Below are 72,089 nucleotides of genomic sequence, written 5' to 3' on the forward strand. Positions count from 1 at the left end.
GGTCTAATTTCGAGCCTGAGCAAACTTGATTTAGGCTTGAATTAAAATTGAAATAAAACCTAATTCAACTATAAAAATATAAAGATTAACACATATAAAACATATGAACTTATCCAAAAGATCACTGAAAATTAACACCAGAAGATCACTGGAAATTAGAGTATACTAAAACATTAGAATATATTTAGTCTTCCATATTGAGTTGAATGCAACATTAGAATTTGTTCTTCAACTATGTGAATCTTCCAATTTAATTTAGTCTTAGAATACTCAAGTTGGCTCAAAGTTGACTCTTCATTAAATGGATCGTAGAAATCAACTCTTGACTTACAAATGAACATAAAGAAGACTAATTCAGAGAAATTCAAGGTACATCTATGCATTCAAAATACGAAGCCCACAACTTCTTATATCCTCGTGATTAAAGCCAAGCAAAGCCAAGTAAAACCCCATTAGAACAAAACAGAAGGCTTTCTTATCAGTACATAATCAATCTAAGGAAGAAACCCAAGAACTCTGGCAAAGAGAAAAGCTTCAAACTGTCGTCCAAAATCCACCAAACAACTTACATCCACCACAAAATTTGGCGGGCTATAGGGATTTTGGATCTTTCCCAAATTCAGCATGAGGTGCCATCCTTCTCCCAACTAAAACAGAAAAAGGATAGATCAGCATCATCTTGTACTATAACTCAAGATTCTCAAGCAATGAGAAGAAGAAAAGGCGATCTCTTCGTATCTACCAAAATTACAATACATAGCTATCAAGAAACTGAGTAGATCCACGAGAACTTTGGCCGGTGTCATCTATTGAAGAAGATCCAAGACCACGACAGCCAGAGTCGAGGGTGTCTACGGATCAACGATGAGAGTTGGTGTAGGATCATCGAGGAAAGAGTTGACGAGGGCTCAAGGTGGAGCGGTGTCCGACGTGTCGGGCGGAGGTGGTGCGAAGTTGGGGTAGTTTGGGAATTATGGTTCATATTAGTCATATTAAATATATATATATATATATATTTATAATTTTATGTATAACAGAGTGTACCTAAAATTATCATATCTAGAATTTGTAGTTAATATTTTATATTTTCATAGCTATTCACTATGGAATCCATTAACCATTAAATAAATAAAACTTGCCCCTCTCTCTCTCTCTCTCTCTCTCTCTCGCTCTCGCTCATAGCTTAATATACGTCCTGACTCTACGTCCTTGATTACCACTAGAACTATAACCTTATCTTTGCTAGTCTCTAAATAGGGCAATGTAATAACCTAAATGCTCCACCAACTAACGGCCTCAGGTGTAGACTACTAATATAATGATACTATATAATACATTTTCTCTTAACCCCATGTTGAGTAGGTAAGAGGGGCACTACCTAGTTATGACTAGACTAACAATGATACGTGCATATGGTGCCATGACTTCTATTACTTTATTAGATCACGATCATCAAAATAATATGTATCATAACTAAATATAGAGTCTATCATACATAAGCAATAAATAATAATTAATGTATGTAAGTAATCAATAATGACATACGTAATTATCATCACAACAATAACATTATTCGTAGACTAACATAGGATCTAACTCACTTGAAATATCTCTAGAATCTCTCTCTCTCCTAAAATATAAGAATAATGAACTTATAGAATTAACTACCTTGTTGCATAAATTAAGTTTGATTTTTTAGGTCCAGATAGGTACTTGGTCTTGCATTTATTCTTCCTATTAATATATTATTTTATATTAATTAAAATGGGCCATTAATGGTAAAATTAGAATTATCATTAATTACAAATGTCAAAGGCATTAAGAATAAAAATTGGAAATGATTAATAAATTCAACTACCCAATTTAGTTGTGTATTATCCTAAATTATGCTAATAAAATAATTGAGGGAGAAAAATAATCTAGAAAGGTAGCTACATAAGTAAAAGAAAAATAAAACACCAATAGTGGCTAGCCTATGGTCCATATGTTGGGCTTGGAAACAACATGGACATGGTTGCTATGTGAATTTTGATGCATCAAGTGATGATATTATACAATTACGTGTGTTATGAATAAATGAAAGTTTATTGCAAATTACATTGTATACTTTTCTTGATATGTTAATAATTATGAGCATACATTTCTATTTATCATACAATACATTATTCATAAATTACTATTAGATTATACTTCCTAAGTCGTGTGCTCATCGCCATTTTGGTGAAAATATTTTAGAGTTAAATATGGAAGATGTGGATATCGAGGAGTAGCGAATTTATTTTCTTATTATGATTTTTTATTTTTTTATTCTTAATTGGACTTCAGCCCCTGTGAGGGTTATTATGTTTTAAATTTGTTTATGGACTTGTATTCCTAGAGGCTTATTGAGGCTTGTGATAATTGTAACTCTGAATTATTTGCTAGGATTATTATGACATTTTAGACTTATCATAGATATTTATGAGATTATTATACTAACAAGTCATGTGAGAGTCACATGAATTTTTCCACGTGAAGAACACGTGATATTTAGAGGTGGGTATTTCAGACGAATTATTTTATAAGTCAATTTTGTAATTGCTATAAGTTTAGTGAGTGGTTTTGATCGAGTTTAGATCTATGATTTTTTTTTCTTTTTGAGTTTTTCCACGTAAAAATCTTGGTGTTCATCACTTTTTAATATTTATTCCGCATTTATTTAAGTAAAGGGTTGATATCGTTGCCTAAGGTTTTTCCATATGTGTCTTAAGTTTTTTTCTCTGATGGGTTTTGAGCATCAATGTTCGGGGGTGAAACGTTCATAGCATAGAAATCACAACCCTTTTGCCCTTCATTCCTCCACTTGGGTAGGTGTGCCTCCTCTAACATCTAAACATAGTTTTCAAGGGGTCCTCGAACGTGATGAAGCAATTGTTGCCCTTGAACCTGCAATAGAATTGCCGATCGTTCGTGGTGCAGAAAGACCCTCTCGGTCTGTCTTGCTTGCTCTTGACACACTTTGCAGTGTCTTGTACGTTTGCTCCATCTATATAGCCTTCTCGAAGGCCTCTTCTAAGGTGAAAGGATTGAGTGCTTGGACATCCGTTCGAATCTCTTCCCACAACTCCAAAATAAAAGTGATTTTCAAGGTGATCTCAGGCCATGGCGGTATGCAACGACTTCGTATTATCTCAAACTCTGCTTAGTACTCCAACACAATTGTTCGCTACATCATCTTGCTAAGGATAGCATGAAAATCCTCGTAATTTGTTGTCCCAAACTGATGAGTAATACTAGTGGAAAAATCATCCCACCCATGGATCTCTCGTCCGCTAATCAAGGATCGGTACCAATAAAGAGTTGCATCTTGACTTGCTAGGCATACCTTTGACTCCTCAAGGGTTCCTTAACAACCAAAATATTGCTCCTCTTGAAACAACCAATCCACTAGATCACTACCTTTAAATTTTGAAAATTTCAACTGTGTGATGCAGCCACGAATCATGTCTTCATTCAAATCTAGCCTTGGTTCAGGTTTGAACCTATGAGGACCTAGTTTAACTCTTGGGTAGCCTCTCATAGGCTCAAGATCATCTCTAAATGGATTAAAGTCATCGATGCTCTGCTAATCTTCCTCACCGATGTTCAATCTTGGGGTTGCCACTAGTGTTGATCTAGATTCATCAGGAAGGGGCAATGATGGGTCTTCAGGTCGTTGGTTTTGCACTTGGGTAAGTGGCACCTTCATCAGTGGTGAGATCATTGACAGACGATCTTGCGGATCTCGTCTCCGATTAGATATAGATGTGGTTGACCAATTCAACATTGTCTCCTTAAACTCGACCCACTTGTTTTGCATGTTATCTACCACTGGATAACCATCTCAAGCATGGTATTTATTGCACACCAAAGCCATTGCAAGATCTCCTTCGTTTGGTGCTAGCCAACTAGGGTTATCTGTGGTCACACTGGTTGGTTTGGCACCACAGTTTGGGGTTTCGATGGTTGAATCCTCTCTGTGTAATAGTGTATCTTCAAGTTGTCTCCTTGCTGCCATTGTCCTTCTATTCACCATTAATGGAGGTTTGAGATCCAATTGGCTCTGAGATAATGATACGAATTGCCTTTGAATAGCGATCTGTAGGTGTTTTTCAACTCCCTCGAGCGGTACGAGTCTGAATATGATCTCTAATTCACAATCCAACCTCCGTCTTGGAAGCTAGGTATACCATGAACCTTTAAGATTAAGGGGAGTTCTTGATTTTATAGTTGGATAAGAATGATATTTTTGGGGTTTGATAGATCCAAGGTGAAGGATCGAATCTATCAGGATGATTAGCGAAAGGGTGGCCGAGTGGTGGTGGTGATGGAACTCGACTAGGGCTCGTGAAGATGGATGATGTAAGGTAGGTCGGGGTGCTGCGCAAGGCAAAGAAGATGAGGGAGAAGTGAGTCATTTCTTAGGGTCAAAAGGGGCGACTAGACGAAAAAGGGAGGAGCTCGGCCAACAATGGTGGTCGACTAGATTGAGGGAGGTTGGGGGGAGAAGATAGATGAACAAGAAGAATTGATTCAATTTACAAGAAGTGACTAATCAGGTGTGCACCATATCTAATGACTCATAAGCAAATAACTCCAACCCATGTCGTGTGTTCTGACTCCACCAACTAATGACTAATAAGCAAATAACATAACAAAAGACTAGAAAATAAACACTTCAAGCGAGTCTTCTTCCGTTGCGCATTCGAACGACCTTGTGAAGTCGTTCAAATGGCTAAAATAAGCTCTTGGAATTTGTGAACGCTATGCAAACGTTCGAATGGCTCAACCAAAAATCCTTTTTCAGCAAATAAGCAAGTAGCTACTCCAAAACCAAAGGAAGAAAAATAATAAGTGGCTAGAGAATTATATCATATCATTGAAATGTAAACCCCTAACTCTCCTCTTGGGTGTTGAGCCCAATTCATTGTGGGTTGCCTATGCTTGGTCTAGCTGAGCCACAGTAGCTTATCGAGCTCGGTAGGTGTAGTTGGTTGCCGTCTAGTGGTATAATTTCGTCGCTGCGCTAGAATATGAGTCACGTCCATAAAATTAAAAATGATGGCTCCGAAGCTCTTGAACCATTAAATGCCCAATACTAAATCTACTCCTCTTAAGACCAATGGGTACATAGCACTTGGCAGCTTACACTATCCGCTTGTAGAGTGGTGTCATTGCCTATAGTTGCGTCAAAGCCCACCACCGGCTCCATCTCTAAGCATGTCTTCCTTAGGAGTATCTTGTCTAGGAAGTTATCTATCAAAATCTGAACAGCGATCCATTTGATCAATCCCTCTATCTGCAACATTTTCGATGCCATTGTGCCTGAGTACGCATGTAGTAAGAATTTAGTCACCATCTCCTCTTCATTCTCCTTCGCCTCGCTCATCATTAGCTCTTGAGACTCCTCTGAACTCTCCGCAGTAGCAAAGTGTTCCACGTCATCTTTTGGACCAATGAGAAGTATACTAATGCTCTTCGATTATGAGCAGCGATGACCGAGCACGTACTTCCCATTGCATTGGAAGCATTGCTCCTCTATTTGAGCAGGTGTGAGAGCCTATCCAGGGAGTCTTAGAGCATGCTTCATATCTATGAATTGCCTCAAAATAGCCCTCAATTCAGCACAAATAGCCGATATTGTCTAATTTGTCGTGGTGGTTCGATGCGCTCGACTAATTGGCTTGGCTCATGTCTTAACCGGTCCATGCTTCTCACTAGTGCCACTGTAGCTCGCAATGCTTCTCCTCCATCAACAACTCGTCCTCCATAATCTCCTCCATGGTGCTCAGCTTAAGGGCCTTGGCGTTGCTTGGATGTCAAAGCTAAGACTTGATATGAAGGCACTCTATTGGTGAAGATCATACCATGACGAGTTACAATAGCTATGGATGTGGTCAAACTCTTCCACGTATGCCTTCACCGTCATCTTTTGTCACATCTTACTGAGCATAGCATGGAAGTTTTCATACTCGGTTGGATTGAATCATTTGCACAAGGTATCGGTGAACTTGGCCCAAGTCCAAAATTGATGATATGAGCTCATCGAGCGGAACCATCGCAACAATGTATCCTTGAGGTGTAACGATGCCATCACTACTTTATGGTCTTTAGGCGTCCCTTGAAAGTAGAAAAAATGCTCCATTTTGAAGATCCACTCGAATGGATTACCTTCCTTATATTCAGGAAAATTGTACAGTGCAGTTCGACTCTTGAGGACATTCTCCCAATTTTGCTCGAACCCAAACCCAACCTGTGCAGGGCTTCGTGAACCATGGTTTGTTGGTGTGGCTACCTCCGACCCGATGCTCCCTATCTCGACTCCTCCAACTTGTGCTCAGTCTCAAACTCGAAGCCAGCCCACGGGTTAGCATCATGGTTCATCTTATCATATTGAGTTCTATTGTTCACAAGATTAGTGTGGTTGTATGAATCCTTTGCTCCATTCAACTCTAACTAGGCCATGTTCTATAACTAGTCTATTACTTGTAAAAGAATTGTGAAAATAAAACAAAGCGGAAGACTTTCTTGATCATATCACTAAACACTTTTCAATTGTAGAACAATTTGATATCTTGATTCAAGCCATTCAAGAACTTTAAACAAGAAGCATTGCAGCACACAATAAAAATCATCATGCTTTGAGACTATCTCGAGATGTTAAAGGAGGCACACGATCTCCTATTTTAACTCTCATATGCCTAGGTGGAGGAGTGAAAAGCGAAGAGGCTATGCTTTCGATGTGATGAACAATTCAAAATGAATTGGGAGCATAATGCTCATCAAAGGTGAATAAATGGATGTTGATAGAGAGGAAGAATTCATAGAGGAGGTCCACAAGGATATAGTTGAAACGAGCATAGAAGAAGACATCCAAGTCTATCTATGCATGCATACTCAGGCACCGCCTTGCCGAAGACTTTGAGGGCGGACAGATGCGTTAGAAAGCATTGTGCACATCCTTATCTAAATAGGGGTCATTATGTACCCAAAAAAAAAAATTCAAAGGGTATTGTGGAAAATAGTAATACTTCAATAGTTTAAAAAGGAATTATCCTAATTATATGTTACATTTCTGTGCATAAATTAAATATTATATTCTATGTGCTAAATATATGACTTAGTGCATTGTTGTACTTTGTGCAAATAATAATTTATTGACCATGAATATTAGTGAAAAAAACATAATTAATATTTGGTATGATAGAAACAATCCCAATATAGATCATTTGCAACTTTTCTTAATGATTCAGATTTACTTGAAAGTATAGGGGATAGTCCTATTTTATATTGATACGATTCGAACTTCACCGACGTCGTCTCGAGCATGGATTCACTTTAGGAGTGTTTTTGTTTTATGTTTTAGTGTTTAATTTCTATTAAAATAAGTTTTCTGTAAGTCGCGTTCAAACGCGGGTGGAGTGAGTTCGAACGTGGTTTGTGAATGGGGTTGTGAACGTGGGTGAAGAGAGTGAGTGCACTGTGCGTTCGAACGCACTGTGAATGCCTGCATCGCGTTCGCAAATCCAGAGTAGCGACTCGGTGCGTTCGAACGCGGCCGGCCAAAATTATATTGTTAGGGTTAATTTGAGTTGTTGGTTAGCCTCTAAAAGGATGTGGATGGCAACCAAAGTCACTATTGATTATTGAGATTGAGTTTTGCCTTGCCTCCTTCATCTTCTTCGCTCCCGTTCTCTCAATCCCTGGCGATGCCGCTTCTAACCTCCCTCGACCGGCCAATCACCCTAGTCTCTTAGGGGCAGCCCTCTCCTCCCCCTTCTTCCAATCTATCAAACACTTACCCTAACCCTTCCATCAACCATAACACCTTCCACCACCACTTTTCACCGGTGCCACCCTATTAACGCCGGTCCACCTTCAACCACCATTACCTAGGATCACGTGCCTCCATCCACGGATCCAAAATAGACCACCCTGACCTTCGTCTATTAATCAGATGATATCTTGAGATCCCCACATCCGATTCGCCTGAAATAGATTTGTTGGAAAGCTCTTTTCTGGGGCTACAACATATCACAATTTCAGGATCTTATTTTAAAGTTCTGTGCTAGATCTAGTCCAGATCTGAGAATCGGAAGAAATCGAACCTTAGCCCTAAAGGGGAGATTGTATCAACTTGGTATCAGAGCTCCATAGCTTGAGGCGTGATCGTATCAAACTTGGTATCAGAGCCACCATTCCTCGGACAAGCGCTTCCTATGACAACCACCAGATCCATGGCTGCACGGCGAGATGATGAAGAAGAGATTCTCTCAATAGAGGAGGGGGAAACGGTTGCGGGGACTTCCACCCATGGAACCGCCTGATCTAATCGGAATACGGAAGAACCTAACGTTCAAGCTGTGTTGGGGTCTCTTTCTTAGCAAATGGCCATCAATAATCAAATGACGATGGAGATGATGCGGGAACTACGGGCGGCAAGCGAAGCAATGGCGAACGGGAACGCACCCTCGACCCCACGACGCAAGTCCACCTCCTTGAACCCACCGCCACCGGTTCAGCCTTTGCAACCACAAGAGCTGCTGCTACCACCACCTTATGGGCAGAGGCAAGCAAGGATGGTTACACCAGGTCCAGTTGCAGGTGAACCCATCCGACGAGCGAACCACTATGGAGACCACTTTGGAGATCAAGATCCGTGGGCGGGTCAATACGAACCGGAACCACGGCGAGTTAATCAAAACTGAAGGAGGGATCATCAAACCTTCATGGTGCATCCTCCCTCGGTTAGATAAGGACTTGGACATGATCCAGAACGAGACAACGGCATCCGTGGACAAGTCGTGCGTCTCGAATTCCCCAAGTTCAAAGGTGGCGATCCGATTGATTGGTTGTATAGGGCGGAGCAATTCTTTGCATACCAAGGTACGGCGGAAGAATACAAGGTGACGCTTGCGAGCTTCCACCTTGAGGATGCGGTGCTTCATTGGTTTCGAGCAGCTAATGCCATTGAGGCTATCGAAACTTGGGCTGAATTTTGTGCTGACATCACACGACGATTTGGAGCATCGGGGTATGAAGACTTTGATGCTCTCCTCTCCAAGACAGTGCAAAAAGACTACGGTTGGGGCATACCAAGAAGAATTTGAGAGGATTAGTAGCCGATGTCACCCACCATGGACGGATCAGCAACTTCGCAGCACCTTCATCTCCGGGCTGCGGGGTGACATATAAGCCGATGTGAGGGCTTTAAGGCCTAGAACGTTAAAGGAGGCCTTCGAAGATGTGGTGCTTATGGAAGACAAACATAGGGCCATGAAGTTACACCTAAAACAGAGTTGGACGAGCCAAGGAAGCCGAATCTCAACCAACCATAGCGGCAAGAAACATCACCAAAGCACCAAGAGTTGCTGCTGTAGTGGTTCCTCCTCGAGCACCCTTGAAGCCATCCCAAGATGTGAAGTACGCACCAAGAGGTCTGGGACGAGCACTTACACCTGCCCAAGTGGAGGAACGAAGGGCCAAGGGCCTATGCTTCCGTTGTGATGAGAAGTTTGTACCCGGGCATCGCTACGCTATATCGATGGGATTGGTGATGCTAATCGATGGATTGGAGGAAGTTGAGGATGAGCTTGTAGCTGAAAATGAAGGTGTGGCTGGACATCAAGGAGAAGAAGCTGAGGAGCAACCCGTGGAGGACATAATAGCCGAAATCTCTCTCCACGCCTACTCGGGGATAGCAGCGCCAAAGACCTTGCGAGTAAACGGTGTGATAAAAAAAACCACAGTGAGAATCTTGATTGACACCGGGTCCAGCTACAATTTCATTGACAAGAGGCTCCTTAGGAAGATTGGGCTCGAGTCAGAACCCACGGAAGGGTTTGACGTGATGATTGGAGATGGCACCACCTTGAGAGCGGATTTTATTTGTGGAGGTGTGGAATTGAAGGTGCAAGGCCAAACTTTCACATTGGATCTTTATCTATTGGCCTTGCGAGGAGTCGACATCATTTTGGGGACTCAATGGCTTCAAAGCTTGGGACCCATAACTTTTGATTTCTCAAACCTCACTCTGACATTTCAAAGGAATGGGCGAAAGGTGCTGCTGGATGGAAATCAATCGCGGTAGGGGCCGACATTGCAACCACTTGTGGGCTTTCCTTGTGCAGGGGACCGAGCTCTACTATTGCAAATGGCTGTCGCTGAACCTAACTTGAGTCATTGGGAGGACCTAATCCGGATCCACCAACTGCATCTAACTCGACCTCCTGAGCGCAATCGGATGCATCAGATTTCTATTGCTGAACTGACATTGAGTCAAGTGGTTCGACCACTCAAGACCAAGTGGACTCAATGTAGATGGACCCAAATTCCACCTTGGGCTAGTAGGAGTACAAGTATCCAACCTCAATTGAGGATGAACCCCTTTGAGGCGGTTATGGTCGCACTGCCCCTGTCTTGCGTGCCTATGATAGACTCGCGGCAACGGATAGGACCGAGCTTGACTTGGAACTTGCTGATCGACAATCGAGCGGCTGATGCTCTTTCGCGCCAACCGGACACAAGTGAGCTTACCTCTTCTTCAGCACCAACATTTCATCTATTTTCAGATATATGGGGAACCAATGCAGAAGATCATACCATGGAGGAGCTGGAGTCGGAGTTGAAAGATCGCTTCCCAAATTTAAAACCTTGAGGATAAGGTTGCGGAAGCATGATGGATTGATACGATTTGGACTTCACCGACGTCGTCTCGAGCATGGATTCACTTTAGGAGTGTTTTTGTTTTCATGTTTTAGTGTTTAATTTCCATTAAAATAAGTTTTCTGTAAGTCACGCTCAAACGCGGGTGGAGTTCGAACGCGGTTTGTGAACGGGGTTATGAACGTGGGTGAAGAGAGTACACCGTGCGTTCGAACGCGATGCGTTCGAACGCGATGCGTTCGAACGCACTGTGAACGCCTGCATCGCGTTCGCAAATACCGACAGGTGCATTCGATCGCGAGTTTGATCACGCGTTCGAACGCCTGCATCGCGTTCGCAAATCCAGAGGAGCAAACATGGTGCGTTCGAACGCGGTCAGCGAAAATTGTATTGTTAGGGTTAATTTTGAGTTGTTGGTTAGCCTCTAAAAGGATGTGGATGGCAACCAAAGTCATTATTGATTATTGAGATTGAGTTTTGCCTTGCCTCCTTCGTCTTCTTCACTCCCGTTCTCTCAATCCCCGGCGACGCCGCTCCTAAGCTCCCTCGACCGGCCAATCACCCTAGTCCCTTAGGGGCAGCCCTCTCCTCCCCCTTCTTCCAATTTATCCACCACTTACCCTAACCCTTCCATCAACCATAACCCTTTCACCACCACTTTTCACCAGTGCCACCCCATTAATGCCGGTCCACCATCAACCACCATTACCTAGGATCACGTGCCTCCATCCACGGATCCAAAACAGACCACCCTGATCTTCGTCTATTAATCGGACGATATCTTGAGATCCCCACATCCGATTTGCCTAAAACTAGATTTGTTGGAAAGCTCTTTTCTGGGGCTACAACATTTCAAAATTTCACATTGATCTAACGATGGCATATTTTGAAATCTTATTTCAAAGTTCCGTGCTAGATCTAGTCCAGATCTGAGAATCGGAAGAGATCGAACCTTAGCCCTAAAGGGGAGATCGTATCAACTTGGTATCAGAGCTCCATAGCCCGAGGCGTGATCGTATCATATATCACTATAGCGACTTTCTTAGGTGATTCTAACAGGGTTAGTGAACGTTTCCAAGTTAGATCAAAAAACTTTTTGCGATGACTCTAATATCTCTCAACGATTCGTGGAAGAGATATAGTACGTTTATCATATAGTAACACCTCGTAGTGACCCTTAAAGGAAGAGAGTGAGATTATCACATAACAACACCTTCTAATGACCTAACTAGATCAACTATGAGAAAAAGAAATTCAAATATCATCTCAAGGTGACTTCTAGTTAATATAGATCTATAGGACATTGACCTAATTGAGACATATAACATTATCAATATTAATTAAAATTCAATTTATTGATATTAAGCATGTTATGAGATATAATTTATATTGTTATTACTTGTGCTGTTATTATTAATATTTTATGCATGCTTAGTACAATTATTACTTTATATCATTAGACATGGATTTTAAAAGTTAAGTCTAAGAATTTTTAGATTTATTTGGCTTTTGAGTTGATTCCACTCACTGAACTATAGTTGTTGGCTCATAGAATCTCTCTTCTAATAGTTCAGATACTAATTAGCGTGGCAACCAAGCGAAATACATTAAGACCTTACCTCCACTTAGGAACTACCCATTTAATGTTCAATTAGAGTAGTCATTATGTTCTAAATTATCTATTACTTGAGTCTTATTGGAGACACATTAGTGATGACATTTAATCATTTTTATTATTATTAGAGTATATTTATTAAAATTAAGTATTCGTAAATTATTATCATTGCGGCTTAAGAAAAATATTCTTAAGGCTTAAGAAAAGTAATATGTGCTCTTTTGGTTCAATAAGATTGACCCATTGACCTGTATATTAGGTTTAACTATCTTATGTACTGTTAATCTTACATATTTGATGCAGCAATATCGTAAAATAAAATTTAAACTCTTAACATTCTTAAAATTGTGCCCAAAGCGGCATCTCCAGTCTGCTCATCTTCCTTTTAAACCAATGTGATGTCATACAGTAACACTGTTTTGGAGTTTCCGTGAACTTAAAAGAGTGCACATTTGCCACTAGTCCTCTCTGAGCTGTATTTATTTGATTGAATCATTGTTATTTAAATATGAAGGCAATGTCATAACAAATTGAACAAATGGGAGCTTTCTCGGAAACAAATCAAAATATCAAGGCGTTCTCAAGAAAGAAAGAAAAACAACTGAAAAGGTCAGGAAGAGTTTAAACACCTTTGACCTATATGATATGATTCGGACTTCACTGATGTCGTCTCAAGCATTGATACACTTTAGGAGTGTCTTTGTTTCTTGTTTTAATATTTAATTTCTAAGAAAATAAGTTTTCTGTAAGTCACGTTCGAACGCAGGTGGAGTGCGTTTGAACGCGGTTGTGAACGTGTGCATTGTGCGTTCGAACGCCGTGTTCGAATGCACTATGAACGCCTGCATCGCGTTCGCAAATCCAGAGAAGTGGGAAACAGGCACGTTTGAATGCCTGCATCGCGTTCGCAAATTCAGAGAAGAGCGAAATCAGTGCGTTCGAATGCGGTCGGCGAAATTGTATTGTTTAGAGTTAATTTTGAATTGTTTGGTTAGCCTCTAAAGGGATGTGGATGACAACTAGAGAGTTATTATTGAAAAATTGAGTTTTGCCTTGTCTCCTTCATCTTCTTCACTCTCGTTCTCTCAATCCCCGGCGACGCCGCTTCTAACCTTCTTCGACCGGCCAATCACTCTAGACCCTTAGGGGCAGCTCTCTCCTCCTCCTTCCATCAACCATAACCCTTCTACTATCACTTTTCACCGGACGATATCTCGAGATTCCCACATCCGATTCATCTGAAACTAGATTTGTTGGAAAGCTTTTTCCTGGGGCTACAACATATCCAAATTTCACGTCGATCCAACAGCAGCATCTTTCAGGATCTTATTACTAAGTTCTGTGTCAGATCTAATCCAGATCAAATAATTGGAAGGGATCGAACCTTAGCCTAAGGGGAGATCGTACCAAGCTTGGTATTAAAGCCATCGTTCCTCAGACACATGCTTCCTTTGACGATAACTAGAGTCATAGTTGCACAGCGAGATGATGAAGAAGAGATTCTCCCAATAAAGGAGGGGGAAACGGTTGTAGGGACTTCCACCCGCGGAACCGTCTGATCTAATCAAAATACAGAAGAACCTAATATTCAAGCCGTGTTGGGGTCTCTTTCCGAACAAATGGCCATCAACAACCAGATGATGATAGAGATGATATGAGAATTACCGGTGACGAGGAAAGCCATGGCTAACGGGAACGCACCATCGACTCTATGACGCGAGTCCACTTCCATGAAACCACCGTCGCCGGTTCAAAATTTGCAACCACAAGAGCCGCTACTGCCACCACCCTCTAGGCAGAGGTAAAGCAAGGATGGTTCCACCAGGCCCAATTGCAAGTGAACCCATCCGACGAGCGAACCACTATAGAGATTATCTTGGAGATCAAGATTCGTGGGTGGGTCAATATGATCCGGAACCACGGCGAATTAATCAAAACCGAAAAAGGGATCATCAACCCTTCATGGTGCATCCTCCTCCGGTTAGACAAGGACTTGAACATGATCCGGAACGAGACAACGGCATCCGTGGACAAATCATGCATCTCGAATTCCCCAAGTTCAAAGGTGGCAATCCGACTGATTAGTTGTATAGGGCGAAGCAATTCTTCGCATACCAAGGTACGGCGGAAGAATACAAGGTGACGCTTGCGAGCTTTCCACCTTGAGGATGCGGCGCTTCATTGGTTTCAAGCAGCCAATGTCATTGAGGCTATCGAAACTTGGGCTGATTTTGCGCCGATATCACAGTTGGGGCATACTAAGAAGAATTTGAGAGGATAAGTAGCCGATGTCATCCACCATGGACGGATCAGTAACTTCGCAGCACCTTCATCTCCGGGCTGCGGAGAGACATACAAGCCAATGTGAGGGCTTTAAGGCCTAGAACCTTAAAGGAGGCCTTTGAAGATGCGGTGCTTATGGAAGACAAACATAGGGCCATGAAGTTACATCTGAAATAGAGTCGGACGAGCCAAGGGAGCCGCAATCAAGCTCAACTAACTATAGCGGTGGGAAATATTACTAGAGTACCAAGAACCGCTGCTGCGATGGTGCCTCCTCGAGCACCCTTGAAGCCATCCCAAGATGTGAAGTATGCACCTAGAGGTCCAGGACGAGAACTCACACCTGCTCAAGTGGAGGAACGAAGAGCCAAAGGCCTATGCTTTCGTTCTGATGAGAAGTTTATGCCCGGGCATCGCTGCGCTAAACCGATAGAATTGGTGATGCTAATCGATGGATTGGAGGAGGCTGAGGATGAGTTTGCAGCTGAAAATGAAGGTGTGGCTGGACATCAAAGAGAAGAAGCTGAGGAGCAACTCGTGGAGGACATGATAGCCGAAATCTCTCTCCATGCCTATTCGGGGACAGCTGCACCAAAGACTTTACGGGTGAACAGTGTAGTCAAGAAAACCATAGTGAGCATCTTGATTCACACCAGGTCCACCCACAACTTCATCGACAAGAGGCTCCTTAGGAAGATTGGGCTCGAGTCGGAACCCACAAAAGGGTTCGATGTGACGATTGGAGAAGGCACCACATTGCGAGCGGATTTTATTTGTGGAGGTGTGGAATTGAAAGTGCAAGGCCAAACTTTCACATTAGATCTTTATCCGTTGGCCTTGCGAAGTGCCGATATGGTTTTGGGGACCCAATGGCTTCGAAGCTTGGGGCCCGTAATATTTAACTTTACAAACCTCTCCATGACATTTTGGAGGAATGATCTAAGAGTGCTACTGGATGGAAATCAACAGCTGAAGGAACTTCCAAGCATAGGGGATGCAAGTGAGCTCGTCTCTTTCTCAACACCCATTTTTCCTTTTTTTTTTAGATCTGCGGAGAGCCAGCGCAGGGGATAGTGAACTAGTCCAACTCATGGGGGAGCTAAAAGAGAACCCATCAAGCCACCCTGAGCACGAGGAGCTCGACGGGTTGGTACTTGAGCGCGGGCGGATCAAGGTACCCGCGGACGAGGAGCTACGGAGATTATTGATGGCCCACTTTCATGATACCCCTATAGCATGCTATGAAGGGGTCTTACGTACCTACAAGCGGCTGGCCCAAAACTGTACATGGACAATGATGAAGTCAGACGTGAAGAAATATGTGCGTGAATGCTAAACCTGCCAATAAAGATGCTCAAACCCAGCAGGTTGTTGCAACCACTGCCTATACCAGAGCATATTTGGGAGGATATCTCCATGAACTTCATCGAAGGGCTGCCGGAGGTCTGAGGACAATCGTTGGTGTTTGTTGTGGTGGATAGGCTGAGCAAATATACTCATTTCATAGCATTGTCTCACCCGTTTTCAGCGAAAAAGGTTGCTGAAATTTTTTTTCGGGAAGTGGCGCACTTGCATGGGATGCCTAGGACGATCGTATCAGATCGGGATCACATCTTCATCAGCAAGTTTTGGTCCAAGTTCTTCAGATTGCAAGGGACTCAAATCAACCTTAGTTCAGCTTATCACCCCGAGATGGATGGACAAACTACGGTGGTGAATCACAGATTAGAACAGTACTTGCAATGCTTTGTGGCGGATCGACCAAAGAATTGGGTCAAATTCCTTCCATAGGCCGAGTGGTCATACAATACCGCTCACCACTCTAGCATCGGCATGACTCCCTTTGAGGCGGTTTATGGGCGCACTCCCCTGGTCTTGCGTACCTACGATAGACTCGCGGCGGGAGATAGAACCGAGCTCGAATTGGAACTTGCTGATCAAGATGAAACATTGAAATGGCTCAAGATTCACCTAGCAACAGCCCAAAACCGCATGAAGCAAACTCATGACAAAAGTCGACGTGAGCGAGAATTTGAGGTGGCTCAATGAGTGTTCATTCGAGCTCAACCGTACCGGCAATCCACATTGAGGCCAATTTTGAACCAAAATTTAGGTTACAAGTACTATGGTACGTACCAAGTGCTACAACGTATTAGTCTAGTAGCTTACCTGTTGGACCTACCTGAAGGAACCAAGATATATCCGGTCTTCCATGTATCGGCATTGAAGGCCCAAATCGAGCCTAACCATGTCATGGGTTTGGCCTTACCCGAACCAATGGAGGAAGATGGCTCCACTGAACCGGTCCAAGTCTTAGGCCATAGGAGAAGACGCCATGGATCCAAATTGGAGACTGAAGTGCTGATTGAGTGGCTGGGCAAACCTACTAACGTGTCTACATGAGAGCTAGAGTCAGATATCAGGGATCGCTTCCCAAATTTCAAATCTTGAGGACAAGGTTGCGAAAGCATGGTGGATTGATACGATTCGAACTTCACCGATGTCGTCTCAAGCATGGATACACTTTAGGAGTGTCTTTGTTTCTTATTTTAATGTTTAATTTCTAAGAATTCTGTAAGTCGCGTTCTAACGCGGGTGGAGTGCGTTCGAACGTGATTGTGAATGTAATTGTGAGAGTGTGCATTGTGCGTTCGAACACACCATGAACACTTGCATCGCGTTCGCAAATCGAGAGAAGTGGGAAATAGACGTGTTCGATTGCACGTTCAAACGCCTGCATCACGTTCGCAAATCCAGAGAAAAGCGAACTCGGTGCGTTCTAACGCGATCGGGCGCATTCGAACGCGGTCGGTGAAATTGTATTATATAGAGTTAATTTTGAATTGTTTGGTTAGCCTCTAAAGGGATGTGGATGGCAACCAGAGTTTTATGATTGAAGAATTGAGTTTTTGCCTCTAAAGGGATGTGGATGGCCGTCCATCCACAAACGGACAGCCAAATCGAGGTAGTTAATCGAGGCATTGAGCAGTATTTGAGGTGGTTTTTTGGAGAGATGCCAAGACGATGGTTGGAGTTCTTACTGTGGGTGGAGTGGTCTTATAACACCGCCTACCATAGTAGCATTGGCATGACTTCATTTGAGGTTCCGACGTTACGCGCTTATGATCCAGTGACATCGACAAATAGAACAAAGGTGGACTTAGCATTGATGGATAGAGATGCCACATTGAGAAGGTTGCGTGCTCATTTTAAACTTGCTCAAAACTGCATGAAGCAAGTTTGTGATCGTAGTCATAGGGTGCAGGAGTTCGACATCAGCAGTTGAGTGTTTGTGAGGGTGCAACCGTATCGACAGGTGACCTTACGTCCGATGCAAAACCAAAAGTTAGCATATCGCTACTTTGGTCTGTTTTGAGTGTTGAAGCGTATTGGTCCGGTTACATATTGTTTGGAGCTGTCGGAGGGGTCGAGAGTGCATCCTGTCTTCCATGTTTCATTACTAAGGGAGCGCATTGGAGATCATTAGATCATTGGATTAGTTCTACCAGAGCTATTGGAGGAGATAAAGATTGTAGAGCTAGTTCGTGTACTTGCTAGGCACCGACGACGACATAGTACCTGATTGGAGATGGAGATTCTAGTTGAGTGGCTTGGCAAGCCATCTGATGAGGTGACATGGGAGTTGGAGACTGATATATTTGAGCATTTTCCTGACTTTTCACCTTGAGGGCAAGGTGGGGGAAGCGTGGTGGGCTGATACACTTAGTTAGGATATTTTCTTATTGTATTAGGTGTTTATTTTCATTAAAATAAAATTCCTGTAGGTCGCGTTCGAACGCTCTTATGAATGTCTACATCAGGTTCGCAAATACAGAGAACGCATATTGTGCATTCGAATGCGGTTGGGTGAGCTCGAATGCCCGTGTTCGAACGCCTGTATCGCGTTCGCACATCCAAAGATGGGGCTTTTTGAGTGCGTTCAAACGCGATCAACAGGAATCCTCTAGAATTAGGTTTTCATTTTGTTTTAGGACTTGTTGGCTAGCCTCTATAAATATGTGGAAGGCAGCCAACTTCATTATGCTATTGAATTATTGATTTCTTGCCTCCTATCTTCTTTCTAAACTTCTCCCACCTCCCTCTTCACCACCCTTCCACATCTACCGTTGGTAAGGTTTCTCCTCGCTTTTAATCTCCTTCGTCTGTCGAGTCACCCCTCTTCTTTAGGATCTCGACCACTTTGTTCCCTTCGTCTACTTTTCGTAATCACTTCAACAATCCACCCTCATCTCTATACCCATCCGTAACCCTAACATCCACTTCACCCGTCACCACCACCATCACCCATGTTATTCCATATTTGCGTCCCTGCTACAGTTCGAATCTACGAAAGGCATAAATACGAAAGTTGTAGAGCACGAAGTTACGGATTCAACCCAACTAGTTCAATAATTTTCTGACTATCAGATAATATCTGACAAATATTTCTCCACGGTTGCACGAACTGATTCATGTAATATATTAAGATCTTAAAGAAATTTTAGCGTAACCTATCTTTGATTTCAGACCCTATCAATTGGTATTAGAGCTGTATCAAATTGGTATCAGAGCTTATCATTGGTATCAGAGCCTATCAATTTAGTATTAGAGCCTATCAAATCGTTTCATAGTCTATCATTGATATCAGAGTGTCGTAGACCCTACCCCCTATCAATTTGGTATCAGAGCCCGGTTAACCTCCGACCTCCATTAATGGTGGAGACAAAGAAGATGGCATCAACAAGGACATCAACAGATAATACACTGACAAGGGAAGACTCAATCCACAATAACTCTAATCATAAGGCCGATTATTTTAGGGCAACCACAGTAGGACCGAGTCAACCAACGTCCATAGATGTGAACATGGAATTGGCAGATAAACTTAGAGGCATGTTCCAAACATTGCTGCATAAGATTGACGCAATGCAGAATGATCATAATGCTTTAAAGAAATATATCATGAACCGATTGGCTTCATCATCTCCTTAACGAAGATCAGTGCCTCAAGAAGGACTAGTAGTGAGACCACACTAAAGCGATAAAACAATCCACGCAATCAAGAAAAAATATTTACTAGATATTCTTCTATAGTTAGAAAATTACGAAACCAAGTAAGATCAATCTGTAACTCCCTGATCTACATTTTTCGTATTTACGCCCTTCACAGATTCGAACTGCAACTGGGACGAAATCATGATATAGTGTGGATGATGGTGGTGGTGATGGGTAGAGGGGATGTTAGGGTTATGGATGATAATGGAGATGAGGGTGGATGGTTGACGTAATTTAAAGGATAAAGATAAAGGGGAAAAAGTGGTCAAGATCCCAAAAAAGAGGGAGATTAGAAGTTATGAGAGACCTTGCCAACGATAGAGGTAACTAGTTGGTGAAGAGAGAGGAGAGAAATTAGGGTAGAGGCTACCCATATATTTATAACACTCAAATTGGCCCTAATACGAGATGACCTTATCGTCGGGCGTTCAAATGGTTAAACTCAACTCTAGCTCTCGGGCAAGGGCATTCGAATGCCCAGACGGCAAACAAGAGATATGATTACCCTGAATGGCTAGGGTGTTCAAACTATAGGAATAGGCGTTTGAATCCTCAGCCCGAGGACCTTATTTTAGCAACAACTAATAAACTGCTACAATCTATAAGCAAATACAAAGCAAAACCAAGTAGAAACTAGTCAGGAGTTGGATGTAAATGCCCTTGACCTCTCTCTAGACATCGACCCAATTTGGTTGGCCTCACCTTCTGGCTAAACTGTATCATTCTCCTTCTCTCGTCCATTATGCGACGAGAGGAGTGGCTGCGAAATTTTCGGCCGACTTTGAATTCAATTCAATTTCTTGTTTAAAATAATAAACCCTAAACATCTTCCTATTCTCTTCTTCTTTTCTTTCTCATTGGAGTCATGTTGTGTGATCAGAACCGTGGAGCACCGCCAGAGCAATCAGAGATCACCACGTGACTCACTAATCAAACTTCTCTTACCCCTCATATTTAATTTAAAGTCTAATAGGTTAGATTATAAATACCTATTTTGATGTTTCTGACTTCGTCAGTGAAATATGTTGGCCAGCTGCTTTGGGCCACCTTTGCTCTTGTATCGGAAGCTTCACATCATTTGGCCTCATGACATGGGTGCTTTCGTTTGGAGCCTACATGGCTCAAATCGATGTCTAGTTGGTTGGGATCCTTCCTGTCGTTGGTTGCCTTCCTTTTTGTTCACATCGTTGAGACCATGAGAAGTGCATTGGCGCAACCAACGAATTGCCAACGACGGAGATTGCCAATGATCTCTCTTATTCCCCCCTCCCGGTAACCTCCATTGAGAGAGATAGAGGTTGGGCTTGATTCTAACCCGAGCTAACTCTTTGGCTTTTAAACTTCAAGTAAATTCGGGTTTGGATTGGGCCAGTGAAGACCCAACCCAAACCAAGAAGTGGGTACGCTGTGGGCCAATTGCAACTTAGTTTGTGAAATAAAAGATGTTGGGCCTTAAGCTCAACTTATGTAAATGGTTTAAGGTTTGGGCCTTAGCCAACCAATTGATAGGAAGGAATATGTGGGTTGCAGTCCAACCTCAATTCAACCAACTCTTTGTCTTGAATTGGCCCATATTAACAATTTAATTAATTTTAAAATTTAGAAATTATCATATTATTTAAATTAAAATATATTATTTATTTATTATTAAAGATGGTGATTTTAATAGCACGTGGACTAAAAAATTTCAGTTATTTAACGGGTTTGGGTTGGGCCAAACCAATAAGTGGGTAGGCTGCTGGCCAACTGCAGCCCAACTCAGTTTGTGAAATAAAAGATGTTGGGCCTTAAGCCCAACTTGTGCAAATGGTTTGAGGTTTAGGCCTTAGCCGAGGCCCAATAATAGGAATATGTGGGCTGTAGTCCAGCTGCAATTCAGCCAACTCTTTGGTCTTGAATTGGCTCACATTAACAACAAAAATTATGATATTGTTAAATTAAAATATATTATTTATTATTAAAAGTAGTGATTTTTCTTAGCACGTGGACTAAATATTTCAATTATTTAACTTAACATTATGAGTGCATTAACTCACATTTTTATTCATCTCGTACTTTATTCTTTTTACATGATCATGCATTTTTCTTTATACAAGTCAAATATAATACTTTAGTGTGCAAATTAATAAGGATAATTTCCTTTTCACCGTCTAAACTACCACCTTTTGTATAATGACCCTCTCAACTTTTTTTTTTTTTAGAAAATGACTCCTTGAACTTTTTTAGTACATAATGACATCCTAATGAGAGAGGTTAAGGAAGGTATTTTTGATAGTACATAATGACATCCTAATGAGAGAGGTTAAGGAAGGTATTTTTGATAGTTTAGGGAATTATTATGTAAAAAAAAATAGTTCAAGGGGTATAAAAAATAGTAATAGTTCAACAAGTTAAAAGAAAATTATCCTAATTATATATTACATTTCCATGCACAAATTAAATATTATTTTCTATGTGCTACATATATGATTCAGTGCACTTAACCATGAATATTAGTGAAAAAACATAATTTATATTTGGCATGACTTAGAAAATAATCCCAACATAGATTGTTTGTGACTTTTCGTGAAGGCTCAAATCTACTTGAAAGTTTAAAAGAGAGTCTTATTTTATATTATTATAACAGCTTTCTTAGGTGACTCTTCTGAGGTTAGTGAACATTCCTATGTTAAATAAAAAAAATTTCTATAGTAACTCTAATCTCTCTCAACAGTTAGTGGAAAATATATAGTGTGTTTATCATATAGTGGCCTTTAAAAAAAGAGAATGTACGTTTATCACATAATGACACCTTCTAATAACCTTAACCATATCAGCAATGAGAAAAAAAAATCCAAATATCATATCAAGGTAACTTCTAGTTCATGTAAATATACAAGACTTGACCCAATTAAGACATATAACATTATTAATTAATTAAAATTTAGTTTATTAATACTAAGCATGTTATAAGATATGATTTATATTGTTAGTACGTGTGACTGACGTTATTTTTAATGTTTTATGCATGCTTAGTACAATTATTATTTTATATCACAAGATGTGGGCTAAAAAATTAAGTCTATGAATATTTAGATTTATTTAGATTTTAAGTGAATTCCACTCACTTAGCTATAATTATTAGCTCATAAGATTCCTCTTCTAACAATTCAAATGCTAATCAGTGTGGTGACTGAACGAAATATTATAAGACCTTACCTCCATTTAAAAATTACCCGTTTAACTTTCAATTGCAATAGTCATTATGATCTAAATTATCTATTACTTCAATCATTTTTATTATTGTTGGAATATATTTATTATAATTAGGTATCCGTAAATTTCTTATCATTGCAGACTTAAAAAAATATATTATTAAAACTTCATGTATCTCAAATATATTGAGGCCAGTTATGATTCTAATTTCGAATATTGACAAAAGTAATATGAGCTATTTTGGTCCAATAAGACTAACCCATTGACTCTGTATATAAGGTTTAACTTTCTTATGTACTGTAAATCCCACATATTTTATGCAGCAACCCCCTAAAATAAAATTTAAACTCTTAACATTCTTAAAATTGTGCTAAATGGGGAAGCTCAACAATCTGCTCATCTTCCTTTTAAACCTATGTGATGTCATACAGTAACACTGTTTTGGAGTTCCCTGAGTGCAAATTGGCCAATATTCTGCTTTGAGCTGTATTTATTTGATTGAATCATTGTTATGTAAATTTGAAGGCAATGTCAGAACAAACTGAACAAATGAGAGATTTCTTGGAAACAAATCAAAAGATCAAGGTGTTCTCAAAAAAGAAAGAAAACAAATCAAAATGGTTGGGAAGATTTTTTTATTTTTTATTTTTTTTTGGTTGGGAAGAATTTTAAACGCCTTTTGACCCATATAATATTCTGCCCTGCTTTTTTCTACCTATTTCGCCAACAGCAACTTGAGGATTTACAACAAAATTATGGCACACAGCTTCGACATTCTTCTGACTTGAGCTAAAAAGCTTGATGCTTCCGGGCTAACATCCAACTAGCAACCTTACATCTTCAGTTCACCAAATTCCTGAGTTCAGCAGCCAAATGAATTAAACTTTTTCTTACAACCATAATGTGGTGCTATTAGAAACAATAAACAAATAATAAGTGTTATCCATTAGACAAAGGTAACTAAAATATATTAGAACCTACATATTCCAAACTGTCTAACAAGTGTGCATAGACCACAGATCAGTTGATTAATTACTATTCTACATTTATTTTCATTTCCGAAATTCACGGTTCAACACATATACCCACCCTGCTTCAGTCTTCAGAAATATAACAGCTAGAAGTAGGGTCGGAATCGAGGATATATGTGAATGAGTGTAATACAAATATAAGAGATGGATACAGCATCATCATAGATCATGGGAGGAAGCGCCACGTAGAGAGATGAGTGCAAAGAAAATAAACTAAATAAACAGTAACGAAATCATTCTTATGGTTACAATGCCAAATATCCAAAAGGAACATGAAAAGAACATGACATATGGAAATTAAGATTCATCTGCAATTGAGAAAAAGAAAAAGGCATCCAAAAAGGAGCTTATATTTCAAGCTAAACAAACTTAGGTGCAAGTTCTTGAACCAAGTCCACAATTGGGAAAAAGAGAGATTCATCCTATCAGTATTGACGTATCCTGTAGTGTGAGATGTCAAATTCTAAAGGAATTCACGAAATAATATGTCCAAATGGCAGGTCAGAAAATTGATATGCCTCAGATGTTTAGCTTATATGAAACTATCCTTCACACATCTAATTCATTCATTACTCCTGCCATACAATGGCTATGAACATGTATGGAAGCCAAGTAAAAGAATATGTATAACAATTGGGATATAGGGTAGGTTAAAAGAAAATTAAAGAAGAAAAATAAACAAATTACTCCCAATGTTCATAATGTGGGTATCTCAAACCCACAACAGATTGACAACAAAAAATTTCATACCCAGGTATTAATAAGAAAAGATTACATGGCATGTGACTGATTTGAGGAAAAACAATTTTTCAAATATAAAAAAGCCATAACTATCGATAAAAGAGGAAATCTAATATTTTAACCTTGAGATTTCTTTAGTCTAAATATCTCTCATGTATAGTTAAAAAACTCTGATGCTCGGACAATATTGTTCTTAAGAAAATGCAACAGAAGCAAATTGATATAAAACTGATTTCAGTATTTCTCTACTTAATGAATTTTAGATTTAGGAAAATCTGAAACTAATAACCTACCTATTCTTGTATCTGTTGTTTACACCCTCTGCTCTCAATACTTATAATTCGCACCTTACGTTTTAGAAAATATTTGCTGAACATACCCTACTGTTAGATTCATTAACTAAATTAACAAGGCGCACAAGTAAAGTTAACTACACTAAGGACCCTATCAAAGTAATCTTGCCAACCTAAAGCCATTTTCACACCAAAGAATCTCATCTCCTCAGTTTGCACAACCACCTTGCCCTCCTCCTGTGGTAGTTCACTACTCTAGCTCCTTCACCGTTTTCGGCCAAAGCTCCTCACTGCCCCTCTCCGCCACAACATCCTCCCCATTAATCTCCTCTAGAAAAACTCAATGTGAGATTACTTCCACCACCCATTTTGGTTGTAGCTTTTGGATTTTTCCTTTATTTTCTGTAATTCTTCCTCCTTCAATTACTACTGTATATTTTATATGCGCTTAATGGTGATCTCCAAGCTGAAAGATATCTCCACCTCCCCTAAGGAGGATCTCAGCTAATTATAGAATGGTTATTTTATCTTATATTCTAATAGATTGAAAAATTATACTATTTCCTAATGTAACTTTATATACTCACCAAAGGGTAGCAACTGTAATGTCTCTGTGGCAGTTGGGCGACATGATGGACTAGCAGATAATAACCGCCTCAAAATGTCGGCTTGCTGTGGGTAATGTGTAGTCCATTCGGTTGGAAGGATATTCTTTTCCCTCAAATCAGATAGGACAATTCTCCTTTCCATTTCAGTAGAGAAGGGGAAACATAGCTCAAAAAAAATGACTCCCATGCAGTAAATGTCAACCTACAAAGACATCAAAAATATATTCTATAATAGTTTGCAAAGGGAAACATTTAGTAATTATATAAGGTATTTGTAGTAACCTTCTCAGTCATAGGCCCAGATCTGGTCTCCGGTGCAATATAAAATGACGTACCGTGCAGGGGTGTCTCACTAGGGATCTGCGTGTCATGATCTGAAAAGATCCTCCTCGCTATGCATAATATTAAACATTTAAACATAAGTTTGCATAATTAACAAGAAATAATGAAAAGTTCATAGAAAATAAATATTATTCTAACAGGATAAAAACATGGCAATTTAGATGTCTGGAGTACAATCTAATTAACTCTTTACTTTCTTAGGTCCCTGTCTAGGAGTCTAAGTTGGCTACGAGAGAGAGCTGTCCTGAACCTCAGGCTAAGCATCCTTCACAGGAACCTTCTTTCCCTAGGTTGAACCATTATAAAATTAGAACGGATGACCTATCCTTTGACTGTTCTCCACTTACCTAGAATGGGTCTTCCAATCAGAGGTTTAGAGCAGAAATCTAACTGATAATACAAAATCTTAACACTGTAGGCTGATTATATAGATGTCCTATCAATTCTAAACATTATATTCAAATATATTTCTGCCACTCCATGGTAGAAACTAAGTTTGTCAATTAATCAAGATATTTGGATCTAAACTGCCTATCTTCCCATCAAGGTCACCAATCACTTCTACTTTGGTGCATGCTCATGGCTTAGGGTCATGTATCTGTCTATCACAAAGACATCTCTGCATTGATCATTTCTAGACATTCCTGATGATTCACTAGCGGAAGCTAGATCTTTTTGATTCTCATCAAGACTAATCAGGATAATCCTCCCTTCTCTGAAAAGGTTTACAAACCATATTCCATACCTGTGAACCATGGATTTCCAGTCATAGATATCTTTGTTATCCTTGTGTACTATAGTCAGTCATATAAGACTTCAATCTCTAATCAATGTAGCTATGTTTTTTTATTGGGTTAAATGTATTTTATCTCTCTGTATTTATGCCAAAAATTATTTTACCTTCATGTACTTCAAAAATTTACAATTTTATACTTATGACTAAAATGGGACCATTAGACAGAAAATCTAACAATCTCACCTTACTCATAGAACTATCGAGAAGCATTAAGTGAGCCAGCTTCGCAACCGAAGTGCCACTGGTTCAATGGTGTTCATTTTGCCCTCGATAGCTATCCTGCCCCTTTAAATTTCTTGTCGTTGGCATGTCTTGTAACTTCTTTTCCAATTAATAGAGAATCGCAAACTTGTTTGCCAAACCTTGTATTTTGCTTGTCTTTGCTTTGTCGCAATCCAAAAACAGGTGCATCGCTTGGGAAGCGAACGGCTGACTTAACTTTGCTACTTGAAAGTTGGGTGCCGCGCGGTCGTTGTCTATCTCAAAGACTTTGTCCGTGACAAGTGGTATCAAAGCCAGGTTTGAGACATTTTAAAATAGGAGACAAAGTGATTATGGGCATAATTACAAATGGGTAAAATATATTTAAACCTTTTTCATTTCACTTGCCCATGTGTCTCGATGAGCACTTTCTTTCTTTAGCCTATATATGTAAGGTTTTTGAAATTGTAAATTTATCTTAGGTGTGGCCTTCTAGCATGCTTATCTTTACCGAGCATAAGCCAAATTAATTATTTTTCTTTGTACATAGTCTCTAACCATATTGACCCTTTGTTTTGACCATGATTTAAATTTACCTTTTGTAGGAACAAGAAAAAAATCATGTGCGGTGCAGGTGACCCACATTCCCTCTTCTCTCGCTCATTACACGACGAGGAGATGGCCGCATATTCCTCGGTGAGACATGGATTCCCCCTAATGTGCTGATTGCGCATCCAAGGCACAAATCAAATTCTAACCCAACTCTATAAAAGACCTAGCTAACCCTAATCCGCCCTTTCTACACTGCAACCACCTCTGTCCTCGTTCTCTTCCCTTCTTCTCCTCCTCTTGACCTAGTTAGTATGTGTCATTAGATTTGACCAATGAAACTTCGCTGAATCAATCAAAGAGTGCTCTGCAACTCACCCATGAGTCGTCTTCCATACCTCTAAATTAATTAGAGTTTAATAGTGTAGATCTAAATACTTTAATTATTGTGTTCGTGGCTTCATAGGTGAAACTCATTAGCTAGTAACTTCGGATCAGCGTTACAATGAGGCCTCGTGTCGTTGATGCCCTTTGTTGGTACTTTCGTTGTAATGCCACTATTTCACTTTTTTCTTTATGGAAGAAACGCGATTTCCTCGACAATTAACTTTTCCCTTATATAACCCTATGTAATAACTTACAAGAAAAATTTACACGACAAGAAGAGGGTTAGAGACTAGTCCCAAGTTAGATCAAAAAAATTTATGCGGTGATTCTAATCTCTCTCAACTATTAGTGAAAAAGAAGAGGTGAGTTTATCACACAGTGACATCTTCTAGTAACCCTTAGAGGAAAGACGTTATGCATTTATCACATAGTGACATCTCGTAATGACTTTAATATGAGGAAAAGACCCAAGCACTATCTCAATGTGACTTTTAATAAATGTAGATTCACAGAGCATTGACTCAATTGAGACATATGACATTATTATTATTAAAAATTCAATATATTGATACCAGGCATGTAATGAGATATGACTTTCATTGTTATTACTTGTGTAGTTATTGTTATATAAGCATGCTTAGTGTAATTGTTATTTTATATCGCTGAATTTGGAGATTTATTTGACTTTTGAGTAAATTCTACTGACTGAGCTATGGTCATTGGCTCATGGGATCCTTCTTTTAATATTTCAAGCAAGATTCCCAATATTGGGATCGGGATCGGTATCGGTATCGGCCGTCCAAAAAAACGATACGTATCGGCCGTTCGTATCGGATCGGATTATTTTTTAATTATATAAAATTCTAAATATTATTTAAAAATGCAGAAAAATTTGAAAAAAATAACAAAAAATAAGAAAACAAAAATTACTCACATATGAAGTCTAAAAACTTAAAAAAATGTATTAACTTACTCAAAATTTAAAACTTTGTTGAATACCGAGCTGGTTCTCGTAAATTTCTATAATCTTCATCATCATAATCATCATAAGTTTGTAAATATTGATGTTTGAGACCTGATGCTCCAAAAAGTGATTCCATCATTACTAGTTATATTGTATGGATCTTGTTGTGTGACTTGCATTTGAGGAGGATAATAACCAGCATTTGGATCTTGTGCCTGAGAATACTGAGGATACTAAGGATAATAACTAGCATATGGATCTTGTGATGGCTCCAAACAATAAATACTCGATGTACCATAATCATAGGAACCAAAATGCATCTTATAACGACGTCGCTGATATGTATATATATCCTCAATTTCTTTGTCTTCACTCGTTATGCCTCCTTGACTTTCCTCAACAAATGTAGATGGAATGATCTTACCACCATATGTATCATCAGGACTATGACTAATACTATTAGGTATACTATCTCTCGCTGCTGAATGACTCGTACCAGCCTTTGCCCTCGTCGTGGTCTCTCCCAATATTTCATCTAACCATGGGTTATCTCTGTCATCTAATAACCTGTACTCTATTTCTCTGATCCATGGAGTCAAGGGGTCTTCTTCATCAAAAATATGATTTAAATCAATCAATTGTTCATTTTCTGCTTTTCTTCTTAAATTTCTCTCCATCAATCTCATATTATAATGACAAAAAACTAATTTCTCCAATCTTTCCATTGTCAATCGGTTGCGTGTTTTTGTGTGGATTAAGGAGAAAGTAGTCCAATTTCTTTCACACTGTGATGAAGACACAGTTTGACTTAAAATCTTCTTTGCTATTAGTGTCAAATTTGATGCCTCCTCCCATCCATAAATAGACCACCATTCAGCTGGAGTGTTATGAGATATAGCTGCAGCAACTTTAGCAGTACTAAATTGCCCAGCTCTCAATCTATATCTCTCCATCTGAAATTAGAAATATATTATTAGCTTATTGATTATATTGATTATTGAAAGTTAAAACTTGAAACAAATAATAATAAAATTATTTAATTAAATCATAACTTACTTCTTTATCGCACAGGATTTGTTTATGAATATCGGGCTCAAACTTGCTGATTACCTTTCTAACCCCTAACAAGACTTCACTATCATTATTGACATTTTTAGAGAATTGAAATCTTGGATTAAAAAAATACCCTGTAGAAATTTAAAATTTGTAAGCACTCAAATTTTTAAATATTCATAAATAAAAGTAAATTAAAACTTAAAACTTAAAAGCATGCTTACCAGCAGCGTGTATATCTCTATGTAGTTGTTTGTTCCATCTAGAATCAATCATCTTCCACCACTTCCTATAACTTTGGTCTATATTTTTTTTATTGATTCTTTAACTATGTCCATTGCCTCATATAAGAAACCCATCTCAGACTTGTCATCACTGTCTAGAAGTCTTAATACTTTGATAAGAGGCTCAAATACTACGGTGGCAATTATAATATTATCCCAAAATGTATTTCCAAGAATCATATTTTTCAAAGTTTCACCTAAAGATTTATCTTTAGGTTTCATATTCTTAATTTTCATAAACCACTCCTATGATGTAAACATTCGCATAATATCATCCTTGTAGCTAAAAAGTGAGTGGCAAATCTAGTGACGCCGGGTCTGATGATCTCCCTAACACCAGTCATTTGCTTGAGTAAATTAAGAACCCAACCATGGTTATATATAAAATTTGTTAACTTCTGACCTTCACATATGACCATGTCAATTTCAGACTCTTTTACAATATCCTCTAACATCAGATCAATACAATGTGCAGCACATGGCGTCCAATATAAATGAGGTCTTTCAATCATTAGTAAATTTCCAGCAGTTTTATAATTTGCCCCATTATCAGTAACCACTTGGACTACTCTTTTTTCACTGATTTCTTGTACTACCTCATCCATCAACAGACAAATATAATCTGCATTTTTGAAATTAGCAGTAGCATCCACAGACTTCAAAAATATTATCCCCATGCCAGAGTACACTAAGAAATTAATTATATTTCTTCTGTTTTGTGTACTCCACCCATCACACATCAGTGTACAACCAAATTCATCCCAATACCGTTTAAATGTCTCAATATAAGTATGAAGTTCATCTACCTCTGAATCAAGATATTTAGTAACAATATCATTTAAACTAGGAGGGGGAACACCAGACCCTACTGATTGTATAGCATTCACATAGTGTGATAGTAAGGGCTATCAGCTACATTGAAAAGAATATATGGTTGTAGAAGAAAAATTTAGAGATAGCTCTACCAATGTGTTTCTTTGCATTTTTAATTCCTTTGAGAGCTATCTTGATTGAAGTCTGTGTACGACCCTTTTTTTCTGAAGATATGTATCCATTGGTCCAATATTTTCAGACTCTGCTGTAACACCAGGAGTCCTATGGGTAGAACTGCTGCCCCATATTCTCTCTCTCCTCGTATATTAACTGATCTAAATCTCTGAAAGTTACCATCAGTGCTTCTTCTCATCTCTTCCTCTTCTCTATACATATTTCTGCTCTCTTTTATTGCCCTCCTCATCTGTCTCTCCTCCTCATCCTCCTCACTTTGCTCACTGCTATCATAATCAATGTGTACAAGATTATGCATCAATTCTTCACGAATCATTGACTCTCTTTATTGTGCAGATTGTTTATCCTTCTTTTTGCCAATTAAATGAGCCAACATCTGCTTTCTAACTTCCAAAGACACTTAAGTGTAAGCTGCTACATTTCCTTGTCTTCCAACTAAATATTCTTTCAAACGGCTGACACCACCACTCATTTTCTTTCCACACTAGTTGCATTTAACGCGCCTTTTATCTTGCCCAATAGTGCTACAATGTTGCCACCCAATGTCGGTATCATATGACTTCTCTTTTGGAGCCATTAATATTTTAGCTCTGCAAGACTGCAACTAAAAAACATAAACAAAAATCAAAATAAAATATAAAATAATTTAAAATTTATGAGGCATAATTGCATAAGCAGCACTAGGTGCTGCTGTAGCAGAGAAGCTGCTGCTGCTGTGCTGAGAAGCAGCAGCAGTAGTCTGCTGCTGCTGCAGGTGCGCAGCAGCTGCTGCACTGCTGCAACTGCTACACAATGGAAAAAAAAACTTATCGAAGGTCGCTGGAGATCGAGGTCGTCGGAGAACGTCACCGGAGAGACGGAGATCTACTCACTACTTAGTCGTCAGTGAAAAAGAGAGTAAAAGATCCGTGAGAAAGAGAGAAAGAAAGAAAGAAAGAAAAGAGAGAAAGAGAGGAAAAGAGAGAGAGAGAGAGAGAAAAGGGAGAGAGGCAGGTTTGATGTCCCCCGGGTCGAATCCGGATCAGACCCGTTCCCACCCGTTTCGGTTGGGATCGGCCGAAACTAGGAACCCTGAGTCCACACTTGGTATTTTTGCAAGTGTCTTAGTTTATTATATACTTTATAGTTATTTTTATGTTTTGTAGTTTTATGTTATTTGCAATTATTGAATACTTATATTTTCTGTTTCGCAGTTTTATTATGAAATTCATAGTTATTAAACAATTATAATTTATGAATTTTTGCAATCAGCTAACTTAGTTCCTAGTTTGTACTTGTGTAGATTGTGTAATAACTGAAAGAGTCATGTGTGCTGCACGAGACCTGCCTCCCTCTCCCCTCGCTCGTTACACGAGGAGAGGGTGGTTATGAAATATCTGACCAACACATTAGATTTTCAAATCCAATTTGTCAAATCCTAGATCCCTCTTCCTTCACACAACTAGTGCCCCCTCCTTCCTCTTCTTTTTCTTGTTCTTCCTTACCATTATTGTTTGCGTCGACCCTCTCTAATTTATGAGTACTAATCAAACATTAATCACTATCTAAAAATGCACAAGCTCTGGCAACATACATAACTTTAGTTTATGCATGTTTTCTATCATAGTTAGGGGCACCTCTCTAGGGTGCCATACTATAAATATCATTTAAGGGTTATACACAAACCAAAGATCGCCTAAGAGTGGTTTGACAAATGTGCATAATTTCTTATATAATCGATATACACCTTAAGAATCTTCAACACTAAAATTCATGTGACAAAATCTATAAGACACAATTTCTGAATATATCATCCTTAAGTGGCCTTAGTATTTATATTTTAATCTTGTTGACTTCAAAGTAAATAGCCATCTTATTTGTAGACTGTAATATTGTTTATTGCTCTTTTATTATCAGAACATATGCTATTCTACTGCTAACTTGCTTAGTAGAAGATTATCACAAAGTACATTTTGTATGGCGATGGATTTGACCGACGATAGCGAGAGGTGCAAAAGTCAACAAAGAAGCAGAGGGTGGAGACGATGCTTTTAGGAGAACCAAGAGGCAAGAGAAAAAAAGAGAGGGAGAGAGAGAGAGGGTAGGTTGATAAAGTAAGGATGAGAAGATCCACAGCTGATCATCACTATGCATAATGTAATAATAAAAAAAATAAAGGAAGAAACTTCGTGATTTACAGTAATGCGTCTCGTCAAGGTTTGGCTTGCGTATCGATGCAACACGAGAAGGTGATAGCCCAACTTAAGGTTCACAAGAAAAATTACCCTACTCATGACCTTGAGTTGGCTATAGTGGTTTTTGCACTAAAGATTTAACGTCACTATCTTTATAGAGAATCTTGTACAATTTTCACTAATCACAAAAGCCTCAAGTATATCTTCATCTAAAAAGAATTTAACTTGTGGCAACATAGGTGGCTAAAGTTGATGAAGGATTATGATGTCAGCATCAATTATCATCCAGAGAAGGCGAATGTGGTTGCAGATGCTTTGAGCAAAAAAATATCAGAGGGAAGCTTAGCAGCACTCACTTGTCATCAATGCATAATTGAGGATTTCAAACGCTTAGAGATAAAGGTGACATCACATCAAAAGTGAACAATCATATGCAGTAAGTTTGTTTCTAATTTCTAGCGGAGTCTACATTCAGCTATCAGAACACGATTAAAATTCAATTCAGTTTATCACCCGTAAACTAATTTACAATCCAAGATAACTATCCAAACTCTCAAAAATATGCTACAAGCTTATTCCTTGGAGTGGAAAGGAAATTGGGATGACCATCTTCCCTCATGGAATTCTTTTACAATAATAACTATCATTCCAATTTAAGATTAGCACCTTATGAGGCGTTGTATGGTAGGGTACAGATCTCCGCTTTGTTGCTATGAGATTAGTGAGAGACAGTTGTTGAGTCTAGATCTGGTACTAAATGTCACAGAAGATTATAAAAATTAAAGAAAAACTTCTGACAACTCAAAGTCATCAAAAGAGTTATGCAAACAGTCGAAAAGAAAATCTAGAGTTTCAGTTGGAAGACATGGTTTTTTTTAAGGTGTCACATTGGAAAGGATTGATCAAGTTTAGCAAGAAAGGCAAGTTGAGTCCTCATTTATTTAGATCTTTTGAGGGCTAGAGCGGATTGGAGATGTGGCATATCAAGTAGCATTGCCATTTAGGTTGGCCAAGATCAATAATGTTTTTCATGTGTCTAGAGAAAATATATGCCTAGTGTTGATCACGTGATTGATGTCGAGCTTTTGGAGATCCGAAAAAATTTATCTTATGAGGAGCAATATATAAAAATCGTAAAGATGCAACAAGGTAATTATATTCGTGAAAATCTTATGAAAAAGCACAAGCCGGAATTAGCAACTTGGAAGTGTGAAGATGAAATACGAGAGAAAGATCTAAAGCTACTTCCTCAATCTACATAGTGATTATTCCGGTATTACCTTATCCTTTTATTATGTTAGTTTTAATTTCGACGAAGTTTTTTTTTGTTGGTAATAATTGTAATAATAAAGAAAATAGAGGGTGCACGTGCGGTAAAAAAAACGAGGGGGCACACATGACTGCACATGCACCCCCTTCCCTCCCCCTCACTGTTATGCGGCAAGAGGAGTGGCAACGAGTTTCTCGACCGACTCGATTGATTCCGAGTCAAAATCAAAACCCCCCATATAAATAAAAACCCTAGATCCCTTTCTTTCACTTACCCTAACCCTCTTCTTCCTTCTCTTTTTCTTCTTCTTTCTTCTCCATCAGAATTGTTATCGAATCGAATCCACTTTGCGATTCACCGATGGTGAATTCTCTTAGCATGAGGTGATAAGTTACAAAACAATCCCTTCAAGATCCGGATTGATTACAAGAAGCAGTCCACGTAACCAAGAGAAAATATTTACCAAATATTCTCTTGTAGTTAGAAAATTATGAAACTAAGGCTGATTGATCCGTAACTTCCTGATCTACGTTTTTTATATTTACGCCCTTCGCAGATTCAAACTACAACTGGGACGAAAACACCATAGAGTGGGGATGATGGTGGTGGTGACGAGTGAAGTAGATGTTAGGGTTATGGATGATAATGAAGATAAAAGTGGATGGTTAATGTAGTTTAAGGGATAAGTATGAAGGAGAAGAAGTGGTCGAGATCCCAAGAAGGAGAGAGGACTCGACAGACGATGAAGATTAAAAATTAGACGAGACCTTGCCAACGATAGAGGTGGCTGGTTGGTAAAGAGGGAGGAGGAAGATTAGGGCATAGAGACTAGAGAGAGGATAGAGGAGGATAGAAACCAATATTCATTCATCATAATAATTTTGGCTACCATCCACACCTTTATAAAGGCTAGCCAACAAGCCAAAATAACAATTATTAACCATCATAATTCTAGTGGACTCCCGCTGATCGCGTTCGAACGAGGTCGACCGCATTCGAATGCACAAAAGACGTTCTCTGTGGATGTGAACTGATGCAGGCGTTCGCACGCGGGCGTTCGAACGCGCCCGACCGCATTCGAATGCACATTTTGCGTTCTCTATTTTTACGAATTGATGCATGTGTTCGCAAAGACGTTCGAACGCACCCCCTTCTAAGTTCGAATGCGACCTACAAAAAATTTATTTTAATAAAAATAAATAACTAATGCAATAAAAAAATACGCTAGCAAGGTATATCAACCCACCGCGCTTCCTCCACCTTGTCCTCAAGATGTAAAGTCAGGGAAATGCTCCAAGATGTTCGTCTCTAACTCCTATGTCGTCCTGCCGAATAGTTTGCCAAGCCACTCGACTAAGACCTCCATCTTCAATCTAGTACCATGATGTCATCGGCGCCTAACAAGTACACAAACTGGCTCTACGATTTTTGTCTCCTCCAATGGCTCAGGTAGAACTGATCCAACAATCTGATGATCTCCCAATGTACTCTCAACCCCTCAGGCAGCTCCAAATGATAAGCAACCTGACCGATACGCTCTAACACCTGAAATGGACCGAAGTAGCAATGTGCTAACTTCTGGTTTTGCATCGGACGCAAGGTCACCTGTTGATACGGTTGCACCCTCACGAACACCCAACTGCCGATGTTAAACTCCTGCTCCCAATGACTGCGATCATAAACTTCATGTGATTTTGAACAAGTTTAAAATGAACACGCAACCTTCTCAATGTGGCATCTCTTTCCATCAAGGCTAAGTCCACCTCTGTCCGATCTGCAAATGCCACTGGATTATAGGCGCGTAATATCAGAGCCGTGCGCCCATACACCACCTCGAACGGAATCATGCCAATATTGCTGTAATAGGCAGTGTTGTAAGACCACTCCATCCACAATAAGAATTCCAAATATCACCTCGGCATCTCTCCAACAAAGCACCGTAAGTATTGCTCAATGCTTCGATTGACCATCTCGGTTTAGCCGTCCGTCTGTGGATGGTAGGCCGAACTGAACTTAAATCAAGTCCCCTGCAATTTGAAATAACTTCATCCAAAAGTCGCTCACAAATGCACGATCACGATCTGAGACAATCGTGCGTGGCATGCCATGCAACCGAGCAAAATCTCTAACAAAAATTTCAGCCACTGACTTGGCTAAAAATTGATATGACAATACAAAAAAATACGCATACTTACTCAATCTGTCAACCACCATAAAAATAACAGAATAATCACGTGCCAAAGAAAGACCTTCTATGAAATCCATAGATATGTCTTCCCAAATACGGTCCGATATTAGTAGAGGCTGAAGTAATCCGGCCGATTTTAATGTGATTGCCTTAGCCCTTTGACAGACTTTGCAAGCACAAACAAAACTCCTCACATCTCGCCTCAATCCCGGCCGCATGTTTGTGATATCCTCCTATAAATCCTCAAGACACCCTCATAACTAGCCTTTGAAGTTACCCGCAATGTTCTTAGCGCGGAAGCACCCGAATATGCATGCATCAATATTTCAGCTTGGATATCTTCCTCCACACCCTCCTCAATGGCCTCCTCATGGACTTCCTCTGGATACTCTCTATCTCCAACAACCTTATCGTCCCCTTCAAGATCGTCAATGAGCATCACACTCCCGATCGGTTTGAAACACTGATGATCGGAGATGAAAGCAAAGGCCTTTCGCTCTCTCCACCTGGGCAAGTGTGAGAGTTCGAACGGGAGGTCTTGTGTCTCCTCTAATATCGGAAGAGGGTCTTAAGGGTGGTCGTGCTCCAGTATTAGCAGCTGCTGTTTGTAAACCTGCAAAATTTCCAGCAGGCGTTCTAGGCGCATACCGCTCATCTCAGTTGCCCCAACTTGCTTTTGCTGCCATCTTGAAAGCCTTGTACTTTTGCTCCATCCTTACAGCCTTCTCAAAGGCCTCTTCAAGAGTGGTAGAACAGAGCACGAACATCGGCCTGAATTTCCTCCCGCAGCCGTAAAATAAATGTGCTCATCAATGTCAGTTCAGGCCAAGATGGCTTGCAACGACTACTAACTTTTTCAAATTCTGCTTGGTACTCCAATACGGTTGTCCTCTAAATTATCTTGCTTAATATGACAGCAAAATCTTCATATGTTGTTGTCCCAAATCTGCGTATAATCCTCTTACAAAAGTTTGCCCAACCGATAAATCCTCCACCACGAATGGCCTATCGATACCAATACAATGCTATTCCTTAGAGGTGAAAGCTTACCATCGGTACCTTTGCGTCCTCCGTTGCCTCTTGACAATCAAAGAATTGCTCCACTTGAACCACCCACCCAATCTGTCAAATCACCGCCTTGGAATTTTGCAAAGTCTAAGCATGCGGTTCTCCACCGGATAGCATTGTCAGGCTTGCGAAAGATCCTTGATTTAGGTCTGAACCGTTGTGCTTGTTGCTCTCCTCTGAATCTTCGAGCATGCCCATTCCATCTTAGAATGGATCAACAACATCATCTATGTGCCAATTTTCTTCATCGACAAAGCGCACCGGTGTCACATGCCTCTCGGGTTCTACCATCGCCGGCCTTGAGTTGTGTATTAGAGGTGGAGGATGATATGTAGGAATAGGTAAAAGAGGATCATTGACATTAACATGTCGTACCTGGACATGTGGGATATCGGTTCGATGTGGTCCCACAGCTGGTCCTTCTTAAGGCACCGATCTTCGTCGAAAAGATGACGGAACCGATCGATTCATGACATATTCCTTCAAGGCATTATGATTATTCTGTATTGTGTCCACCCGATGCGGCAATGTTTGAAACATGCCCCTAAGTTCATCCGCCAAGTCCATCTTCACTCCCATAAATGTTGATTGACTCGGTCTTACCGTAGCCGCCCCAAAGGAATTAGCCTTACGATTAGGGTTATCGTGGATTGAGTCTTTCTTTGTCAATGTGCTCTCCATTGATCTCCTTGTTGATGCCATCTTCCTTATCTCCACTTTTAATGGAGATTCGAGGTTCATCAAGCTCTGATACCAATGGTAGGTTACAGAACAATCGCTTTAAGATCTGGATTGATTGCAGAAAATAGTCTGCGCAATCGAGAGAATATTCTCCCATAGTCAGCAAATTACGGAACTAAGGTTGATCGATCCGTAACTTTCTAATCTACGTTTTTCATATTTATGCCCTTCACAGCTTCAAACTACAACTGGGACGAAAACATCATAGAGTGGGGATGATGGTGGTGGTGACGGATGAAGTGGATATTAGGGTTATGGATGATAATAGAGATGAGAGTAGATGGTTAATGTAATTTAAGGGATAAGGACGAAGGGGAAGAAGTGGTCGAGATCCCAAGGAGGAGAGAGGACTCGACAAACGAGAAAGATTAGAAGTTAGATAAGACCTTGCCAACGGTAGAGGTGGCTAGTTGGTGAAGATGGAGAAAGGAGATTAGGATAGAGAAACTAGAGAGAGGATAAAAATTAGAAACTAATATTCATTCATCATAATAATTTTGGCTGTTATCCATATTTTTATAGAGACTAGCCAACAAGCCAAAATAATAATTATTAACCCTAATTCTAGTGGACTCCCACCGATCGCGTTTGAATAAGACCGACCGCATTCAAATGCACAAAAGACGTTCTCTGTGGATACGAACTTATGCAGGCATTCAAACGTGCCCAATCGTATTCGAACATACATTTCGCGTTATCTGTTTTTGCGAATTGATGCAGGCGTTCGAACGCACCACCCCCTTTCGCATTCGAACGCGACATACAAAAAAATTATTTTAATGAAAATAAATAACTAATACAATAAAAAAAGACTAGCAAAGTATATCATGAGGACGAGAGATTTTAGTCAATTTGTTTAAACTCAAGTGAGTAGGTTCATTCATATTTTTATTTCTCTTATAATTCATACTTTTTATATGATCATATTAAATATTATATTTCTGTGTATAAATTAAATATTATACTTTTGTGTGCAACTCCATTTGGTTCGCTCAAGTGTTCTCTCACCTCTTCTCCAATCATATTAAATTTCTCTATTCTTACTATTTAAAGTAAGATTTTATTTCGAGCATACTATATAACTTCATGCAATAAGCAACAACCTCCACTTTAAGTTCTACCTTATACCAAAGGTGGTCCAATTTTTCTTCAACCAGATATCCCACATGTTCATAAATTAAGTAGAGACAGATGTCATCATGGAAAATTGTAAAATAGCATGTATTTGGCAATTAAAAAAAACCAAGTTGTTCTCAAGTAGGATTGAACAAATCTTTGCAGTAAGCTGCTAAATAAAACATTCAAATGCACTAGTTACAGCTTTAGAGACATATCAAGGCACTTTTGGACAAAAGAAAGGCATTATAAGACAGAAGAACACTTGCACTGATTGAGGCTTAATGTAATGGCCGACATAGGTGGAATGTACCCACAACATAAGATCAGTTGTTTACTTCATTTATAAAATCTCCTTGCTCCCTGTAAATCTGGACTTTGTCAGGTTCCGAGGCTATAGTCTCTTCTTTTTCTTTTTCCTTTTCCTTTTCTCTTTTCTTACCAACCAATAAACTTAATATGTTCTTGCCTCTCCACATGCAAAAGCACACTATTTACTTTATGTAGGTGCATGCAGCACAAGAGAAATCCTATCAAAAAGTACTTCACGGTGGAGAAAATCTTCAAGCTGGAAGACTAATAGACTATTAAGACATAATCATTTGAGGGCAAATATAGTAACCCATTTGCATAGATCTAATACTTGTCCAACAAGATTAAGCAGCAGACAACTCAAATATTTGGGGCGATATAGTAACAATTTGGTTTTTATGAAGAATATTAAACAACTGACTCCTTATAAAGTAAAGAAGAGTAGATATAGAAACTATAAAAAGAGAACAATAAAACTTATTCTTGTAATCAGTTCAAACTAATTCTAAGGTCACAAAATAACAGATAATCAAAATATAAATGCATGGTAGCACTTACCTAGACCAAAGTCTCCAATCTTTACATTGTCATTAGCATCAAGGAAAATATTACTCGGGGTGAGATCACCATGAATGATGCCATGATGATGTATATGCTCCAGTCCTTTTAGAATTTGGTAGAACACACGCCATGCTACTTCCTCGCCCAAAAGACTGTTTTCTGGACCAAGCATGTCCTTTAGAGTCCTTTGAAACACAAAAGATATTGAGAAACAAATAAATACTAGTGAAATAATTCTATGAGAATGCTTGAACAACAAACTGAATAAATAAGGTTGTCCAACAGTATAAACCACAAATGTAAAATTTATTTTCTAAAATTGGTAGGATACATCTATCTATTCGCATATTCTAGGATATTGTTAAAAAGGTTTTACAATAATACAATGTCCCTTTCTCCTTGAATTCTTTTAACCTTTTCTGTATTTGTTGTGTACACTATACTCCTTGCAACAACTCAATGTATTTGTTAAAAATGGCTTGTTGTTTACTTGGATAAATTAATGCTATAAAATATTATCCAATTTGTACAGAGGATTGTGCTAAAATGATCATGAGTCATAATATATCAATTTAACTAATAAACCTTTAGTAGAATGTCTTGCGAATACTTGGTTATATACACTATGAATTTAGTAAAGGTAAATTACCTTATACAACATTCCATTTGAATGTGTAAATATATTGAGTCGTCAGCTTGTTCAGCTTCTAATAGGGTTCCACATGAACTGTTGCTTTCATAGGCAACACCCGATTCTATCCATGCCTGTTTTACGCATATAAATCATTATTAAGCCAATAAAAATAGTTAGAAGCATACAAGAACCCTAAACTTCCATACATAAAGAGATAAAATTTCAGCCTCAAAGCAAGCGTCTTGATTGATCAATCGTAAAGTACTCTTGTTATATAATTCATCTTCATTCAAAATTTAGATTAGGTTTCTATGATATGTCACCTGGTGGTATCGTACAATATGTTGATGGTTCAAGGATGAATGGATAATCACCTCCCTGAGAAATATATCATATGATAATACATGAATATATCTAAGGTATTGAAGCATACTTTAAAGATGACACCAAAAATAGGTAAGTGTACTGAGAACCCGTAAGAAGAGAAAGCAAATAGTGTTAGGGAACTAACACTCATGTTTAGCTTACCAGACTAAGACGGATCTTACCAAATGTAGATAAGCAAGAAACATAGCTAGGTGTATTAAGCATTCATCATAAAAGGAAAGAATAGCAGCAAGAGATATCTATCTATCTATCTCCATAATGTTCTGAATAAACTAAGAACAGTAAATACATGCCATATACTCATACGTATTGTTAACTTACCAATTCTAAAAGCTTAAATTGTCCATCTGATACGTTCTCCCCTTTAGGCTAAGGTTCGATTTCTTCCAATTTCCTGATTTGGACTAGATCTGGCACGAAACTTTGAAATAAGATCCCGAAATATTCCGCTGTCGGATCGACGTGAAATTTTTATATGTTGTAGCCCCAGAAAAGAGCTTTCCAATGAATCTAGTTTCAGGCGAATCGGCTGTGGGGATCTCGAGATATCGTCCAATTAGTGGATGATGGTCAGGGTGGTCTGTTTTGGATCCGTGGATGGAGGCACATGATCCTAGGTAATGGTGGTTGGTAGAGAACCGGCGTTAATGGGGTGGCACCGGTGAAAAGTGGTGGTGAAAGGGTTATGGTTGATGGAAGGGTTAAGGCAAGTGATGGATAGATTGGAAGAAGGGGGAGGAGAGGGCCGCCCCTAAGGGTCTAGGGTGATTGACCGGTCGAGGGAGGTTAGAAGCGGCGTCGCCGGGGATTGAGAGAACGGGAGCGAAGAAGACGAAGGAGGCAAGGCAAAACTCAATTCTCAATTCAATAATGACTTTGGTTGTCATCCACATCCTTTTAGAGGCTAACTAACAACTCAAAATTAACCCTAACAATACAATTTTCGCCGACCGCGTTCGAACGCACCGAGTTCGCTCCTCTGAATTTGCGAACGCGATGCAGACGTTCGAACACACGATCGAACGCACCTGTTTCCCACTTCTCTGGATTTGCCAACGCGATGCAGGCGTTCACAGTGCGTTCGAACGCCAGTGCACTCTCTTCACCCATATTCACAACCCCGTTCACAAACGCGTTCGAACTCACTCCACCCACATTTGAATGTGACTTACAGAAAATTTATTTTAATGAAAATTAAACACTAAAACATGAAACAAAAACACTCCTAAAGTGAATCCAAGCTCAAGACGACATCGGTGAAGTTCGAATCGTATCAATCCACCATGCTTTCGCAACCTTGTCCTCAAGGTTTGAAGTTTGGGAAGCGATCTTTAAACTCTGACTCACGTTCCTCCATGGTATGATCTTCTGCATTGGTTCCCCACATATCTGAAGATATAGGAAATGCTGGTGCTAAAAAAGAGGCAAGCTTACTTGTGTCCGATTGGCGCGAAAGAGCATCGGTCGCTCGATTCTCAATCCCCTTTCTGTAGACTAATTCGTAGTCATACCCAAGGAGTTTCGTGACCCACCATTGTTGGGATGGGGTGTGCGCACGTTGCTCGATGAAGTAGGGTAAACTACGCTGGTCCGTGCGGATAGTAAACCATTGGCCAATCAAGTAGGGTCGCCATTTGGTGACGGCGTGTAGAATCGCTATCATTTCGTGCTCGTAGGTGGATAGCTGTCGCGATTGGTTTGACAATGCCTTGCTCATATACGCCACGGGTCTGCCCTCTTGCATCAAAACTGCTCCAATGCCCTCACCCGAAGCGTCGCATTCCACCACAAAGGGCTTGCCGAAATCCGGTAGTGCTAGAACCGGAGCGGTAGACATAGATGTCTTCAAGGCTTCGAAGGCCTCCTTTGCTTTGCCCGTCCATTGAAACCCACCTTTTCTGAGTAAGGAGGTCAGCAGGGCAGCAATTTTGCCATAGTTGACAACGAATCGCCGGTAGTACCCCGTCAACCCAAGGAATCCCCTCAATTCCCGCTGATTAGTAGGAATCGGCCAGTCCACCATATTCTTGATCTTACTTGGATCGGCTTCCACTCCTTTTGCTGAGATTATATGCCCCAAGTACTCCACTCGTGGCTCTCCCCAAAGACACTTGCTCATCTTGACTTTTATCTGGTTTTGTCGCAAAATATTTAATACCTCCCGCACATGCCGCAAGTGCTCGCTCCAATTCCTGCTATACACTAGAATATCGTCAAAGAAGACGAGCACGTACCGACGCAAGAGCAGATGGAAAAGGTCATTCATCAGCCCTTGGAAGGTGACCAGTGCATTGGTGAGCCCAAACGGCATGACTCGGAACTCATAGTGGCCATCGTGAGTTCGGAACGCCGTTTTGTGCACATCTTCAGGGTCGACTTGGATTTGATGGTACCCCGCTCTTAAGTCAAATTTACTGAAGTAGGCCGACCCTGTGAGCTCATCCAGCAACTCCTCGATCACCGGTATTGGATACCGGTCCTTGACAGTAATTGTATTCAAGGCTCGGTAGTCGACGCAAAACCGCCAACTCCCGTCTTTCTTCCGAGCCAATAGCACCAGCGACGAGTAGGCACTTCTACTTGGTTGAATAATCCCTTGCTCGAGCATTTCCACTACCAATTTACTGATCTCTTCCTTCTGGACATGCAGGTACCGATAAGGCCGGACATTTGCTGGTTCAGCCCTTGGAATGATCTGGATGCAATGGTCGCGCCGACGGGTTGGCGGCAGTCCTCGGGGTTCCTCGAAGAGATCCTGGAACTCCTGCAGCAGTTCTTGCATGTCAGTGGCTATTTTCCTTGGTGGTGGATGTTTTGGTTCAGCGACAGCCATTTGCAATAGTAGAGCTCGGTCCCCTGCACAAGGAAAGCCCACAAGTGGTTGCAATGTCGGCCCTTGCCGCGGTTGATTTCCATCCAACAGCACCCTTCGACCATTCCTCTGAAATGTCAGTGTGAGGTTTGAGAAATCAAATATTACGGGCCCCAAGCTTTGAAGCCATTGAGTCCCCAAAACAATGTCGGCACCTCGCAAGGCCAACGAATAAAGGTCTAATGTGAAAGTTTGGCCTTGCACTTTCAATTCCATATCTCCACAAATAAAATCCGCTCGCAATGTGGTGCCATCTCCAATCGTCAGATTGAACCCTTCCGTGGATTCCGACTCGAGCCGTTGTCAATCAAGATTCTCACTATGGTTTCTTGACTACACCGTTCACCCGCAAGGTCTTAGGCGTAGCTGTTCCCGAGTAGGCGTGGAGAGAGATTTCGGCTATCATGTCCTCCACGGGTTGCTCCTCAGCTTCTTCTCCTTGATGTCCAGCCACACCTTCATTTTCAGCTACAAACTCATTCTCAGCCTCCTCCAATCCATCGATTAGCATCACCGATCCCATCGGTTTAGCGCAGCGATGCCCGAGTACAAACTACTCATCACAACGGAAGCATAGGCCGTTGGCCCTTCGTTCCTCCACTTGGGCAGGTGTGAGTGCTCGTCCCAGACCTCTAGGTGCGTACTTCACATATTGGGATGGCTTCAAGGGTGCTCAAGGAGGTACCACTATAGCAGCAACTCTTGGTACTCCGGTGATGTTTCCTGCCGCTATGGTTGGTTGAGATTGATTACGGCTTCCTTGGCTCGTCCAACTCTGTTTTAGGTGTATCTTCATGGCCCTATGTTTGTCTTCTATAAGCATTGCATCCTCGAAGACCTCCTTTAAGGTTCTAGGCCTTAAAGCCCTTACATCGGATTGTATGTCACCCCGCAACCCGGAGATAAAGGTGCTGCGAAGTTGCTGATCTGTCCATGGTGGATGACATCGGCTACTAATCCTCTCAAATTCTTCTTGGTATGCCCCAACCGTAGTCTTTTGCACTGTCTTTGAGAGTAGAGCATCAAAGTCTTCATACCCCGACGCTCCAAATCGCCGTGTGATATCAGCACAAAATTCAGCCCAAATTTCGATAGCCTCAATGGCATTGGCTGTTTGAAACCAATGAAACGCCACATCCTCAAGGTGGAAGCTCGCAAGCGTCACCTTGTATTCTTCTGCCGTACCTTGGTATGCAAAGAATTGCTCCGCTGTATATAACCAATCGATCGGATCGCCACCTTTGAACTTGAGGAATTCGAGACGCACGACTTGTCCACGGATGCCGTTGTCTCGTTCCGGATCATGTCTAAGTCCTTGTCTTACCGGGGGAGGATGCACCATGAAGGGTTGATGATCCCTCCTTCGGTTTTGATTAACTCGCCGTGGTTCCGGATCGTATTGACCCGCTCACGAATCTTGATCTCCAAGATGGTCTCTATAGTGGTTTGCTCGTCGGATGGGTTCACCTGCAACTGGACGGTGTAACCATCCTTGTTTGCCTCTGCCCATAGGGTGGTGGTAGCAGCGGCTCTTGTGGTTGCAAAGGCTAAACCGGTGGCGGTGGGTTCAAGGGGGTGGACTCGCATCGTGGGATCGATGGTGCATTCCCGTTCGCCATTGCTTTCCTTGTCGCCCGTAGTTCCCGCATCATCTCCATCATCATTTGGTTGTTGATAGCCATTTGCTCGGAAAGAGACTCCAACATGGCTTGAACGCTAGGTTCTTCCGTATTCCGATTAGATCAGGCAGTTCCGCACGTGGAAGTCCCCGCAATCGTTTCCCCCTCCTCTATTGGGAGAATCTCTTCTTCATCATCTCGCCGTGCAGCCATGGCTCTGGTGGTCGTCATAGAAAGCGCCTGTCCGAGGAACGATGGCTCTGATACCAGACTTGATACAATCTCCCCTTTAGGCTAAGGTTTGATCTTTTCCAATTTCCTGATCTGGACTAGATCTAGCACGGAACTTTAAAATAAGATCCTGAAATATTCTGCTGTCGGATCAACGTGAAATTTTGATATGTTGTAGCACTCGAAAAGAGCTTTCAATTAATCTAGTTTCAGGCAAATCGGATGTAAGGATCTCGAGATATCATCCGATTAGTGGACGATGGTCAGGGTGGTCTATTTTGGATCCGTGGATGGAGGCACGTGATCCTAGCTAATGGTGGTTGGTGGAGGACCGACGTTAATGGGGTGGCACCGGTGAAAAGTGGTGGTGGAAGGGTTATGGTTGATGGAAGGTTAGGGTAAGTGATGGATAGATTGGAAGAAGGGGGAGGAGAAGGCCGCCCCTAAGAGTCTAGGGTGATTGGCCGGTCGAGGGAGGTTAGAAGCGGCGTCACTAGGGATTGAGAGAACGGGAGCGAAGAAGACAGAGGCAAGGTAAAACTCAATTCTCAATTCAATAATGACTTTGGTTGCCATCCACATCCTTTTAGAGGCTAACCAACAACTCAAAATTAATCCTAACAATACAATTTTTGCCGACCGCGTTCGAACGCACCGAGTTTGCTCCTCTGGATTTGCAAACGCGATGCAGGCGTTCGAACGCGCGATCGAACGCGCCTGTTTTCCACTTCTCTAGATTTGCGAACGTGATACAGGCGTTCACAGTGCGTTAGAACGCCAATATACTCTCTTCACCCACGTTCACAACCCCATTCACAAACGCGTTCGAACTCACTCCACCCGCGTTCAAACGCGACTTACAGAAAAATTATTTTAATGGAAATTAAATACTAAAACATGAAACAAAAACACTCCTAAAGTGAATCCAAACTCAAGACGACATCGGTGAAGTCCGAATCGTATCACCATCTTGGACAAAAGCAAACCCAAAATGGTAGAATGACGCCAAAACTCATGTTCACCCTCAAAGCCCATCAATTTAATGGGTTTTATATTAGTAAAGTAACCAAACAAGTGTTTATCTCAATACTAATACTTCTCCCTAAAATTACTTTATACCACCAAGTTATTTCAATCTAATAAGAAAATAAAACTACCATTTTGCCCTTAAAAAGATATCACTTTAATCAACTATCATTTCAACCCTTCTCTTCCTCTCTCTCCTTATAATTTTTTTAAATAGAATACCTATTAAACCAACTTCTTATTCTAGTTTAAAGACCACTCTTTTATGTCAGATCAAAAGTTATGATGACACCACTATTATTTTACTAAAGATAATGGGATGAATGAGCGAGCCTACTTCGTCTTTCAATCTCCTGCTTCGTTTGATTGAACCTACCCGGACCTAAGACTTTGAAGCCTTCATTCCCTTTGTTGCGTACTCAGGCATGTAGGCTTTTTTCCAGCCTTTGATAGGACAATAATATGACTCTTTCAAAGGCTAGAGAATGCACTTTCTTTCTGCAGGACAGAATATCAGAACTTAGTGTGCAAGGCTCAAGAAAGGAGCGGAGAAGGGTTGTGCGCCCTCCACCGCTTCGAATCGAGGTAGACACAAGAAAAAGGTAGGATAACCAAAATATGAGCACACTAGCATGGCTCGCTTCGCTTTTCGACGCGAAGCTCGCAGCTTCACTTCAAAGCCGCCAAACTCCTTTAGCTTTGATGCTTCAAAGAAGGCTATAGTATTGTCTTGCTTTGACGCATCCCTTTTGACTTGCTTTTTTGGGCTTAAAAATTATAAGAAATTGTCTTTTTGCGCTTAAAAACAAAAGAGGGCTATAGAATGTCTTAGTTTTGTGGTTAATCAACCATCTTCAACCTATCACTCTCTGATCAATAGGTTCTACTAGGAATCATAAGTCATAACCATCCTCCACAATTTGGCTTTGGTCACCGAACCATAGAGAATCTACCTCACGAAGATTTGAGGTAGGGAATAAAGTGAGCAAAGCAGTGGCATCAAACGGTATGTTATGATAGACTGTAAGTTTGCAAGACTACAACAAGCAATCGACAACTACAACTTCCTAGCACGGCCATCGGTCTTCAATCACTTGTTCAATCAAACTATAACGAATCTTTCAAGGCTTGGCTAGCGATGTGAATCAATTGAAGTAGCCATGGTAAATACGGAAATAGGCACACGAAAGGAAGTTCATCATTGATTTACGGTTTGAGTTTTGGTTTCACTTTCTCTTTCAGTTGAAGGAGTAAATGAAATTGAATATGAATAAAGAATTTCAAAAATGAAATAGTAATATCCCGCCTGGTCTCAACTCCCACAAGTGGTCAATATTGGTCGTGTACATTCCATCAATCATGTATTATCCCTTCAAGTCCTCTTTCAATTGATCAAGAGAGGATTTGTCTTTGTTGTTAATGAGAAGCCCTTGGTCTCACTCGGTCAAGCTAGTAAGGGATGGCTGGCAGAGGCAGAGTTATCATCTGTCTCTATCGCCTTCCTTTAGTGTGTGCTTAAAATCTATATCTTAATCACTATTTGTCACTTTAATCAACTATGCAATCAATCTCTATGGTGCACCATATCTGCAGTTAATCTTTTTCTGTATTTTATCAGCAAGTATCATTAAAAGCAATAGATAAGGAAATATCTAATCTCATCTCAATAAATAAAAGTGTATAGCATAAGGCAAGTGCATAGCGCTATAAGCCGACCAATCAGGTTTTGTACTATGCTTAGCCAAGTAGGATAGGAGGAGCACTAGTACCGAATCCTTGAGATTGGAATTCAATCTCAAGAAATTCATTCAACTGAAAAAAAGCATAAAAGTTTTTTGTGTTCAATACTGGTGGGCACATAAAGTGTTGTAGTATAGAAGTCCTACTGATGTTAGCTTTAGCTCTTCTTCTTCTGCTAAGGGTCATCCATAGCTTCTTTGCTTTGAGCGAATCCCATGTAACGAACTCTTTGGATTCAATACTCCCCACTGCCCGCTCTTTTGTCAACTGCAACTAGAAACTATAAAAAAGCCTTTGCATGGCCTTATTTTTCTTGCCTAAAACTTGAGCTTTTAGGTGTGCGATTCATGGTAAGCAAGAAAAGGACTACGCATTAGTAAGCTTAGGGGGCAACAGCTTGAGCGCATTGGCACTCAACCCTTGCTTGTTTAGTAGGACACTCAGCCGCTGCTTATTCTTCCGCACATTTCGGTGCTTGGCTTTTTGCTTCTTCTGCAGCTTCCCTTGCTTGGTTACGTGAGTCCCCTCAGTAGGCCCTTATTCATTGCAAGACCTGTTCAAATTCAAGCTATTACAAGACCTTTTTCTGTTGGTATATATTTAGCCATGGTCTATTGCCAAAATATCTTTTCTATTAAAGCCCCTATTTCTTTTTCGTCTTAAGGCACTCATTTTTTCTATTTTTTTATCTATGTAAATCTTTATTTTGGTATATCACATCAATTTATCCTCTTTTCATAGTAGATCCGATCTTCTCTACGCCTCCATTTCGAATCTCTCCCGCCATTAGTCTTCTGGAGACTTTAATCTCAATCTCTCAAATGGTAAATCAAATGAATAAGTTTCGTAATATATCCCCCTCCCACTGCTTTCTGCTTCTCCCTCGGTGTTAGCAAAGTCCAATCAATTCATCAATTGCTTATACTTGACTTGCTTGCTCAGTTCTGCGCTTCTGCTTGCTAGCAGCTCTCATCTTTCATTTTTTGCCTTATCTTTTATTCATATCCCATCTTCCGCTTTCATCGCTCGTACTTGCTCTCGTCCGCCACACTATCTTCTTCTTAGCCTCATTTGGTGTTAGATACCACATTTTCTTCCCCTACATGTCCATGAACATATTTTTGAGTCTGCGACTATCTTTCAGAGTAAAATGGGGGTAACAATGCACGAGAACAGGAGCTTTAGTGTGTCTCCAAAAAAGGGAGTGAATTTATGGGCCACTCACATGTTGGTTGTCAATTCTCATGCTTTCATCTTTTGCTTTCTTTTAAGGTCCAACTGACCGGTTACTTGCATTTCTACTTTATTAGTAGAGCAAAGAATTCCTTTCCTTTTTCTTCTATTAAGAAGTCCATTTATCCACGTGTTCTTTTATTAATGATCTTCCCCCTTGCCTTTTGAGCTGGGGCAAGATATCAATCTATTCATTCCTGCCTTTCAATAAATCGCTTAGCTCTACTTCTCGATCAATCCCCTTTATTCATGGCTTGAATTTATTGTCATTTTTTCTTTTTTGTAAAGATATTGATAGCCAGTTAATTTTTATCCCGCTAAAGAATGAGTGGTTTTTTTTATTCAATCGGTCTTGGCCTAAGATAAGTGATCTCTAAAACTGAAAGCCTTTCAACCAAAAATTACCAATATCATGGGCTGACGAGTAGCTCTTTCCAAATAGGTTGAGTAGCTCTTTATAGAAAGAGAATGAAAAGGAGATCTAACGTTGGGATTCACACACAAACTCATCCTATTCTTCTTCCTATGCTATGCACCTGCCTTTGAGAGCCTTTTAGCTAGTTCCCTTTGTCGGCATCATTGAACCTCGTTAGTATTTCTAAGAGAATGTGAAGCTCAAAATGAATGGTCAAAAGAATTGATGATTCGTGTTTAGTTGTAGATCTTCGCGTAGTCTTAAAACCTGCATTGTAGAGAGGGGAAGAAGCACCCCTTTTCCTGCCGCTCCCTTTGCAGATTATTGTCTTCTTGGAAGTGAGAACACTACTACCCGACTTATAAGCCCTTCACTCCCCATCTTCATCCGTCATGCCACTGGTACTAAAAATAAATAGATCGCTCTAGCTTTCTCCCCAATGGAATAATCTGGACCCTGGCGAAAGGGTCTCACAATCCGATGACAAAGATAGAAAAGCTCCCAATTAGGTCAATAGCAAGCCAAGTAGTTGATAGACCAAATAAACGTAGTAGTTGTGATGAGACCTTTGAGCTCTATTTTGGATTCAATAGCCTGCACTTGCCTTTAGGGGATCGAAGTTGGATGAATCTCTAGTGATTCGTTCCTTCCACCAGCATCATTGAACCATGTTAGTATTCTAGAAGAACTAGAAGCTCGAAAAGACCAATCAAAGCAATTGATCCGTTTTATTCTATTCTTCTCCTTGTTTTATAGCACACCCATGTATAGGGAATCAGATTGAAGAAATACATCGATGGCCTCGAATAGATTAGCTTGAATCGAACTGTCCCTATCCCTATCAGTCAAGCATGTTTGCCCTCAGCCGATACGAAGCCAACCCAACTCCCGTCCTCGTGAGTGAGTTTTGCTCGTCATAAAGAGAGGGAAAGAAGGGCATAAGTTAACATTGAATGACTTTATGATTGTTTCGAAGGCGATAAAGGGAAGAGATAAACAAACTAAAAAGGATTGGGGTAGTACGGTGGCATCAACCTATCCAACTATTTCTCGACCGGCCCAGCTGCTAGTCCCTGCGATGAGGCTCAACTCGTTGCTTCAATGATTTGGACAACCTTGACAACCACCGGGGATCTACTTATCGAAGGGGTATTACAACTATAAAAGACTTTGATTACCTTAACTATTGACACGAGATCATTTAATCGATTACGATGCAAATGCAACTAACATGATGATGTGGGCACCATCTTCAATTTGACCAAAATAGAATTACTCGAGTCCAATTTTGGTCTAATTGTTGCTTTTTTAATTCAAATAATCAATTGAATTAATCAATTGACAGATATGGTAGCCTATATGCGGGGGATGTCCATATTAAGTTATTACCTAAATTGGGTTAGTCAATTTAGGTAAGGTTTAATCAATTAGGATCCTATTAGGAAATGAATTCCTATTAGAATTTCAATTGATAGTTATGGTAAGCTCATATGTGGGGAGTGTCCACATTGATTTATTACCTAAATTGGATCAATCAATTTAGGTAAGATGATCAATTAGAGTCCTATTAAGAAATAAGTTTCTATTAGAATCAGCTAGAATTAAAGTTGTTAACCTATTTAAGGGTTATTACATGAGAAACAAAGACAAGTTGGAATAAGATTTATTTGAGATATCTCACTTTCTCCCCTGTGGTCTTCTTCTTCTTCTCTCTCTCTTTCTTTCTCTCCCTTTCTCCTACTCTATCTTAAGATCCTTCTTTAATCTCTTCTACTTCCTCTCTAAACCTCTCTTCTTCTTCAACCTCTACTTTTTTCGTTGGTTATTGTTGCTGTCCAAAAGATTCCAATAGTGAAAGAGAATCTTTGAGTGCCCGAACGTGAAGAGGAGGACTTGGTTTTCAAAGTAAAAGCATTACTATTCTATTTATTGGTAAACCTAAACTATAAAGTCTTTCCTTACACCATATTTTAGGTCTTTCTACTATCAACGTACCTATTTGAGAGTTTAGGAAGCTATTGCCTTATCTGAGTGGTTTTCTCTCCTTCCATCTAGTAATGATCCTTTTATTTAATTAACTTCTTATCAGTTATTGCTTACTATATTTTACTTTAGTTACTTGTTTGGATTGATTGTTCTCCAAAACATTACATTCATACTAGATTTGCATCAATTGACGTGCCTTAAAATATACTTTCCATGAAGGTTTTGGGCCCCTTGGTAGTTTGCTTAGGTTCCCACCTTGCCCAAGTGGTTCGTGCATATCTTGCTTCAAGGGGTTGGATCTTCTATCCAAGCGTCAGAGATAAGTTTGATACTAAAGAAACAGCTAGTGAACTCATTCGTTGGTCCACTTCAATATCCGTCTGTCTTTCGATTATCTATGTATATATCTTTTTTGACATTTTTTAGCTCATTTGCATTCCACATGAGTCTGTTAGCAATCCCAACCCCGACTAACCTTTTTTTCTGAAACCACCTCATTTATCAACCTATTACCCTTAAACAACAAGACTTATGTCCTAATCCCCACAGTTATGCCCATTAGAACATGGGAGAAATCACTTCAATCAACAACCATTTCAATCATTCTCTCTCACTCTCTCTCTCTCTCTCTTCATAAGCTTTTTAATAAAATATCTCATAAATCCATTTCTTATTCTAGAAAACATGATCACTTTTTCATATTAATTCAAGCATGCAGCAGACATGTATCAATGCAGATCTATAGGCATACAATGTAGACATGCATGCAATGCGGAACTACAAGCGTAGAGGACTTACAAACATACAATATAGGCCTGTATGCAGTGCGGATCTACAAGCATGCAACACGGGCATATACACATTACAGACATAAGCATGCAGTGCAAACCTATAAGCTTGCAATGCAGACATGTATTCATATAGATCTACACTATACAAGAATTTAAGCCTCTTCTCATTTTTAACCATGTTTTAAGAAAAACAAGTATTAGATGTCAAACTAGGTTAAAAGATCAAATAATAATTTTAGCGCTCAAAAAGGGTGTTAATAAAAATGTTTTACGAAAAATGGGTATAACATATGAAAATCAGGTTAAAAAGCAAAACAATAAATTTAGCAGGCAAAACAGTTGTTAATATTTGGTAATGATGCTCTAAGAAAGAAAGGATATAACATGTTAAAAACCAAGCTTAAAGGGAAAACTATAGTTTTAATGGTCAAAATAGGTGTTAATATTTTCTTAACCATGTTTTAAGAAAATTAGGTATAACATGTCATTCACAGGGTAAAATAGTAATTTTTGCAATCAAAATAGGTGTTAATATTTTTTAACCATGTTTTAAGAAAAATAATAATTGATCTTATGTATTAGTACTCAAAAATTCTCAAAACAATTTCACTCTTCTCCTTCACTTTACTTTGAAATTCATCTCACATCAACTTTAATAATCACGCTACTACACTAGTTCCCAACCAAACACCATAATAGCCTAAATGGTGTATAAGCCATGGTTCCATGTTTCGGCCAATCTCGAGTGGGATCAGCCTAAACGGATTGGGATCGGCAATAACCAACCTAAACTAGACTGGTTTGAGCTACATATCAGCTAGATCGGCTGATCCTGCCCTATACGGGTTCTCCTCTCTTGTCTCTCTAATTGATTTTCAATTCTTTCCCACTGGTGCCCTATCTCTCTTATTTCTCTCTACTTCCTCTCTCTAGCGCCTCCCTCTCTCTTCTTCCTATTTCTTTTCTCCAATCTCTTTCTCTGCCTGTCTTTCTCTCCGTCAATCTTTGTTACTACAGAAGATTTTCTGCTACAGTAACAGAGAGTGAGATGAAAAAATGAGAGAGGGAGGAAAGAATTAAGAGGGAAAGAGAAAGGAGAGAGAGAATAAATGAAAAGAAAATCAGAGAAAAAAAATTACCTTGCAACAATAAGAAAGAGAGAGAGGAAGAAAGAGATTGAGAGAGAAAGAGAGAGAAATAAAAAATTAAATCTGCCTTGTGGCAATAGAGAGAGAGAGAGAGAAGATAGAGAGAAGGAAAGAAAATTAAAGAAAAAATAAATTTGCCTTAGCAATAATAAAGAAAGAGAGGAAAAGAGAGAGAAGGGGAAAGAAAAGGGAGAACCAATTTGATACTCATCAAAGTTTTGAATAAGTTAATGTAATTTTCTTATCATTTTTCTAAATTTTTAGAAATTTTTCTATATTTTTAAATAATATTTAGAATTTATATGATTAAAAAACAGTCTGATCCTATACGAGCAACTGATATGAGGGATACTTATTGTTTTTTTGGATGGCCAATCGTGATACCAAGTTTTGAAACCTTAGTATAAGCTTTCTTATGCAAGTTTAAGAAATGAATATAGCTAAACTAGTTGGGAAGTTATTCCACAACCAAATCCCACCTAAATGTTCTATGAATAAGCCCTAGGATGAGGCACAACATCGATAACATGGCCTACTTGAGCCCCATTCTCATTAGATCAAGCAAGTATCACCATAGGTGCATGTCTAACAGTGACAACATTATCTACCGTTATCTGCCACTGATTAGCAACCTGTAATACTCCAATATTCATGTGAAATTCCCGTATCTGACTAAGCCTGTTGAATGCTCATATTTGCTTCAAAATGCATGTGAAATATGTGAACCTTCACTCCCTTTGATTGCATGAATGGAAAAATAAGTGACAGTTTAAGAAGAAAGGTTTGGAAAAAAAAAAGAACTTACCTGATTATCTCCTTGTTACTGATATCATCAACATCAGCACTGCTCAGACAAATCTTTTTGATTGCATACATTTTTTCATCCAATTTGTGTTGACATGAAAAGACAACTCCAAAACCGCCATGGCCTGCAATATAAAAGAAAGAATGAAAAGTTAGCACAAAAATGCAAAAAATATGTAGGGAATGATAACTTACAGGTTAGTATGATCAGTTCCTCACTGATCTCTGAGATCTCATTGAAATCTTTGAAATATCGAGAACCAAAATACTCTGGATCCTCATGCTGAATGTTGTCATGCAATGTTATATGGGTGAGAAACAGTTAAGCTCATCTATAAAAGAGAAGACATTCTATTTTTAAAGTAGATCAATATATCGTACCTCATCATGATCATCACTGCTAGCCATCTCAAGCTTCTACTTCTGCATAGTATAAATAAATTATTGGTTAGGCAAGCACTACATATTAAATGCTTCTACTTTGACTCATTCTACTATAATAACTCTGGGAAAGTTCTGCTCAATACACCATAAAGTTTTAAATTGTAATACAAGGTTGATCTAATTCAAGCTTGAACTCATTCGACCTCTTATTCAACTTAAATTTAATGAATCAAGTTTGAATTACATTCAACTGCACAAAAACCATGAACAAACAAGATCTAGCCAAGCGTGATTTGAGTTCATCACAATTATCACCAAGCCTTGTCTTTGCGTGATTGGAAATTGGCTTAAAATTAAGCTCTACCAGAAATTAGATGACTCGGACTCTGAATATCAATCCTATGCTTGAAATTAATTTCAAAACAAGCTTGATGCTTACAGAAAATTCCTTCAGTCAGGTTATTTGGCAGGCCTAAGTTGGCTATCAGACCACATTGTAATCAAAAGTAAAATAGTTACAAAAATATGTTAACCAGTCTTAAAGAAATTCACGGCTGCCAAGTACCCAAGACTGCAGGAACTTGCTGCAGTCACGTCTGCAGAGGATCTGTTTTTGCCACTAAATGCTGATTTTCTGTGTATAACTAATGAGAGTTGATAATTGAACCAAAATACAACATCAGCATGCAAGCAAATGGGTAATGGTTGAATATTTCTTGGGGTACAATAGTAATACATCAACAGATATAAATCCAATCATCCCACAAAAAGAGAGCAAGATAAGACTAATATGAAAAGAGAGCCAGCAATAACTTTACCTTGTTAAAGATGGTTTGGAAATATATAACAAGGAATATTGAAATGCAACTGTATTAATTCAAGAAATCAGATGGAAGAAGAAAATTGCACTCACAGGGTCGACGACACTCCGACGGCCAAAACCGATTATTGCACTTCCGCCGGTGAAGGACGAAGAAGAAAATTAAGATGAGGAAGAAGAAAGGGAAAGAGTAGGGGAAGGAGGAGGAGGTAGAGAAGAAAGGTCCAGTGCCCCCGGCGGAGGGGGTTTCCCAAGCTTTTATAGCTGGGCATCGCGGGATTCCAGATTTCTTTCTTTCCCTCCATTTAAGGGAAAAAAAAAATAGGTTCTCTTTGGCCTGAGTGTTCTTCTCTTTCGCCTCCGGAGATGGGATCAGACCCTAAACAGGGAGAGACGCTGGCTTTCTACTGAGTCGAAGGGAGGGGAGCGGGACCTTTCTATTTTAGCAGGAGGACGATTTCGAATTTATAGGTAAGAAGCGGGGAAAGCCCTCGTTCCTCTTCGTTAGGCTCCTCCGCCGAGTGATTTTTTATTAACACCCTATTTTCGTCATTTTTCGATTAACACCTCATCTTTAAAGATTTTGTAACCTAAACCCTCCTTTCTAATATAATTTTTTATATGATACCTCCCAACCATTTTGATATCAATCGAAAAATATTATATTAGAATACTAATATAGAAATTATTCTTTGGTGGAATTAGGGCTGTCAAAATAATCGAGCCGGCTCGAGCTCGGCTTGAGTTCGGCTCAACAATGCTCGATCAAGCTCGACTTGAAAATAGACTGAGCCAAGCTTAATCATTAAAGCTAAGCTCGAAATTAAATTCGAGCCAAGCTTCATCCCGAGCCAGCTCGATCGAGTCGACTCGATAAGGCTCAAATATATATATAATATGAGTAATATCAAACTAATATGAACTATCAGATCAAAACCCTTTCAGCTATTATTTTCTGACACAATTATCTTTATTGTTTGTAATTTATATTTTGGTTGTTTATAGTTTTTTAACACAATTATCTTTATTACTTGTAATTTATATTTTGGTTGCTTATTATTTTCTAACCCATTTATTTTTATTGCTTGTAATTTATATTTTGGTAATATATATATCTTTATAGTTGAATTAGGTTTTATTTCAAGTTTGATTCAAACCTAAATTAATTCAAGCTTGCTCAGGCTCGAAAATGATTTGAAAATGATAAGGCTTGAAATTACTAATTGAGCAGCTCATTTAAACTCGAAATTGGCTCGAGTTAGCTCGGATTGAAATTGTTTCAATTCAAGCTTGATCACAGAGATAGGCTCGAAATTAATTTCAATCTAAGCTTGATTAGAGCCGGGCTTTACATCCCCAGGTGGAATAGGATAGGGTTATTGGATACTATAGGAAAAAAAAAAGATCTATAAATAAAATCCTCAAAGAAGAGGTGTTAATTGAAAAATGTTGGTATGTTATTTGAAAATTTTCCTTTATATCCCTTAGAGTAATTTAATTTAATTGGAGTGCTAATTAACATAGCTTCCGTAGGATCGACAAGAATAAACGATGTGCGTCCACATTGGGAAACGGGATACGACTCGTATGGATTCGGAACCCAACTAGTAGGAGCATATCCTTAAAATAAATTCACACGTGGCCAACCAATAAACCTGGCTCAGTTGAACCCTATATCTGCATTAACTAAATCATAATTTATTATGCTAACATGCGAAGTGCCAAATCATAATTATGATAGTAACCACAATTTGAATAAAAATTAGGATTTTATACATAATTGCCACTAAAACATTCAAAATATCATAATTGTCATTATGTTATTTAAAACATTATAATTGCCACTCAAATGTTACTTTTAATTCTTTTAGAATTATTATTATGGTTAATTTTTAAAAAAATATTCTTAACAGATTATTACTAATTAAAAGTAACAAACACATGCAAATAAAAAAAAAAAATCTATTTTTCTTGAAGTTTAGAGCGTAAAAAATTTATTAGTAATTTTTATCTCACATAAAAGAGAATTTTTCTACTGTCTTATAATGTGATCAAGGCCTAATCGAGTCATATAAGTGTCGCTTGATTGAACATATTTATCGTAGTATTATTTATTTATTATTTTCATAGGACTTTTAGTATGCATCGAGCTTGTATGGTCGAACGTTTGGTCAATGGTATTTAAATGCAAAATATAAGAACAACCTTTATCGAGACATTCGAACACCCAACCAATGAAATTCAAACGCCACGCCACAACTTGAGAACAGTCTTCATCAAACGCAGGAAGTGTTCAAACATTCGTCTAACGACATTCAAACGACTGGACGCGGAGATCATTTTATGTTAGAATTAATTTAAATTTTTTAAATTTCTAGCTAACCTCTAAATCCGTTATTTGCTCATAAGTTAGACATATCCTAGCCTATTTCAGACAATAGCACCTTAAAAACTCAACTACAGGTGGGTACAATAGACAATAGCATCCTAAAAACACAATTATGATTGGCCTATGTGATCCTTATAGGAATAGAGGTGAAGGAAAAAAGAAGAAAAAAAAAACAACAAACAAATATAGCGAACAGAAAAATACGACAAGGTCAGAGAAGTGTTTTAACCGGTGCTCTCAGCAACAGCAAGGACATCTTAGAGAAAGAACCCAAGTATTAATTAGTAGCCTACACCCCAGATTACACTACTCGTACATAATTACAGATTTTATTAACATAGAACATAGTCAGTTGGGAGCAATGAGGCATGTATACAGATATCAAAAATAATATAAAAAATCATAGAAAATAAGGTTACCATCAGAGAGCCACATTGGCATAGTGATTGTATGTCCTTATTTATGGTTCATTTGTTAGAGAGATTATGCCTATCATCGGAGGTAATCAGGTAATGAACAATGAAGCAAACTCCCTGAGATTATTCTTAGTCCCTAAATATATGAGATGCTCCTTGGCCAAGTATGTCATAAAGGTAGAAAGAATTTAATTGAAGCAGCATGATAAAACTCCGCGAATGTCTTAAATCTTGGTTGTCCCACTGATATATTTTGCTATTTGTGATAAAGAATATTACAAACAGGATATTGACAAATGTGGTTTAATAATTCTTCCTATTGACCTTGATGTGGACTCCATGTCTCCATCTTTGAGGCCCAAAACAAGCATAGTCATGTACTAACTGTTATATATATTTGTACAAGGCGCCTTCCTTCCTCCCCCTCCCCTCCGCACTATTAATTTCTTATAATCTATTATCATCTATTTGTCATTGTAATACCAAATTATTTAGTTAAATACAGACCAAGACAAAGAAAAAACCTTATATTATACAAAATAGGTGCTCTAACATATGTAAAAGAATCTCTGTGGGACCTCTTGCATTGAACAACTTAAAAAATCGATGATATTACTTTCATGAACCGATTTGTAGAAAAAGAAAGAAATAGAATCTGAAAAAATAAAGAGAAAAGAATTCAAACGTCCCATTGCTTCTCAATAGGAGGATGTTGTAATGCTGTAGATTCATCAGGCCTCAAAGCATTACGGTCATCAAAATGAGTAGAAGTTTTGGTTGGTCACATGGATGACAAAATAGAAAGGCTACTTTCTTCAGTTTAACAATACTAATATTACAACAAAAAATTGGAAAATGCATTTGACATTCAAGAAGAGTCACAATAAGTAACAAGCACCTAGTATTAGCAAAATCTAAGAGATCTCCAACAAATATTTAATTGTTGTAGACTAAAACACATTTCTAATTTCTATAGTGAGAAATATTAATACATTTGCATAGATCTCAGTAGAACATATAAATAGCATAACAATTTTTGGAGTAATAATGTAACACTCATAACCAAATTCGTGACCCTCACGTGAATATAACCACGTGATTAGAACGTAACATATTAGTCAATGTTTCAATATAATATACAAACGAAAATTTCACATTTTCACAAGTAAAACAAATACAAGCCCATCACACTAAGACCAGAACAAGCTCAAAATACATATCTATAAAATATAAGGCAAAGCCCACGTAGGAGCTACAAACTATCTAACTTAATTTACACGAATAGAATAAAAATAAGAATTAGAAGATTAAAAGCTGGTCTTCGCAAGATCCTCCACAAGTGCGGGGTCATCTACTAATCTAAAAATAATTCCACCAAACGATGGTGAACATAAAGCTTAGCAAGTATCCACTATTGTTGTATAAAATGGTGCAATACAATATACAACAATAAGTAAATATGAAAATGCACATCATGATAAAATATAATGCATCAGTACCACATACTCATCATGCCCATCAAATGCACATATGCATTAGCAATCGATAATCTATCATGCATCAACCAGACTATTTGGTCCTCAAACTCGAGTTCATATCAAGCTTCGCCCACAGGCCATGTCAATGCTACACCACATAGCATGCATCCTCTCAGACTATCAAGTTTGTAACTTAGGTTCTTGCAGAGCTACGCCTATAAGCCACATCATCATCATCTCATACCCAACCACATGCATACCTCCAAAGGAGGGTAAATCCTAATGGTAGAATCACTAGCTCATCACTCGACGAATAGCATGACCAATTATCCGCTACTGCAAACTAAGGGCTTTAGTCATCAGCCATCACATAGGTCATTATCGCATATTGATACTACTATCTGAGAATTGGCTTCACATCATTGCACTACCATATGGAAATCATGACTCATCGCTCACGAACCTCCTTACCCTGCGTCGTCGGGTACCGCTAGATCTACGTCATCCTACTCTTCTCTCTCTATCTTAAACTGATACGATTCGGGCTTCACCGATGTCGTTTCGAGCATAGATATACTTTACGGGTGTCTTTTATTCTTGTTTTAGTATTTAATTCATAGAAAAATAAACTTTTTGTATGTCGCGTTCAAAAGCAGGTGGAGTGCATTCGAACATGGGTGGAATGCATTCGAACGGGCTTACGAACGATTGCATCAGGTTCGCAAATACAGAGAGTGCAAAATATGCGTTCAAACGTGCTTACGAACGCCTACATCATGTTCGTACATACAGAGAACACAAAATGTGCGTTCAACGCGATCCGGTGCACGGTCAATGAAAATCTACTATTTTAGGGTTAACAATTGCTATTTTTGAATTGATTGGTTAGCCTCTAAAGGTGTGGATGGCAACCATGAAATTATTATTAAATGAATTGAGTTTTGCCCTAGTCTCCTTTATCTTCTTCTCTCTCGTTCTCTCGTTCCCCAGCGTCGCCGCTTCTAGCCTCCCTTGACCGGCCATTCACCTTAGTTCCTTAGGGGTGGCCCACTCCTCTCCTTTCTTTCAATCTATCACCTTGCCCTAACCCCTACCATCACCCATAATCCTTCCACCTCTATGTATTCACCGGTGCCACCCCATTACCGTCGGTCTACCACCAACCATCACCATTTATAATCTCGTGCCTCCATCCATAGATCCATAGACGGATGCCCTAATGTTTATCTACTTCTTGGATGATATCTCGAGATCCCACTGTCCGATTTTTATAAAACTATATTTTTTGGAAAACTCATTTCTAGGGTTACAACATATCAAAATTTCACATCAATTCGACAATTGCATCTTTTGGAATCCTTTTCCAAAGTTTCGTATAAGATCTTGTCCAGATCTGAAAACAGGATAGATCGAACCTTAGCCTAAGGGGAGATCGTATCAATTTGGTATTAGAGCCACCGTTTCTCAGACACGTTCTTTCTATGACGACAATTAGAGCCATGACTGCACGGTAAGATGAGGAAGACGAGATTTCTCCAATAGAGGAGAAGGAAACAGTTGTGGGGACTCTCACCCACGGAATCGCCCAACCAAATCTGAATACAGAAAAGCATAGCATTCAAGCCATGATTGGGTTTCTTTCCAAACAAATAGCCATCAATAACTAGATGATGATAGAGATGATGCGGAAATTATGGGTGACAAAGGAAGCCATGGCGAACGGAAATCCACCATCAACCCCACGACGCAAGTCCACCCCTATGAACCCGCCACCACCGGTTTAGAATTTGCATCTCATACACTTAATTTGGATATTTTCTTATTGTATTAGGTGTTTATTTTCATTAAAATAAAATTCATGTAGGTCGCATTCGAACGTAGGAGGGGTCGCGTTCGAACGCCCTTGCGAATGCCTGCATTAGGTTCGCAAATACAAAGAACGCATATTGTGCATTCGAACACAGTCGGGCGAGTTCAAACGCCTGCATCGCATTGGCAGAGACAGAGATGGAGCTTTTTGGGTGCGTTCCAATACGATCGAGCATGTTCGAACACGATTGACGAGAATCTTGTAGAATTAGGGTTTCATATTATTTTTGGACTTGTTGGCTAGCCTCTATAAATATGTGGATGGCAGCCAACTTCATTATGCTATTGGATTATTAATTTCTTATCTCCTATCTTCTCTCTAGACTCTCTTCCTCCTCCCTCTTTATCATCCTTCCACCTCTACAGTTGGTAAGGTTTCTCCTAACTTCTAATCTCTCTCGACTGTCGAGCCACCTCTCTTCTTTGGGATCTCAACCACTTCGTTCTCCATACCACCATCCACCTTCACCTCCATACCCATCCATAACCCTAACATCCACTCCACCCGTCACCACCACCATCACCCACGTTATTCCGTATTTTTGTCCCTGCTATAGTTTGAATCTGCGAAGGGCATACATACAAAAGTTTTAGATTAGGAAGTTACGAATCTAACCCAATTAGTTTAGTAATTTTCTGACTACCAAAAAATATCTAATGAATATTTTTCTATAGTTGTGCAGACTAATTCCTGTAATACATTCAAATCTTGAAGGAATCGTTGCGTAACCTACCTTTGGTACAAGAACCTATCAATTGATATCAAAGCATATCAGCATCCATAAGAGCCTCTACTGCCACCACCCTATGGGCAGAGACAAGCAAGGATGGTTCCACTAGGCCCAGTTGCAAGTGAGCCCATCTGACGAGCGAACCACTATGTAGATCGTCTTGGAGATCTAGATTCATGGGCGGGGCAATATGAACCAGAACCTCGTTGAGTTAATCAAAATCGAAGGAGGGATCATCAACCATTCATGGTGCATCCTCCTCCAGTTAGACAAGGACATGTATATGATCTGGACTGAGACAACGGTATCCGTAGGCAAATCGTGCGTCTCGAATTTCCCAAGTTCAAAGGTGATGATCCGATTGATTGGTTGTATAGTGCGGAATAATTCTTTGCATACTAGGGTATAGCGAAAGAATATAAGGTGACGCTTGTGAGTTTCCACCTTGAAGATGCGGTGCTTCATTGGTTTCGAGCAGCTAATGCCCATGAGACGATTGAAACTTGGGCCAACTTTTGCGTCGATATCATGCGGCGATTTGGAGCATCGGGGTATGAAGACTTCGATGCTCTCCTCTCAAAGATGGTGCAAAGGACCATGGTTGGGGCATACCAAGAAGAATTTAAGATGATAAGTAGCTGATGCCAACCCCTATGGACGGATCAACAACTTCGCAGCACCTTCATCCCCGGGCTGCGAGGAGACATACAAGCCAACGTGAGGGCTTTAACGCCTAGAACCTTAAAGGAGGCCTTTAAAGATGCAGTACTTATGGAAGACAAACATCGAGCCATGAAGTTACACCTCAAATAGAACTAGACGAGCCAAAAAAGCCATAATCCAGTTCAACCAACCATAGTGGTTGGAAATGTTACCGGCGTACCAAGAACTGCTACTACAATGGTGCCTTCTCGAGCACCCCTAAAGCCCTCCCAAGATGTGAAGTACGCGCCTAGAGGTCCAGGACGAGCACTCACACCTGCTCAAGTGGAGGAACGAAGAGCCAAAGGCCTATGCTTTCGTTATGATGAGAAGTTTGTGTCCGGACATCGCTGCGCTAAACCGATGGGATCGGTGATGCTAATAGATGGATTGGAGGAGGTAGAGGATGAGATTACAACTGAAGATGAAGGTGTGGTTGGACAGCAAGGAAGAGTAGCTAAGGAGCAACCTGTGGAGGACATGATAGTCGAAATCTTCCCTCCATGCCAATTCAAGGACAGTCGTGCCAAAGACCTTGCGGGTGAACGGTATAGTCAAGAAAACCACAGTGAGAATCTTGATCGACACCGGGTCCACCCACAACTTTATTGATAAGAGGCTTCTTAGGAAAATTGGACTCGAGACGGAACCCACAGAAGGGTTCGATGTGACGATTGGAGATGGCACCACATTGCTGGCAGATTTCTTTTGTGGTGTGGAATTGAAGGTGCAAGGCCAAATTTTCACATTGGATCTTTATGCATTAGCTTTGAGAGGTGTCGACATTGTTTTGGGGACTCAATAGCTTTGAAGCTTGGGGCTCATGAAATTTGACTTTACAAACCTCACATTGACATTTTGGAGGAATGATTGGAGAGTGCTATTGGTTGGAAATCAGCCGCTATTTGAACTTCCAAGCGTAGGGGACGCAAGTGAGCTCGCTTCTTTCTTGGCACCCACCTTTCCTTTTTTTCTCAGATCTATGGAGAGCCAGTGTAGAGGATAGTGATCTGGTCCGACTCATGGAGAAGCTGAGAGAGGACCCATCAAGCCACCCCAAGCATGAGGAGCGCGACGGGTTGGTACTCGAGCGCGAGTGGATCAAGGTACCCACGGACGAAGAGCTACGAAGACTATTGATAGCACACTTCCATGATACTCCTATGCAGACCATGAAGGGGTCTTACGTACCTACAAGCGGCTGGCCTAAAACTGTACATGGATAGCGATGAAGTTGGACATGAAGAAGTATGTGCGTGAATGCTAAATCTGCCAACGAGTTAAATCGGAGACACTCAAGCCCAACGGGCTGTTGCAACCACTGCCTATATCGGAACATATTTAGTAGGACATCTCTATGAACTTCATCAAGGGGCTGCTAGAGGTTAGAGGACAATCGATGGTGTTCGTTGTGGTGGATAGGCTGAGCAAATATGCTTATTTCATAGTATTGACGCACCCGTTTTCAGCGAAAAAAGTTCCTAAAATTTTTGTTCGAGAAGTGGTGTGCTTGCATGGGATGCCTAGGATGATCTTGTCAAACTAAGATTGCATTTTTATCTGCAAGATTTCATCTTAGTTCTTCATATTGCAAGGGACTCGAGTCAACCTTAGTTTAGCTTGTCACCCCGAGACGGATGGCCAAACCGAGGTGGTGAATCGCGGACTAGAGCAATACTTGCAATGCTTTGTGGTGGACTGACCAAAGGATTGGATCAAATTCCTTCCATGAGCCGAGTGGTCATACAATACAACTCATCACTCTAGCATCGGCATGACCCCCTTTGAAGCAGTTTATGGGCGCACTCCCCTTGTCTTGTGTGTCTATGATAGAGTTGCAACGACGGATTGGACCGAACTCGACTTAAAACTTGCAGATCGAGATGAAACCTTGAGATGGCTCAAAATTCACCTAGCATCAGCCCAAAACTGCATGAAGCAGACTCATGACAAAGGCCGGCGTGAGTGAGAGTTTGACGTGGATCAATTGGTGTTCGTTCGAGCTCAACTGTATCAACAATCCACATTGAGGCTAATTTTGAACAAAAAGCTAGGTCACAAGTACTACGGGCCATATCGAGTGCTACAACGAATTGGACCGGTAGCTTACCGATTGGACCTACCTGAGAAAACCCAGATCCATCTGGTTTTTCATGTATCGACATTGAAGGCCCAGATTGGGCCTAACCATGTAGTGGGTTCGGCCTTACCTGAACCAATGGAGGAAGATAGCCCAGCTGAACCGGTCCGAGTCTTAGGCCGTAGGAGAAGACGCCATGGATTCAAGTTGGAGACAAGTGTTGATCGAGTGGCTAGGCAAGCCCACTGACGAATCTACTTGGGAGTTAGAGTTAGATATCATGGATCGCTTCCCCAATTTCTCACCTTGAGGACAAGGTTGCAGAAGCGTGGTGAATTGATACGATTCGGGCTTCACCGATGTCGTCTCGAGCATGGATACACTTTAGGGGTGTCTTTTATTCTTGTTTAAATATTTAATTCATAGAAAAATAAGTTTTCTGTATGTCGTGTTCAAACGCGGGTGGAGTGCGTTGAAATATGCTTGCGAACGCCTGCATCAAGGTTCGTAAATACAAAGAGTGCAAAATGTGCGTTTGAACGTGCTTGTGAATGCCTGCATCATGTTCGCACACAGAGAACGCAAAATGTGCATTTGAACGCGATTGGGCGCACGGTTGGCGAAAATCTAGTATTTTAGGGTTAATAATTGCCATTTTTGAATTATTTGGTTAGCCTCTAAAGGTGTGGATGGCAACCAAGGAATCATTATTGAATGAATTGAGTTTTACCCTAGTCTCCTTCATCTTCTTCTCTCTCATTCTCTCATTCTCCGGCATCGCCGCTTTTAGCCTCCCTCGACAGGCCACTCATCCTAGTCCCTTAGGGGCGGCCCACTCCCCCTTCTTTCAATCTATCTATCACCTTGCCCTAACCCCTACCATCACCCATAACCCTTTCACCTCCACATATTCACTGGTGCCACCCCATTACCACCGGTCTACCAACAACCATCATCATCTAAGATCTCGTGCCTCCATCCACAGATCCATAGACAGACGCCTTGATGTTCATCTACTTCTCAGATGATATCTCTAGATCCCATAGTCCGATTTTCCTAATCTATATTTGTTGGAAAGCGCTTTTCTAGGTCTACAACATACCAAAATTTCACATCGATCCGACGACTGCATCTTTCGGGATCCTTTTCTAAAGTTTCATATCAGATTTTGTCCAAATCTGAAAACGGGATAGATCGAACCTTAGCCCAAGGAGAGATCATATCATAAACATCCTAAAGGGTATGACTCTCGTCGATTGATAGTAAATCGCCCATTGCCCTGCGAAACGGTTACTTGATTGTTTGTGATCAATTGGGACCTCAAGCGTGGGCCCTAATATATAATATATATATATATAATAGTATCTCTCGCCCCTAACTCTGGCTGAAAAGTATCGAGTACTGTCGAGACGCAATAGTCACCCCATTTATGATCATGCACATGTGTAAGGGACATCATATTATACAATACAACAAGCATAATGTAACACGATTATATTTTGCGTGCTAACACACATGTTCGTGCCCAATAAATATGCATATAAATCATGGTATGCGAAATCTTATCGAACAGAAATAAAATTTTCATGCATGACATGCAATAATGACAATAAGAAAAACATATGCACATACATACTATAAATGTCATGATGTGGTAAGTTATTTCATTATCTACACTACTCCTAGATTATAAAAGTTTCACTTGCCTGAACCGCTTTTTTGATACTAGCTGCAACTATGCCACGGGATCATCCTCATAAGGTATGGAGTCTACCTCGAAAAGAAAAGTAAATAAAAAGCATAAGCATAATATTCCTATCACTAATTAGTTAAATAATCTTACTGACATTCATTACAGGCTTGGGTAGGTCCGTCTCACAATTCCTACCTTTATTAATAAAGGAGAGCTCACACAACTATACCAAGGCCTGATGCGTTATTAAAAGTAAAATAAAATATTCTCCTCAAATTATCGCCCAAATTGCTATTATCAAATTTATAGAGGTTATTTGCATTGAAAACTCACTTGGTTTTTGATTTGGCAGCCTAGGGTTATTTTCGAGTTCTCTTGCATTTGAGGGTTTTTCCATATTTTTCTTCCAACTTTGCCCTTCTCGTACTCGAGTATTGCATTAAATGCTGTAGACAAATAGTAGACAAATGAGGGTCTAATAGATGAGGGTCTATCTCTATGAATAGGAGGTCTAATATCCATAATTTGATCCATCTAAAATAGGAGGTCTAATAGATGAGGGTCCATCTCTATGAAAATCCATGCCTATTTGATCTCTCTCAAATGGTGAGAGAACCCGCTCTGATACCAATTGAAAAACCCTTAGACACACGTATGTATCTAACCTCTAGGCAATGATACTTCTCGTTCACTTAAGTAAAAGTCGGAAGAAATATTAAAAACGAAAGTAGAGATGAACGCCAAGATTTTAACGTGGAAAACCCAAATGGGAAAAAACCACGGATTCAAACTCGGATCAAAACCAATCACTATGATAGTAGCAGTTACAAGACTGACTCACAAAACAACCCGTCGATCCAAACGACTTTGTTCCTCTCAGTCTTGATCGCTAGAACCCACGATTCACTGCTTCTTGTGATTGAAGTCCAATCTCAGTAACCCTTGAGATTGATCTTTCGTCTAGATAGCCCTTAAGACGAAAGATTAAGATTTGTAGATGCGAAGGGCCTTGTTTGTTGAAGAACCGATGTAGCCTCCAAAAAGTCTCCTTGAATAATCTTCTTCAACTCCCTAGGTTAGGGCAACACTATCCTTATATATGATCTCCAAGATAGAGCCAAATCTAAGTCATATTCGTACTCACGAAAATCCAATAAATTGCAAACTTCATAGGTGCGTTCGAACGCAGCCCGAGTGCGTTCGAACGGCCTAACTTAATCTCACGTGCGTTCGAACGGGCCCAAGTGCGTTCGAACGCGACAGCTTGAATTCTTCAGGTTGCGTTCGAACGCGTTTGTGAACGCTGCTCACTGTCTGTGTGAACGCAGTGCCCGCGTTCGAATGCGTTTGTGAATGCGGCTCTCTGTCTGTGTGAACGCAGATTTCGCGTTCGAACTCGTTTGTGAACGCACCGCGTTCGAACTCGTTTGTGAACGCACCGCGTTCGAACGCATTTGTGAACGCGGTGTGAACTCAACAGTTTTTCTCCAATAATCTTGCAATTCTTCAGACCAGAGATATTCTAGACTTGTGTAAAGCTCATATACATGTAAAAATACACTTAGAATATTTTGTACACAATTGCCAATAAATAAAAACCTAACAATCTCCCCCTTTGGCAATTTGTGACAAAACACCTAGGTTACAAGATATTACAAAGACTTCAAATTGAGCAATCAACAAGTCTAGAATATTTTGCACATCAAGCCCTGCAAATAAACATATACCAATCCAAGATCAAGTGAAAATAACTTGAAATGTAGCATAATTCAAAAGTACTTAAGCAGACAAAGTTCATAGTTACTTCAAGCAAAGTTCAAAAGTACTTAAGATTCTCATAAACTCCCCCTATGCACATACTCCCCCTACACACCTAGACACCTAGACACTAACCTAGACACTAAGACACTCTCCCCCTTTTTGACACAAATGCCAAAAACTAGGAACTCGGAGGAAACTGACGATGAAGAATCGTCAACACAGAGTCGAGGTAGGTAAAGAAGGCGGCCTTGGTTTCTTGGTAACTGTAACTTTTTTTAGGCATTCTAGAGAAGGAAAAAAGTCGCAAGATTCAACATATACCCAAAGAATACAAAAAAAATCCAAAAATTCTAGAAACCATGAAGACCCTAAGTGAAATCCATCTTCCACTTAAAAATGCAAGTTATCACGTTCAATCGCACAAAAAAACATCAAGATATTAACTTTAACGTGATCAAAACTTGAAACTACACGAAATCAATCAAGATCAATAGACTTTGGAGATGCACTTCTAGAAATTCAAAATACATTCAAGACATAGAATATGACAATAAAATGAAATAAGTCATACACAGATCAATCAAGTCATCAAAAGCATATTATAATCAATTCTAATGCATCACTCAAAATTAAATTAATCTTAATTAATCATAACGATACGCATATGCAAGATGAGCATAGATAACATGAACCAATCTTCTTAAACAAATTTTCCTATATAAACAATGATGCAACACTGTAGTCAAACCGACTTAGTATTGAAATTTTGCACTTTTCGACTTATTCTCCATAACATAACAGGAATTTTTCCTGTATTTTTTTAAAAAAAAAATAGGTGCATTGATGGCTTTCACACATGAGTAGGTAGCCATTTTCTTGTAGTACAAATCAAATAAAGTGCAAGAAGAAATTCACATCTATCATTTTTTTTTGAATTTGCATATAATGTACTGAGTCAAACTGGACTCGAAACAAGACGGCTTTCACACTAACTCATTGTAGCCCTTTTCATTGATCTTTTATAAAAATATATTTGATAACTAAGTATGAGGTCAAACTGTGCAAATCAAAGTTAATAGTGAGCTATTTAAAAAAATATTCATGATATCATGCTCACTCAAGAATACACATACGTTATAAGGCATTAAAAATTTATTATTATAGTAGTCGAGGGAGTGACAAATTCAAAATTGAAACAATATACTACAAGATGACAAAATTGACTATAATAACTCATAATCAAGAGAAAAATCATATTTTTATGTCAAGAGGATATTATTGAATCTAGGAGTGCATCAATTTTTTTTTGTTTTTTTTATAACAAAAACTCTCGATAAATCTGAAACTAAAACCAAAGAAAATTTCAGAGTAAATGAAAACCTAAAAAAAAAACGAAACAAAAGAAACTCGCAAACTAAAAAGAACACACATCCCAATAAAATCAGTCCAAAGCACAAATCCCTAAAGAAGTACGAAGATACTCAAATCTCTGTAAATCCAAAGGTTTTGTAAACAAGTCACCCAACTGTTTCTCCGTCTCAACATGTTCTAGTGCTATTGTTTTGTCTTCAACTAACTCGCGTATAAAATGATGTCGGATATCAATATGTTTAGTACGCGAGTGTTGAACAGGATTTTTTGATATATTAATAGCACTCATGTTGTCACAATAAAGCACCATAGTATCTTGTTCAATGCCATAATCCTTGACCATCTGTTTCATCCATAGTAACTGAGAACAACAACTTCCTGCTGCAATGTACTCGGCCTCTGCAGTAGATAAAGATATCGAGTTTTGTTTTTCTTACTATGCCAAGCAACTAGATTGTTTCCAATATAAAAATATCCACCTGAAGTACTTTTTCTATCATCACATGAACCTGCCCAATCAGAATCCGTATATCCCGATATGATAGCACCCGAGTCATAAGTAAACCAGATACCTAAATCAACTGCGCCACAGACATATTTTATAATACGTTTCACAGCAAACAAAATGTGTCTCCTTAGGTTCAGACTGAAACCTAGCACATACGCCGACAATAAATGCAATGTCAGGTCTACTAGCAGTTAAGTACAAAAGACTCGCAATCATGCTCCTATATAGTGTCTGATTAACACTTTTTCCTAAAATGTCCTTACCTAGTTTGGTAGTTGTACTCATAGAAGTTCTAGTATGTTTTGCATTTTCTAAACCGAATCTAGTCACAAGATCCTTAGCATACTTGGTTTGAGCGATAAAAATCCCTCTCTCCAATTGAGTAATTTGAAGTCCTAAAAAGAACTTCAACTCACCCATCATACTCATCTCAAAATGACTGTGCATGAGATCAGCAAACTCCTTAGCTAATAATTGACTCGT

The 72,089-nt window shown here is 39.6% G+C and overlaps 1 protein-coding gene and 1 non-coding gene across 3 annotated transcripts; both read right to left on the reverse strand.

The window, feature by feature from the left end:
• Window positions 1–23,335: 23,335 nt before the first annotated feature.
• On the reverse strand, window positions 23,336–57,063 carry LOC140774583 (eIF-2-alpha kinase GCN2-like). Of its 2 annotated transcripts, XM_073117642.1 has the most exons (10): window positions 56,702–57,063; window positions 55,786–55,827; window positions 55,624–55,687; window positions 55,406–55,529; window positions 41,476–41,530; window positions 41,168–41,283; window positions 40,516–40,703; window positions 25,787–25,896; window positions 25,484–25,706; window positions 23,336–23,687 (listed from the first exon to the last, which is right to left on the reverse strand). In XM_073117642.1, exons 2-10 carry the CDS (start codon window positions 55,810–55,812, stop codon window positions 23,677–23,679), a joined length of 918 nt encoding a protein of 305 aa, XP_072973743.1. In that variant the 5' UTR covers window positions 55,813–55,827; window positions 56,702–57,063; the 3' UTR covers window positions 23,336–23,676. The 2 variants fall into 2 exon arrangements, with proteins under 2 accessions (XP_072973743.1, XP_072973735.1); XM_073117634.1 differs by lacking the exon at window positions 23,336–23,687 and having other exon boundaries at window positions 23,722–25,706.
• On the reverse strand, window positions 24,354–24,446 carry LOC140777757 (small nucleolar RNA Z266). Its single transcript, XR_012107080.1, has one exon. It is a non-coding gene; the product is annotated as a small nucleolar RNA Z266 (small nucleolar RNA).
• Window positions 57,064–72,089: the final 15,026 nt, after the last annotated feature.

The sequence above is a fragment of the Typha angustifolia genome, chromosome 2 (genome assembly GCF_048772165.1).
Source record: "Typha angustifolia cultivar Huaian chromosome 2, ASM4877216v1, whole genome shotgun sequence".
Taxonomy (NCBI): Eukaryota; Viridiplantae; Streptophyta; class Magnoliopsida; order Poales; family Typhaceae; genus Typha; species Typha angustifolia.

Coding starts and splice junctions, on each gene's coding strand:
- LOC140774583 (XM_073117634.1), bottom strand. CDS start 55,812: ATGGCTAGCAGTGATGATCATGATGAG. Junction 41,531..55,405: donor AGTAACAAGGAGATAATCAG/GTAAGTTCTTTT, acceptor TATATTTCTCAG/GGAGGTGATTATCCATTCAT. Junction 25,707..25,786: donor CTGGGCCTATGACTGAGAAG/GTTACTACAAAT, acceptor ATGTCTTTGTAG/GTTGACATTTACTGCATGGG.